Source organism: Daucus carota, chromosome 1 (genome assembly GCF_001625215.2).
Source record: "Daucus carota subsp. sativus chromosome 1, DH1 v3.0, whole genome shotgun sequence".
Classification (NCBI taxonomy): Eukaryota; Viridiplantae; Streptophyta; class Magnoliopsida; order Apiales; family Apiaceae; genus Daucus; species Daucus carota.
Window position 1 is genome coordinate 4,121,625 of NC_030381.2, and position 51,728 is coordinate 4,173,352.

A 51,728-nucleotide genomic window follows, 5' to 3' on the forward strand; every position below is an offset into this window, starting at 1 on the left:
TTTTCTTTAATTATTTACAAAAATACTACCTTCCAGAATTATTTTTAAAAATACCTTTTCATAAAATTGTTTTTTCAAAAATACTGTTTGCAACTTTTGCAACCTCATTTGCAACTAGCCAGTCGTGTTGCAACCTCTTTTGCAATTTCATCTGCAACTGAATTTCTGATTTCAAGTTCCAGTTTTCAAATGTCGTTTTCGACCTCATTTTCGGAATCGATATATATATATATATATATATATATATATATATATATATATATATATATCGATTCCGAAAATGAGGTCGAAAACGACATTTGAAAACTGGAACTTGAAATCAGGATTTGTAATTGCATATATGGTTGCATATGGTTGTATTCAGTTGCATATGGTTGCATTCAGTTGATTCTATTGTAATCTAATGGCCCCGCCAGGGGCACACCATACATCTGTTGTTACTTACAGTTTTCAGTTGCATTTAGTTGCAACTGAGGTTGCAAAAGTTGCAACTGCAGTTGCAACCTCATTTGCAACTTTTGCAACCTCATTTGCAACCTCATTTGCAACTTACAGTTTTCAGTTGAACTAGTTGCAATTGCAGTTGCAACAGTTGCAACTTTCCATTTTTATTTGCAACTTTTGCAACCTCATTTGCAACTTTTGCAACCTCATTTGCAACTTTTACGGCTGCGCCGCCCAAGGTTGCAACAGTTGCAACAGTTGCAACTTTCCATTTTTATTTGCAACTTTTGCAACCTCATTTCAACTTTTGCAACCTCATTTGCAACTTTTACGGCTGCGCCGCCCAAGGTTGCAAATGAGGTTGCAAAAGTTGCAAATCGTATTTTTGAAAAAAAATTTTTATGAAAAGATATTTTTAAAAACAATGAAAAAGATGGTAGTATTTTTAAAAAAATGATTTTACAGATGGGTATTTTTAAAAAGATCCCAAACTATTACTGTACCAACAAATTATTATGAGTCTCGACCGAGAAGACCTTCTCACTAATACAATTATACTTTCGGAATCAGGATAACAGATCAATATTTTCACTAAATTAAAAATCAAATTAATACTCGCAAAAAAATTAATTCAATCTATTAATTTTTATTATGATAATCAATGTTCCCTTTGCCGAGTTGGGCTTTTATATTTTCAGTTTACTTTTTAATATCGGGTTTTTAGTATTCTAGACTTCTAGTACGATAAAAACAGCTGCCCAAGTTTTATTACAAAACTGGAATATATACAATACATACACATATATACTTACATATATTTATTGTCATTACCGCCGATCTTTTTCCTAGACGAACACAGAGAGGTTTCATGTTTATCAACATTGAAGCACCAGATCAGATCTAGTCTCCCTCTCTCTCTCTCGGTATCTCTCCCTCTCCCTCTCTCTGTCTGTCTCTCTCGCTCTCGCTCTCGCTCTCTCTCTCTCTCTCTCTCTCTCTCTGTCTGTACCTGTATTTTTTTTTTTGGGTAATTTTGTTTGATTGATTTATGCAATTTTGGTTGTTGGGTTAGCTTAAAAATTGAATTTTTTGCAATTCTCTATGTGATTTATAGATGGCCCTTTTATCGTAGGGTTTTGTTTTTGGGAATTTTTAGGGTTTGTTTTGTTGAATTTGCTGGGTTTTGGGGTTAAATGTGTGACTTGTGATATCTTGATGTAAAGGTGATGTTTTTGATGCCGAATTTTGTTGATTTGTTGCGGTGATTGAGGATTATGTGTTGTTTTGTGTAGAGGTTTTGAAGGAGATAAGGAGGTTGTAATGGATAATTCGTACGAGGGGATGGAAATTGAAGATGATCCTGAAAGAACTGATACAGAAGAGATGGAATTTGTGTCGGGGTTTGACGAGGCATTTGGCTTGAATAATTTTCTTGGAGGTAAATTGATGAGGCGTCGTCAAATTGCTGCTGAGTCGTCAAGTAGTGGCCAGGGTGGAACAGAAGTTAACTTGAATTTGGCACTAGGTGGCGCCCCCTCTTCCTCGTCATCAGCATCAGCTGTACCGGAAAGGGAGATTCCTGATCATGATTCTCATAATAAACGGCCTAAAGTTCACTCTTTTTCGCTGTGAGACTCTCTTCTTTGTCTTGTAATTGAATACATTATGTTATCGTAAGCACTTAATCGTTAAAAACTCAATTGAAGGAATTAAATTCTGTTTTTAGTGAAGTGTGTTTTCAGAGTCCTGCTTTGTTGCATCTGCATGAAATCTGAAACAATTCAGATTTCTGATGGTCAGTACCTAGAATCATTCAGATTAGTTAGCTGGACATGTCTTGTTGGTTACTCTTTGTTGTTCCTGGTCCCATGCATTTTAGATGTCATTTTATGGAGCCATGAGAAGCCAACATATGTTGAAAGAATGATAGGTATAAAACCAACAATGGCGTTCTAATTAAAATGAATCTAGATGTCATATTATGTAACCGTCAGAAGCAAACATATATTGAAGGAATGAAAGATGTAATAGCGACTATGACGTTATGATTGGATTATTATTATTGTCCCATCAATTTTAGTATATCATGTTTTGTTTCATTATATATTAAAAAAGAATATACAACTGGCAACTTATGATATGAATTTATTCATTATGATGTTTTACTTTTCTTCGGAGAGTAATAGTAATTCAATTGGCCCTTTTGCCTTTTAGAGTCTACCTGACACATTATATGGCAGTTTTCACATGGCGACTTTTTTTTTTTAAAACTTCTTTCATAGTTTTTTATATGCACAAAAATATTTGAATAGATGGTGATGTTGGATGATATCACTTACAAGTGTGGTAAAACAAAGGAATGAAATTTATTTAGATAAGCGGTAGAGACACAAATAAATCCGTAGAATTATCAAATATTTGCTGTCTTATAGTATTCTAAATTAATTTTAATAGAATGATTTCGTCAGTGTTGTTAAACGGATATGCGCACAGAAGCGCGAAGGCGCCCTTGGCGCAATGCGAACTGCGCGGATTGTCGAAGACAAATAAATATACATATTTAAATGATATATAAGTAGAATATTGTTAATTTATAAATAAGAAGACATTTAACTAATAAAGCAACCAAATTCATCATCACTTAGATCCAGTCAAAGTAAACAATTTAAAGTCAAAGTAACAAAAAATTGCAAATTTAGTCCGTTCTTCTTCTCCTGTCATCAGTATCACAAAATCATCATCTTCACTAATATAATTCAGATCCTCAACAAAGTCTTCTTCATAATCCTCAAGTCTTATGTGTGTATAAATAAATCAGTGTATACAAGATACATGTATCTTATATATGTGTGTATTTATTTGCACGAATCTTATAATTTGAGTTTAATCTTCTTGTCCCTGTTCGATATCTCTCGTTCTTGTATGTATATCTCATTTGTATTAGTGTCGGTTGTGTCGGTATTAATACTAATTTCCTGACAAGTTGCTAGCTACAAGGTCCGTAGGTTTTCCTTAAAAAATGACCCATCTTTACAGAAGCACGCTTATCTTGTGCTTTTGAAACTGGGCACAGGCCCTTAAGGCACATAAAAGCGAGCGCATCATGAAGGCATGCATCACATCTCCGAAGCGATGCGTTTCAGGATCGCATCGCATCTCGTAAATGCGAGCTTTTAATAACACTGGATTCTGTCGTATTATATAGGAGTAAAGTCTTATCATATATAACAAGTACTAATCCTGATAATTGGTTAGATCCCGCATATATAATAATAAGTACTAATCCTGATAATTGGTTAGATCCTGCGCATATATAATAACAAGTGCTAATCCTGGTAATTGGGTATATCCCGGATTGGTATATATTACCATATATCTAAATTCCTAAAAGATAAAATGTAACATTTATTAAAAGGGTTTTTACTGCCTTTGGTTTTACGAGGCTAAAGTTTTTTTTATAATAGTTTGTGTTCCAGGATAGGATGGGTTTGATTCTGGGGTTCAGGATACCAATTGATGTGGACAATAGGTGGAAGAGGGGTGCATTAAAGGAAGAGATCTTTTTCCAGCAGAGACCTGCTTGGCTCTTCATTTTGCCTTTAATACCCTTGTCGAACACTCACACTCGGACATTGACATAGGCACTTGGACACTTATTTTGGGCCAAAAACATATATGTTTTTGAAAATATTGCTGTGTCTGACACTCAGACACAATGTCTATGTTGATTATTGAACCCTTTCAGCGAGTCGGGTAGCAAATGGAATTTGGGACACACATGTAATATACTACAAATATATATTTGATGTTATGAACGATAAAATCTAGTAAAAAAAACTAATAACTTTATGTGAATCGAATCTAATACATGTTATAAGCTTCTAAAACCAAGAATTTCTTTCAATTATATATCTTTGTTGTACAAATTGTGAAAGAGAAAAATTTTAGTTGAGATTTTATTAGTATCCAAGTATCCCAAAGAAACCGAGCATCAAATACGTGGTATGGGGATACAGATGTCACTGGGTTGTCCATAAACTCTGCTTTTTAGGCGGAGAAATAAAATTTTCAGATTTTCAAAATAGAAATTAATTTATAATTTCTGTAAAATAATCTATGTGAGATAATTTCATTAACTTCTATACAGATAGTAATATTTTAGAAGCATTAGAAATATTGTACTGTTGTATTTGGTTCTAAATCTTGAAGCATTTGCAGTGATTGGGACAACCAGTTTGCATCTGCCTCTTTGGAAAATGACAGTTATGATTTTCTGGGAAAGGGTTATAACATTAACCAGGGTTCCTTCAAAAATGAATTTCATTATCTCTCACCAATTCTGAATGATCGAAAGTCTGAAAATATTACTGATTCTAGTAATGGGAGGGACATTAAAGAGGGCGAAGTGCGGATGGATCTAACTGACGACTTATTGCACATGGTACTTAATTTAATTTCTTTAGTCTATTCATCATTGAGTTCATGTTTGTTCTGTTCTTGTTGCTTCCCCGTTCCCCTTATTCCAAACTACCTTGTTTCCTAATAATGTTTTTCATGGTGGCAGGTCTTTTCTTTTTTGGACCATATCAATCTTTGTCGAGCAGCCAAGGTTTGTAGGCAATGGCGAACTGCTAGTACTCATGAAGATTTCTGGAAAAGATTGGATTTTGAGAATCGGAACATATCTTTGCTACAATGTGAGATTTGTTTTCATTTATTATCAAATTTACAAATTCATAACGATGTATCCGTTGTCTGGTCTTAGGGGACTCATATTATATTGTTGTTTTACTACGATTTTGAATTTTGATTGAATGCATCCTTTTTAGGAAGCTACATAACTGCCCCCTATCTGTTTTAGGATAAATAGATAAATTGATTAAGGTGCTCTCTTAATTTATTGGAGCTTCTGTTGGTTAATTTTATCATTGAGGAAAATTCATCCCAATGTTCTGTTGTAACTTGCTGTAGAAGTATGTTTGATTATATGTTGCTGTCGGTATTGTACTGCCTGCGTGTTGTCTATGCGACCTGCTGCACCTTTTTTATGCTAATGAGTATATTCTCATGAAGATCTTAAATGCTTAATGTTTCTGTTCGTAGTTGAGGACATGTGTCGTCGATATCCAAAAGCAACTCAACTAAATCTTAATGGCACACCTGCTATTTACCTGCTAGCAATGAAGGCTATGTCTTCTCTGAGGTGGGTGCTCTTTGTGCAGCACTTGTAAATGTTAATTTAAATGTAGTTGCTGATATATTTGATTCCTTTCAGGAATCTTGAGGTTCTAATAGTGGGCAAAGGACAACTAGGAGAAAACTTTTTCCAAGATTTGACAGGCTGCAGTAAGTTGAGAAGTTTGATTGTTAACGATGCTACTCTTGGTAATGGTATTCAAGAGATACCTATCTATCACGATCAATTGCGTCATCTTCAGATTGTAAAATGTCGGGTGCTTCGAATATCTGTCAGGTGACAATTTTATCTGAAATTAGGTATAATTTTTATCGAAGCAGCGTTCAACTCTGATAACAGTATGTGTTGTTTGCAGATGTTCTCAACTTCAAACCCTGTCTTTGAAGAGGAGTAGTATGGCACATGCTGCACTGAACTGCCCTCTTTTGCTTGACCTTGATATAGCCTCCTGCCACAAGCTTTCAGATGCTGCAATTCGTTCTGCAGCGATGTCATGCCCTCTTTTGGAGTCTTTGGATATGTCGAATTGCTCAAGTGTTAGTGACGAGACGTTACGTGAGATAGCTCATACTTGTGTTAGTCTCCATGTTCTTAATGCTTCATACTGCCAAAACCTCTCACTAGAGGTCAGTTCCACATAATTGAATCTCAAACTTTTTTTTAAAAAATTTTGAAACTTTGTCATTCGCTGTAATTATTTTACTTTATATGGATTCACTCTTTGATATTATTGTTAACATGGTTTTTGTTTAACATGAAAGTCTGTGAGACTGCCGATGTTGACAGTTCTCAAGCTTCACAGTTGCGAGGGCATTACTTCAGCATCGATGACTGCAATTGCTTATAGCTATATGTTGGAGGTTCGAAATGACCTTGTATTTAGCTTTTGGCGTGCCTGTATATATAACATATGTTTTAGCATTTTTTTATAATTGAATTGGATGTGTGACAGGTTTTGGAGCTTGACAATTGTAGCTTATTGACTTCTGTTTCGCTGGACCTTCCTCGCCTGCAGAACATAAGACTAGTACACTGCCGAAAGTATTATATAGCAACATATGGTTATTTTTTCTACCAGTTAGACACCTATATTATTAGCCTCTAAAATGATTATCTTTTCCAGATTGATCGAGTTAAATTTGCGAAGTGTGGTGCTATCATCCATCAAAGTTTCTAATTGCCCTTCACTCCAGCGAATAAGCATCACATCAAATTCATTACAAGTACGTTTGATGGATTCACGATTCCTTCTATACATAACAATTTTACTTAATTGATTTAAATAAATGCTGTTACTTTGTTGCAGAAACTAGTGTTGCAAAAACAAGAAAGTTTGACTACACTAGCACTTCAATGCCAATCTTTGCATGAGGTGGACCTTACAGACTGTGAATCACTGACAAATTCTATCTGCGAAGTATTCAGTGATGGTGGTGGATGTCCGATGCTAAGATCATTAACTCTTGATAATTGTGAGGTTTGTGACAGTAAAAACTTACAATGCTTTAATGAATATTAAATTCAGTTATATAAATTATTAGAACTCAGTAATTAAATCAATGCCTTATAATTTCTTTTATGTAAATATGATAATTGACGATGCTCTTAACATCTGATATAAAACTGTGAATATTCCTTTTCGCAGACTTATTTTAGAAATCTCCTTTCTCTTCTAAGTTCTTTAATTCTAATAAAGGGGCTGTTTTATGAATAAATAAAACATGTCATTTTGGATGCTAAATGTCCCAGAGTAAAACCGATGTATGATCTACAACCTGTTACCGTTCTGTAGTTGTCAAGGTTTTTTTGTTACTCGATATTACAAATTTCGATGAGAGGGTGAAGAAACACCTATAGGTCATGTCTGGTTATCATCATGTTTTTTTCTTTTATAATTTGGAAAAGCTATGCTCACAAGTGACATGGTTCAACTCAGCCATATATTAGGGGTTGGGTACAGGGTTTATTTAGCTTGTGATTAAGGTTGATCATTCTCCTTGATGTTAATTTATTGTAGTAGCGGTTTTCATATACAGAACTGCATCTCATTCGCTTATTTTATTACAGAGCCTGACAGTTGTGAGCTTCCGTAGTACAACCTTGGTGAATCTGTCTTTAGCTGGTTGCCGTGCTATTATCTCTCTTGAACTCAATTGCCCTTTTCTCGAGCATGTCTCTCTGGATGGGTGTGATCATCTTGAAAGAGCAAACTTTTGCCCAGTATGTGTTTTTCGTTCATATACTTATTCTTGTTCATTTCCAGAAATGAAATGCTTAATAAATCATACTCATTTGTTAATATTTGCATCACTAGATTTGAATATTTGAAGCTATGCTCTATTTAGCATTCTTAACTGTGTGTTAGTTTTTTGTATGTGCCAGTAGATCATATGATAACTCTACACGACTGTGGCAAGCAGTTGGCAAAAAGAGCCTGCAAAGATCAAAGTGCAAAACAGAAAACACAAACTTGTACCTTGTGTAAAGTAACATGAAAACAGAAACTAAATATTATACGGAAGTTAAAGTGCATTATTCCCTTTTTAAGCTGAGTTACTGACTTGAGAAAATGCAAATGATATTAAAAGGCAATTACAAATATTTGTTCAAGCATACTCATCAGCAAAGCAAGGGTCCCCTTGCTTATTAAAGAAACACTTTTGTGGGCGGTTTAAATTCTATATAGCTTTTTGGCTTTAGCTTTCAGCTGACACTTATATGCAGCAACTCTGACGTACATGATGAAATTAGAAAACATACTGCAATACTTCTTTTCTCAGTTATGCATATAGACAGCTTATTTGCATGCCCTCTGTTATACGATCGCAACCCCCATCTATATTAAGCTCCTTGGTTGTGTTGCAAAGTTTAGCTTCATACTTTAGTTGCATTCGTGACAGGGCTACAACGAAAATGACATTTGCACTATGAAGTAAATTTCACAACTTATCTGTTATGTACTGCAGTTCATGCCTCCCAAATGAAACATCTGACAGATAGGGTCAGATTAACCAAGTAGAAAACTGGAGGAACCATTTAGATATAAGAGATAAACACACCTGTTAATATTTCACGCTCATTTAATGGTGTGACAGAGTCAGTTCACACCAAGGGTTTTTTAATATTGATTTGATGCTCAATTAAAATACATTGCATGCAGGTCCTATTATGACAACATAACATGGTAGTGAAAGCATATGCAGTAAATTTGAAACTGTATGTTTGTTTATTGCAGGTTGGTCTTCAGTCTCTAAATCTTGGAATATGTCCCAAACTGAATTCTCTTCATATTGAAGCAGAGCGTATGGTGTTGCTTGAATTGAAAGGGTGTGGTGTATTATCTGAAGCTTCTATTAATTGCCCTCTATTAACCTCTCTGGATGCCTCATTTTGCAGGTAATGTACTAATTTTACTAATATTGTCATGCTGGTTCTTTGGTATTGGTTTCACTTATTCACTTAGTTTCCCTTTTGTAGCAGATAGCAAATTTGGTTTTTCTGAATCTGTCATGAGAAAGCTGATAATTTCTGTTTCTCTTTTGCAGTCAACTAACAGACGATTGCTTGTCTGCAACCACAACTTCTTGTCCACTCATTGAATCATTGATCTTGATGTCATGCCCTTCTGTTGGGCCCGATGGTCTCTCATCTTTGCGTTGGCTTCAACATTTGATCTCACTTGATCTGTCCTACACTTTTTTGACGAATTTGCAGCCAGTTTATGACTCATGTTTGCAGTTGAAGGTATATTGTTTAGTTTTTTATATCTGACTTTATTGACGTTATGTCATTATATATGTTCTTCTTTTGTTTGCATGTGAGGGCCATATATATGTTGATATATGAATCAAAAAAATGTTATCACTTGCTTCTTCTTGACTTTTGGACAAATTTATATATTTCTGGTTTGGTGGGCCAAACAGTCAAAATCTTCTATTACTTGATTTATCTTTGATATATAAAAGAATTGCATATCATTAATCATGTTTTCAACTTTTATGTTTTTTGAATGTATAAATTTTAGGGTCAAATTGATTAATTTGAACAGATCTGTACTTGGGGACATATAAAATAGGATCCGATGAGGTAATGTTATATTGTGTACATTTATTGGACCATCGTCCGAAGGACGAAAACGAAGTAGAGAGATAAGTCCCATCACTAAACTTGACAGCATTGGATAATACTGGTACCAGACAATCTGCTAAAATGCTAATAGAAACTATGGCTGTGTTCAGTCGGATTGAATGAAATATGATCCATATACATATATGAAAACTTTTGTTATTATGTATGATAATCATTTACCACACCAGATCATTATACAAATATATGCTAGAGACCCTAATCCCACTAATTTGCAAATGAATCCTCAATTGTACCTTACACACATAACGCAGCTTAAGGGAAAATGGTATTGAATTGTGGATTGAGTGCTTTTAGTATAACCAGACTTGAGATGCTTGTGAACATATAATTTTCAGTCATATAGACGATAAATTCACCTTTTGTAGCAGCAATCTGATGGATAGAGTTTTATGAGGTTTGGCAATGCTTATGTACCCTGTGTATCAACTGCAAAAGTAAATAGAGATTTGGAATTTGCATTATCTGACCAGGATTGCATTATTAATACAATCTTTTGTTTTTTATATGACTGAGTTCATATTATTATGGTTTTGGTACATATGAGAACCCTCTTTAGCCTGCGAATAAACAAAATTCACTTTTTTGTTTCTAAAGTGACTTTCTAAATAAAAGAAATGAAAAGAGAACTGATTTAAACTTCTCTTTCTTGAATTTTCTGTAAAATGATTTAACAGTCAGAGTTCTTGGTTCTCATATCAAGTAGTACTCCACTAAATTCTTACCATTGCAAGCTCTATTTTTTTTTAAAATAAAAATAAAATATTGTTTTTTATCTGACTGTAGGTTCTAAAGTTGCAAGCATGCAAGTATTTAACTGACTCGTCACTGGAGCCTCTTTACAAGAATGGTGCCCTTCCCTCACTATGTGATTTGGACTTGTCATATGGGACCTTGTGCCAATCTGCCATTGAGGAGCTTCTTGCTTGTTGTACACATCTAACTCATGTAAGCTTGAATGGTTGTGTAAACATGCATGACCTCAATTGGGATTCTGATGCTTATCAACTACCAGTACCAACCACTGATATGGGGTTGTCATCTGACCTGCCCAATCGTTTGCTGCAAAACCTTAACTGTGTTGGTTGTTTAAACATCAAGAAAGTTACTATTCCGTCAGTGGCGAAATGTTTACATCTGTCATCTTTGAACCTTTCCTTATCTGCAAATCTGAAAGAAGTTGACCTTGCGTGTTACAACCTGTGCTTTCTCAATCTGAGGTATTGGTTTGTTTCATTGGGATTTTTAGAATGTTCTTTCATTTGTTTTAGTAATGTGTGTTTACTTGTTAATATTTTTTTATCAGCAACTGTTGCTCTTTGGAAATTCTCAAGCTTGACTGCCCCAAATTGTCCAGTCTTTTCCTTCAGGTATGAATTTTAGTGTTCAACTCTTTTGGGAACAATCTATGTTCCAAGGATTTATAAGGTGCACTTTGATTTACTCCCACCACCCCTTTTTACCTGTGCATGTTTGACTTTAATAGTCAAATTGACCATTTTTTGACCAAAGATCAAGAACAATATATTTCTTCAAAAGGCGTATTACAGAACACCCTGGCCCGCCTAGGATTTTTCCCTAGGAACCTGCCGACTAGCTCCATAGGTATATAATCGGACTAACCGAGCTATAAGACCCGGTGGGTGGGAACATCCCTGCGATACGCACGGATTGGAATCCGATCCCCTTTCTTCAAATCATCCCACTGCCTCTTCAACTCGGGTGAACTCCCGGGAGCTGGTGAGGTTCGAACCCGTGACCCTTTGGATCAACGCAAGGCCCCGTTTCCACCGGGACAGCTCTCACGCTCAAGAACAATATTTCTGTTATTTTAAAAACTGAAAATTGCATTTTTAAGATAGATTGTATGCACTTTATGATGATTTAATTTATTTTTTTCAATTATATAATATATTATATATATATTAAGTTCAGTCAAAATGGGGTCAATTTGACCATTAAAAGTCAAAACTGGACAACTAAAAAGGGACGGAGGGAGTATTATATTTTAAAAACCTGCTTTTCAGTGTGGGAAAGCATAATTTGAATTGGCAAAATATTTTGCATTGATGCATGGATCTTCAAGGCACACACTGTTGCCTTGCTCGTATATAAGTCAAATCACTTTCGTGTTCACTATGTGCAATGAAATGTTTTTGCTTCTAATTATATATCTTATGAATGATTTTGCCAATTAATTATACTATGGTGTTATCATCATAAGAAGCATATGTACCGGTACTTGCACTACTGTTACAACTCATTGGCATCACACCTGACCCCAATACTGCAACTGAGGCATCACACCTTTACCCCAATACTGCAACAGAGATTACATCCTCCCCGTATTGCATTATGCAACTAGCCTCATGGAATTGTTTCTGCCTTTGTATATAGTAATGTTTGTTTGGGATTGAAACACTGCTAATGGGATAACATAGTAAAGGTTGGAATAATGTTATTTTTTTTTCTTTCGGAAAAATGTTCAACTTTTTTGAACTTCACCATCTTTTTGTTTTTCTTCTATTGTTATACTCTAAAGTCTAACCATATTAAAACAATTAAAAATTATAAAGCATTGTTTAAATTTTGTTCCTTGAATGTCGTAAGAAACAAAGTTTTGTAGATGATATGTGGGCCTGTGGCTGCTTTCTTTTGAGTGTACTTGTGAACTAAAATATTTTTAATAACTTGCTGTTTCTGCAGTCCTGCAACATCAATGAAGACGCTGTTGACGTTGCCATATCGCAGTGTAACATGCTAGAGACACTCGACGTTCGCTTTTGTCCGAAGGTTAGGATATTCCTAACAATCTCAGATCAAATGTGCACTCTTTTATTCTATTGTATTTTGTTTTTATTATATGATTAAAGTATTTAACGTCTAGATGTTTTATGCTGATTGACAGATACATCCAGTAAGTATGGGTAGGTTGCGTGCTGCATGCCCCAGCCTTAAACGTATCTTCAGCAGCCTGGCTTCTATGTAAATCGTTGAAGATCTTCTTGTGTAATTGCTTTAATACAGTTTAGCTGCTATTTTATCTACATTTCGTAAGTTGTACATGTGTGTTGAGTTAAATTTGCTTCAACTTTGTGAGTGAGATCGTTAAAATATAGGATGCATGAGATATCTGTAATACAATAGAGCTTTTTTTTTAAAAGAATAATTGTTTGTTTGTTGTATTTGTCGTATGTAGCAAATATCTAAGTATGATAAATGGAGTTCTGAGCTGGTTCGGTTCCCGACTTAGTCAGCTTGACCTGATTTCTCCCCTCATATTCGGACAATATCTGATCTTGTCTAATCCCCGTTTGAGAATATTTTTCCGTACCATGTATACTTGTGGCCTCTGTCATCTTAATCCAAGCACTCGTTAGATACTACAGTTAACAAGAGTCTTTGTTATGTATGACAGTCCATTTTGCTATGGTGTTAGTTTTGAGCTTTGAGCTAGTTTTCTCCTGAATCCAGGAACCTAGAGGCAATCAATTAAGCCTGACATGATTAGATGGGTTGACATAGGATTTTATCATTTGCATGTGTAGAATCATTTTATGATCCTCCGTCTCTTTGATTTCTCTACACTTTCCTTTTAGGGATGTCCCATTTAATTTCTATACATTTCAAAATTTTCTCGAATAGTAAACTTTTATAATGGTCTTGTTTGGGAATTAGCGGTTAACGGTTAGCTGTTAGCGGATCGAATTACCTGTTTTGACTAGCCGATTGAATTAGATGTTTTGCCTAGCGGATTGAATTAGCTGTTTCTTGTAAAACTGTTTGGTAAATAGCTGATTGATTAGCTTTTTCTGACACAAACCAAAACCGCTAATCCAAAAAACTCCTCAAAGTAGCTTTTTCAGAATTAGCTTTTTGGATCCAAACCTCTATTTCAATCCGCTAACTTCCAAACACTATTATTAGCTTATTTTAATGGTCAAACCTCTAAAGTACCTCAAACTTCTAATTTTGCTCCAAACTTCTAACTTCCGAACATGGTCAATAGAAAAATTTCACCCACCCACTTCCTTCATCTATTTTTCCAAATCTATCACTTAAATATTAATGAGTCTCATCATTTTACTTTTTTTTTCTTTCTCATTACTTTACATTACTTTATATATTTTTTTTAGTCTTCGTGTCTAAGTGTTCAATACAAACGTATATATCCGACAGGGAATGATGGAGTATTTGTTAGTTGTTACTACAGTGCCATTAGACTATTTTTGCAGGAACTGTTGTAGTGTTTTGTTAGGAGTTTGAACAAAAGTGGATACAATCATAATTTTATTAAAAGGCCGAATAATTACTTTCATCGGACCGGTCGGTGCTTAATACAATTATATTATTATTAAAAGGCCGAACTCGAAAATAAAAGAGCATTCTAATTCTTTATATTTTACTTAAAACATCGTTCTTAGCTAATTACAAATCAAAAAACTTTTCTCGAATCTCCCCAATTTATTAATGAGCTCACCTGAAAGACTCATTTTGCTTCCTTCCCCCAACACAGATTATAATTTTTCGACATGATATCTTTTGTATTTCATTCGTTTCTATACATTTTTTCTATTTATAATACATATTTTAATATTTTCATAAGATATAATTTTATATTTTAGTTTTAAATATTTATGTTTTCGAGATGTATATAATTAACCGGGACGCAAGGAAGAGTAGTTTTAAAAAAAATTTCCAACCACATTTTTGCACTTTCAAAGCTCACTAGAAGTTCTAAAAGGGGCAAACTTGTAAATTGAAAGAACATCATGCCCACGTTCTGTCGGCACCAGATCGAACCAAACAGATATACTTTCACTTGTTGCACATTTTCTTCTTGTGCATCCTCTGCATCTCCACAGACACAAACACTTCACTTTTGCATCACATTCTTTGCATATAACTTAAGTTACACTTGCTGCAAACATGGCTAGCATCAGCTGCTGCGCTCTTGCCTGCATCGTTCTCTTCTACGTGTCGGTACCGGTATCAGCTCATGTTGAATGTAAGTTTTCTCCGATATCTTATTCATAATTCCACAAGTTATTACAAGACCATGTTGCAGATTTAGAATGTAGATCTTGAAACTTTAAAAATTTACTTGCGACGTTTGACATTAATGTTTTAGTTGCGTAGTGATCTGTTTTTTAGCTTCGGTATCTTGATTAAATTGTTATTTATTGAATTTGGCGGATTTTATTGAATACGGTTTGGTAGATTTGGAAAAATGAAAAATATTGGATGATCTGAAATTTGTGAGATAGTAGATGTAGGATAGTTCGTGGAGTTATTGATAGCGTAGTGACAAGACTCGTTCGTCACAGCCAGATTCTTCTCGTGCATCCCCTCGTGACTAAAGGTCATGATTTTGAACTTGTTATCTCCGAGTATTTGAAAATCTAGTGCATCTAGAAAATCAATTACCTGATGCAGATAGTATGAAAATGAACAACTGGAAGAAGCTAATAAGTAGAAGCTTTGTTTGGGAATCTGGATTTCATTTGAAATTCTGAATTTGAACGAATAGCATGTTTGGGAATATGGAAAACACTAAGTATTAAGTCCCTGCTAAACACTGTGAAAAACAAGAAAATCATCCCATCTATGTGAACAAGAGGATGTCCATTAATAAGGCTCAAAAGCGAACAATAAATTGCTCTATGTTTTGCCCAGTTGCCCACAGCTCCCACTGAAATTTCGGAACTGAGTACTAGTTAATTTGTATCTAACTTAAATGTTCTCATCACTCAATTGTAAAGAAAAACTTGTAACATAGTGATGCTGAGATTCAAATCTTGCTATTTTATCTCTTAAATTTCTAAAATCTTGTAGAAATGGATTCAGATCTAGCCTTTTCATATGTTATGTTTCGGAATTCCTGTCAAGCTCAACGTATAAGAGAATATGTAGATGGTGTTAATCAAGATTCAAACTCAGGCTCAGCTCTACTTGTTTTTTTTTTACTGAATCTTTGCCTTTGCCTTTGTCTTTACAATCATTTGATAATTGTTCAATTGAAGTTTATAACTATCTTGAAGATCGCCTGGACTGCAACTGGATAGTTGGATTTCCTAATTCAATATGTTCAGGAAAAACCAGAAACTCAACTAGGCCTTATTATTGGCCGTCTTCTGCTACTACTGGAACCTTGTGACCATTATAGTCTGATGTGATATTGATATTATGTTTTAGTCTTGTATATTAGCTGATCTGCAAGACTGTGCCTCTATCTTTGCATCAAACATTTTCGTCTCATAATTTAAGATATGCTGCATCTACAACTTATAGGCTCGTTTAATCTGAACATTTTCTTTGATATAAAGTCTCAGAGAAAGTGACAGATAACCCTGCTGATAAGCTAGTCGCGGAGCTTAACAGTAATAGAACTGCACGAAAAGGATCATCAGCACTCTTTAACAATCCGGGCCTGGCATGCATAGCCCTGCAGTACATAAAGGCATACGGAGGAGATTGTGATTCAGTGGGAGGGAAAAACGCCAAGAAGCCTCCTGATGCTGAAATTGCTGAAACCTTTGCCCCCAACTGCGGTGTTGAGGTCTCATCACTAGCCCCTTTCACTGGACGTCTACTCGGATGCCAGTCAAAGTATATCCAGCCTAAGCAAGCATTCTCAGACATCCTAGTGACAAATGACAAGGCCTTGGAAATTGTCCACAACAGTAACCACTCTGAGGTGGGTGCAGGTGTTAGCGGGGCAGATGGAGGAGGTCCGTATTTTTGGTGTGTTCTGTTCAGCAATGGCAAAGGCAACAGCAGCTTCGCTTTTGAAGGAGGTGTGGCTAAGTCAACCAGACCCGGATGTTACAGTGGTGCCAATGATGATTGCAGTGGAAGCTATAGTTTCTTTCGCCATCCTCGTCTCTGGCCTATACTCGTTGGAGCTTTCATTGTAATGAGTTATGCCTCTCTGGTGTGACCTTTTACCTGCAGTCTTGGCTTCTCTCTGCCCAATTTTAGGCCTTTTTTCGTTAAGCTGTACTTGATAATTTCCTTTTGAATTTCTCATGTCCATCTAGTTTGATGAGCTTTATGTTGGATTCATGTAGTTTACAGAAAAAATGCAAATATTCAATCAGAAAGTTCAACCTCGTAACTAAAAAACATGAAAACATCTCAACCAACACTGGCAACTATTCAGAAAGAAGTTAATAACAAACATACATTGTCCATTGCCGCAATTTTTTTTCTCTTTTTCTGCATATCTTTGAGTAGAAAACATAGATTTTGAGTTTGTTGGAATCAATTCAATGAAGTGCTCCACTGTTCTGATTCAGAAATTATTTTTATTATGTGAAGCAGGAATATTGTCTTCAACACACCGTAACTGCACAAAACTCGGGTAATATTCGTATTCATATACATATATTTTTACTTTGAGTAAAATACAGAGTGGTGACCTTTATCCGGTTCCACATTTTAGTGGCCATCAACTCTAAAATGTAAACGTCATGTCATTTCCGGCCCCAACGGTTTCCTTCAAAATTGTAAACTCTGAGTTGAATAAAGTTGCTGTTGTTGAAATTTGATAAAAATAATAATAAGAATATACAGACAATATTCTTATATGTAAAACGGAGAAGATACATAAAAACTACATTGTATTCTTTTCTTTCGTCGAGGTTTGTCACACTCTGAGGCGAAGTGACCATAAATGTTGCAATTGAAACATTTTATCTTGCTCTTGTCTAGTCTGCCCTTCCACTTCTTAGCTAAGAGAAGTTGTTGTTGCTCACTTTGCTCACTCCTACCTTTCATTCTTTCTTCATGGGCCTTGAGACGTCCCACCAGTTCCTCAACTGACATGGCTTTAACATCTCCAAATTGTTCAATGTTTGAAGCTATTTGGAGGAACTTATCAGGCACAGCACGTAGAATCTTCCTTACAACACTGGATTCTTCCATAGCCTCTCCAAGAACTCGAATGTTAGTTACAATGCCACTCAGTTTCAAGCAGAAGTCTTCTATCTTCTCTGAGTCTTTCATCATGAGAGACTCGAATTCTCCCTTTAATGTCTGCACCCTAGCCTCCTGTACTCGTTCCACCCCCATACACATTGTCTTGATTGCCTCCCACGCCACCTTAGCCGTTTTCTTACCGGCCAGAGTTAACATAAACTCCTCTGGAATGCCTTGATAAATTGCTGCCAGCGCCATTTTATCCATCCGTTTTTCAACGTTCACCTCCGGGTCACTAGGCTCCACAGCCTCCCAAACTCCCTGAGCTTCCATGAAGACCTGCATCTTCATTGACCACGCCGTGTAGTTGGATTTTGACAACATCGGATAGTTTATACTCACTGTTCCCTCCTTGATTTTTGATGTCTCCATAGTTATCAACCTCGGCATATATTTTGGCATAAACAACCTGGCTCTGATACCAAGTGTTAGGATCAACAGAAGACCTTTGGGCCTGGGCTTTACTTAATTAGCACTGGTGTAAATGAAACGTAAACAAACAGATATGAGCAAAGCTAGCGCTCTGAGTTTTGTATTACTGAAATGAAAAAACTGAATTACAAGGCCATACATTCAGTGTATATCCTGAACGTATATATAAGCAAAACTACTAACAGAGGGAAAGATAGTGGCTATAAAATAGGTGCCACTCCTATTCAAGCTCCACTACTTCTAACCAACTGCATCACCTCCTAACAACACGCTACTGGGCTAGACCTAGTCTTTACTGACAATAAAGAACGTACAAAACATTATCTAAATAAATCTAAATAAATAACTAAAACATATGAATATAGAATTAAATTCCAACAGCTGTTGTATTAAAGTTTCAAATTTGCGGAACTAAAATCTATGCCAATGCATAAAGTTACTACTATAATATGATATAATATTTTTTTTTCAAATTTGAAGCATATCTGGATCAGGCAAGCTCTTGGCTTGCTACTACATGTAATTTCTTATCTATTTGTTTGATATGCTTTCCGAGGAAGAAAGAGGTGAAAGGGTTTAGCATTGTTTTACAGACCTGAATTTAAATCTCTAGCTTTGGCTCAATTGAACCTCTCTTCTGACGATGATCAGTAGTGAAAGTATGACAAGAATTGTCAATTTTATAGGTTGTAGTTTCTTTGATAACGAACGCCTGTCCTTCCGACATACAGCTCCTTCATCACACTCCATTCCAAATAGGCAAATACTATGCTAAAACTGATCTTCTTAGCATGAGAAACTTGTGTTACAAATAATTATTTATTATTAAATAGATAAATATGTCATTCACTTTTCTAGAAAAATATATATTTTCGATTCCATCTATGTTAAATAACTATAACTTTTTTTTTTTCTAACAATGCAAACTTATATGCCTTACAAATTAATATCTGTTCTAATAATTCTCCGGTTGAGCCAGAATCGAACCCAGGTGTGTCCTGAGCAACATAAGACTTTAATTTCATGGTTTATAAGACATCAAGCATGTTTCTTTCAATGTTTATATCCTCTGGTATCCAATCTAATTATATTTGACAATTAGACAAACAGTTAGCAGTCACTCCTCCGACAAATTTAAAATGAGTTATACTTGATTGAGTTAATTCAACGAGTTATCACCTCGCTAAATTCACTCAACTTGTTCATTTACATCATCATCACAGATCTCATTCGTATCATTGGACGAGGGTTTAACATCCCAATGCTATGTGTTGCCTTAAAATACTAAACAAGTTCAAATTTAATTAATTAAGAGTCCATAGTATATCAATAAAAAACTCAATTCGAACAAATCCAACTTACATTCCATGAAACTAAAAATAATATATTCAAATTCAAATTTAATCCACAATCACTAAATTCGAATAAAATTCTAGAAGTCTACAAAAGATACAATCCATAAAGCGAACTCTTCTAAGTCCACAAGTTGCGTTCTCCCCATAGCCCGCCTGATTAAGATTACATGTCGCATAAAGAGAAATAAAGTCCGACAGCGAGAGAAAGACTTATATAATAAAATTTTAAAACCGCACAAGTGAACAGATTTGAAATGGCAAGTTACAAATAAAAGAAAACATCCAAGTACGAGATGCAAAATATCGAAATATACAAAAGACAACAAAAAGGAAATAAATATTAAATTTGAAATAATCACACATGCTTTACAAACCAAAATAAACTTAATCTTATGTATTTCAAGCCAAGCCACTTACAAGTATGTAATCACAATAAATTATTGGAACTCCAATAATCACAATAAATTATTGGAACTCCACTAATTTACTAATACGGGAGAAAATCTTATAACCACATGATGTCCTGCATTTTCGATTATTTACAAGTATGTAATCATCAAAATCAAAATAAAATAAAGCAAATGCTACCCAAAATCTTATTGGGACTTGCACGGCAATATCCAAATTGCCAAAACACAAACACAATAATCATGATTATACGTCCTCCATAATTCCGGAGACAAGTCTCTATTATTAATTACGCCGCATAAGTGGTGCCAAGCACGAGATTCATTCCACTCAGTGATGGAAATCTAAAAAAATCTCCCAAATCATACGTATAATAAAAAAAAAAACTATCTTATTCAAAGTCAATAAGTCTGAATAATAACAAAATTAGTTAAAACAAATCAACCCTGACCAATCTAAAAGAAACCGAATTACTCGGTTAAGATAAATTTAAATAAAAAGGTACAGAAGACGAAACTCGTAGATAATTTTGCTCAGGGTTTTATATAATGATAATGGCTCGTTAAAAATAGAGAAATAACGAATTCAGAAACAATTAAAATTTTGACTGCTAGAACAAAATCAGTCCTCGGTCAGAAGATAGTTTTGGTATTTAAGATATTGAAACGACACAATTTGATAGTGGAGTGTGAACAAAAGATGTAAATATTGAAAATACCTTTTCAGAACCGCAAGAATCATCATTTTTGAATAAATTTTCAATTTACTATGAATTTTCGAAGGGGTAGTCTTAGATTAACAATAACATTAACATATCACAAAATTACAGAAAACTTATATTTGAAGACAAAAATTTTGAAAAGTTAAAATACATTAGTTGTAGATATTCAAATTATCTTTTCAAAGACGTCAAAATCATCATCATATGATAAAAAATAAATTTTATATGAATATTATAAGAAATTAGGCAAACTCAAATAGACAAATCATACAAATCTAATCAGAAGAGCGAAATGGTCTGTACCTTAAAATTAATGGTTAAACACAAGTCTCATAGAAAAAAAAATATGATTCTAAGTTGTGAAGAGAAGAAGAAAGATGTGGATGAATTTCAAATTTCTTATATTCTTTACAACCGTAAATGGTATAATAAAACACAAGAATTATAAACTTTCTACATCTTATACAAAATATGTTAACTTGTACATAAAAGAGGGATTTGATATTTACCTTGCAACCTCAACTTCAAATCCAATAAAAATTCGATGTCATTCTCCTCCTCTTTTTCTCGTCTTCCTCTTTTCTTTTCCTTGCTTCCTCTCTAGCAAAAAAATTAACCTAAGTTCAAACTTGCCCCTTATTTGTTTTTAATGCATTTTCTTTTTCTCTCTTTTTCTAACTAATTTCTAATTAATATAATAAAATATATGTGAAAATATAATAACTAAATATGAAAGAATTTATCTATACAGAGGGGTCTTACAGAGGAATCCTGCATCTGCAACAATGTGAGTGATGCTGGTGTCCTCATTTTTGTACAGTAGATGCATCCAAAGTCTGGGTGCAAATGTGTTGTCCTCGTTTTTGTACAGTAGATGAATCCAATATCCACTTACTCCTTTTGATGTAAGTTTGATTGTATGATCGCTATCTGTGACTCTAAAGATTGATCTCGGAACTATTACTATACCTGAGTCATATATACGGCTCTCTAATATATTACTTGTGGAAGTCATAACAGAATAACAGGCATCGTAATATCGCTGGTCAAAGCAGAGAATCATCCCCAAGTAATTGTGTGACAAGTTTGGTCGCAAATTCACAGATAATGACGCGTCTCCATCTGAAGTTTCTTCGAAAGAGTTCACAGAACATGACGCATCTCCATCTTCATCTGGAATAATCCAATCTGGAAAGTCTTCCACGCCAACCGAAATATTGATTTTTTTCTCAAAACCAGAGAACATCTTGTAAGAAGAAAGAAAAAGAAACAAGGTTAACCACCACTTCCATAGTCCATTCTCCAAATTATGAGATAAGAGTTTGAGATCTTCCGAACCTGGAACAATGGCTTCGTTAAAGTATGTGTCAGTAGAGAGGGGCGGCAACCTTTCAACAACAGTTCATCTAAAGAAGTGAGTTCCTCCAGGCCTAAAATCTCTGTCAAATCACTGCAATTTCTGAGGTGCAACTCCCGCAACAGTTTCAAATTGGATAGATTCAATCTTCCCAAAGATGGACAGTTGTTCGCAGAAATGTACTTCAGATTAGGAGGAAGTTCTGTTATGGACAACAGATGATGACATTGCGCAAGATAAAGACATTCTAGGTTTGAGAGCTGACTAATACCGGAGGGCAGGGCAGTGATTGCACTATAAGATAAATCCAACTTTGTCAATGGTAATGAAGTCTGGCTTGATTCTATGTCAGGAACTTTCTCTAAACTAGTAATAGATGCATTTAGCTCCAATAAGCTTGTAAGCTTCCACAGTTGATCAGGTAACCTCTCTAGTGTATCACTTGATTCTATGTCAAGAATTTCCAATGATCTCAGGTTGCAAATGCTGTCTGGCAATGCTTTCACAGTAACCTTTAAAACTTTCAGTTCTATTAAGTTGCAAATGGTGTTTGGAAGAGATTCAAGTTCCCTCTCGCAATCTCGAATTAATTCCAGCTTAACAAGCTTACTAAGATTTCCGATCGAATCTGGTAATTTCGGAAACCTTGTTTCGGAAGCATTGAGCTCTTTTAGGGATTTAATGTTCCCTAATTCTATTGGAAGACTTCTTAGGCTTAGACAACCCTCCAAATTTAAGGAAACAAGCCTCGCCAAACTTCCAATTGATTCATGGACCTCCTTCAAACTTACACAGCCCTGAAGATACAAGTTTTCGAGACACGGTAGTCTTCTAAAGTCTGGGGTGGTAGTTAAGTCTTCAGAAAAGGACATGTTTAGAGTTTTCAAATTTTCAAGACGCGGTAGTCCTCTAAAATCTAGGGTTGTAGTCATTTCCTGGGAAACCTGCAATAATGAGTGTGATTAGCAGGTATCAAATCCCACATTTTTGTATATGTAAGGAGATAACTCAGAGTACCTGTTGATATTTACAACCACAATCTGTATATGTTCTTTTACTCTTCTATTTTCCAACCTCTTTTCCAGTATTTCTCTCCGCTATATATAGGACTTTAGACACTGGGCTTCTGTGGATGGGCCTTTTGGTTCTGGGCTTGAGGCTTCCTGGGCTGAGGCCCAACATTTAGTCTCCCCCCAGTTGAGGCTGATCTTTAGATGGGCCTATGGTTTTGAGCTCTTTTGTCTTTTCGGCTGTGCATTTTCGTAACTGGGCCTATTTTTATTTTGGTGGCTTTTGGCTGTTGATTTTCTCGGGGGTTGGCGCGCACTTGAGTTTGCTTGTGGCTTTCAATCTTCTGTTGTCTTATTGTCCGTGGGAGCTTTATTGTTTCTTGTCAAGTCTTTTCGTAAACGCAGTTCCGAGATTTTCTAGGTAATCTTCTTCTCTTGTTTTTATTCTTTTCTTTACTTTCCGATGACCTCTTCCATGGCCCGTGCTTCCCTTTCTTCCCCTAATGAATCGGAGACTGGTGGCGATGGTTTGTTCGGCGGTCTTTCGCCTTTGTCCCAGACTTTGATTCCTCACTCTTCCTCGCATAATCTTGGGTCCTTGGACGATGACCTGCAAATCTTGGAGCCGATGGACCCACTCATTCTGGATATGACCAAGAGGACTCCGGTAAAGCCTCGGTCTTTGTCTTCGCCTTCTTCTATGCCGGAGGAATGGCAGAAAATGTTCCGGTCGAAGCCATCTTTCAACCGTCGCAGTGTCATTAAGGATGATTCTCCCGAAATGGACAAGCTTGCGGAGTATTGTGGGACTGATGGAGTGTACTCTTTTCATATTCCTGATGAGGAAGATCGGCTTTGGCAGATGCCGAAAAAGGGTTGGCAAGCTATCCCCTTTTTGTTTTTTGAATTGGGTTTTCGCCTCCCAATGCACCCCCTATTTGCTGCTTTGCTCAAGTTGTTGGGTTGTGGTGTGGCGCAGCTTTCGCCGAACGCTGTGGTTCAGATTTGTGGCGTGATTGCACAAAGTCATGATGTGGGGAAGGTGCCTACGGTGGATTTGTTATTATCCATCTTTATGGTGAAGTATACGGGGGGTCAGTTCTATTTGGACAAAAAGCCGAACCAGACCCGGTTGGTTGACGTTCGGTCTTCGAACAATGGGTGGCATGGCAAATGGGGTTATTTTTCTGGTGGGGAGTTGGAGTCTGTTAGCCCTTGGAGTGATATCTCCAAGGACTGGCTTTATGAGTTGAATCATTTACCTGGGTTGCCTGAGAGTGTGCTAGATACTTTTTATGGGGAGAAAAAGACTTTCTCTATGGAGGATTTTGCTAAAAAGGATTTTTTAGTTTCCCATTGTTGTAAGGGGTTGATTTCGCTTTGTCCTTTATTTTGCGTAGTCTTGTTTTTCTTGACCTTTGCTTTGTTCTTGTCTATGCAGTGGCTGGAGAGCCTCTTCGGGTTTTGTTGAAGAAACCTCGCAAGATGTTGAGCAGCGCCCTTCTGTCGATGTTGGCTAAGAAAGGAGCTTCTTCTATGGCTGGGAAGGGAATTGAATTCACTGGGGAGAAAGATTTTGAGGAGACTTCCAAGTTGAAGTGTACTGCCGTGAACACTAGTGGTTCTGTGGAGATGGTGGGGGATGCTTGTGGAACTCCTGTTGGGTCGATTGCTGCTAGGATTTCTGAAAGGAAGCGTACCCGGAGGGTGGATGTGGAGGAGCCCAGTTCTTTAGTTAAGAAATCCAAAGGGGTGATTAAGTTGCGAGGTGTTGAAGCCGGTAAGTCTCGAGATGATGTGGCTTCGATGTTGGAAAGTGGAGGGCCGGTGCAGCCTTCTGGCGATGAGGCCTTTTCTGCTGTCAGGGCCGCTGCCTCTGCCAAAGATTTGCTGGACCAGGTTTGTGTTTGTTAGGCCCTCTTAGTTTTTCTGCTTTAACGCTGTGATGCTTTGAGTTTTGTTCATTTTGTCTTTTCTCGTCTGTAGTTTACCTTGGAATTTGATCGGTTGGTGGCCCTTGGTGTGCGGGGCAACCTTGAGGCGGAGCTGAGGCGCCTCCGTGCTGATTTGCGAGAGGCGCAGAAGCACAAGGCGGATGCTGAGAAGCGAATTGCCTCGCTTGCCCGTAAGAATCGTGAGGTGTCGGAGACAGTTGCGGATTTGAAAGGTCGTGTTGAGGAACTGAGCACTGACAAAGATGCTCTGAATGCTCTGGTGGCTTCGTTCCAGAATATGGAGGCTGAATTCGTGCAGGAGATGAAGAAGATGAAAGCTGATTACGGACTGGTCATTGCTGAGTTTGGAAAGAACAAGAAGAAGCTGGAAGAGGCCTTGGTGGAGAGTCGCAAGGCATTGTCCAAGAGCACCGAAGAGGCCTTTGGTGCTTTGGAGAGTGGTTACAATCTTTGCTGGGAGCGTGCTGTTCGCGCTGGTTATGACATGGAGCCGCACTCTTTCATTCGCCATTGTGAGGATTTTGCTCGCACTCGCGAGGAGGGTGCGGGCTCTGCTGATCGAGCTGATTCTGCCTCCTAATGGCCCTGTTTTTCCCGGGGAATGCCCTGGATATGGAGCTTTGTAATGCATATTTCGTTTTGCTTGTCTTGACATTTGATTCGTGGTGAACTTTTGCCTTCATTTCCTGGGGAATGCCCCAGAGGTGTTTATGTATCTTGCTAATATTTTGCCGACTTTGGTGCTTTAACTTCTGGGAAATTTCTTAAATGTTGAGCTTGGCATGTGCTTTTGTTTTTGTCTTTCCTATTTGATGGCGTTATGTTTGTTTTGTTACTTATTTTCTTTACCTGAGGAGGTTTTGGCGCAATAATCTTTTTCTGTCTCTTTGGAGAATTCTGGCGCCTTTTAGGAGTTGGCTCTTTGCGCTGTTTTGGTGTGAGTGTGTGAACCTGTGCGAGGATGTTATGAAATCATATGTTTGTAAAAATTTTGCATATATATGAAGAAGAGTTTCATGCAGATGTGTAAAATACTCATTACTTGATTCGAAATATTGATATTCAAAATAGGTTAATGCATAAGACAGTGAGGGGGAGTTGTAATCACAAGGGGGAATTTTAAACATGAACTGGTACTTAGCTAGGGGAGTAATCTATCATCAAAATTAAAACTAAAGAGAGGCGGATGGCGCGCAGGCCTTGATTTATGGTATGAGGGTGGTTGGCGCATAGGCCTTGATTGAGTTTTTGATTTCCTTGTTGGAGATGTGGCTTACTGGTAGAATTTCTTAAGGTGGATGGCATTCCAGGTGTTGGGGATTTCGGCACCGCTGAGGCTGGAGAGTCGATAGGTTCCCGGCCTAACGACCTTAGTTACCACATAGGGTCCCTCCCATGGAGGTGAAAGCTTGCTTTGCTTGGCAGGCATGGAGGATGCAGCTTCTCGAAGTACTAAGTCTCCTTCAACGAAGTTCCTGATCTTGACTTTGGAGTTATAGTATTGGGCGACCCTTTTTTGGTATTGTGCTACCTTCATCTGAGCATTGTCCCTGGACTCTTCAATGAGGTCGTTGTGGAGTTTTAAGCCCTCCTCCGACTTGTCTTGTGAGAAATCTTCCACCCTTGGAGAGTTCATGCTGATTTCTATTGGGAGGACTGCCTCAGTTCCGTATGCTAGCCTGAAGGGTGAGAAGCCTGTCGTTGTCCTGGGAGTGGTTCTGTGTCCCCATAGTACGTTGGGTAACTCATCTACCCAATTTGTTGTTGCCTCCTGGAGTCTTTTCTTGATTCCCTGCAGGATAGCCTTGTTGGTGATCTCAACTTGTCCGTTTGCCTGTGGGTAGGCAACCGAGGATTTGATATGGTTGATTTTCAGCTGGGTTAGGGCGTCCTCGAAGTCCTTGCCAGTGAATTGCGAGCCATTGTCTGTTACTACTATGCGTGGGACCCCGAACCTAAAGACAATGAACTCCATGAAAAATTGGGTGACGTCCTTCTCTCTGATTCTGGCTAGGGGTTTTGCTTCCACCCATTTGGTGAAGTAATCTATGGCGACAATTAGGAACTGTTTCTGGCCTTGGCATTTAGGGAGCGGTCCCACCAGGTCCATTCCCCACATGAAGAATGGGCATGGGGGTTGGGAAGCTGAGAAGCAAGTTGCCGGCCGGTGGTTCATTGCCCCATAAAGCTGGCATGGTTTACATTTCTTGGTGAAGTTCTCGCAGTCAGCCCTTAAAGTTGGCCAGAATACTCCGTGCTTCAGCATCTTTACTGCCATGCTTTTTGCGGAAGCGTGCTCCCCACATATACCTGAGTGGATTTCCATCATTGCTATTTGTGCCTCTTCTGGGCCAACACATTTGAGCAAAGGCTCAGTGAGGGCTCGGCGATACAGCATGTCATTGACAAGGCAAAAATTCCGTGCCTTAAATTCAACCTTTCTTTTTTCGTTTTTGTCGGGAATGACGAGTGTCCCCTTGATAAAATCTATGATGGGGGTTCTCCAGTCACTGGTGAGGGTTGTGAGATTAACCTCGTCCCTGTTATGCGATGCCTGGTGCAGCTCTTTGACGTATATCGGGTCCTGGGCATGTGCTGCCGTTGAGGTGGCGAGGCGTGAGAGTGCGTCAGCCCAATGGTTTGCCGATCTTGCTATGTTCTTTATGGTCCATGATGTTAATGGTTCCAACAGATTTACCACGATCCTTCGGTACGCTGCCATTCTTTCATTTGAGGTTTTGAAGTCGCCTGACACTTGTTTGACTACCAGTTGGGAATCGCAGAAAATGTCTATGATTTTGACCTCTAGGTGTTTAGCCAAGTTTAATCCGGCGATTAGCGCCTCGTACTCGGCTTCATTGTTAGTGGCTGAGAATTTGAAGCGAATTGCTTGTTGAACCTTGAAGCCTTCAGGGCTAATGAGCAGGATGCCCGCGCCTCCAGCCTCTGCGGTGGAGGACCCGTCTGTGAACAAGGTCCAAGATTTGTCTGTGCCTAGCTGGTTTGGAGCCACAGCTGATTCCGTGAAATTACACTCGGCGATAAAATCTGATAGCACCTGAGATTTGACAGCCGTTCTAGGTGCGAATTCGATGCTGAATTGGCTTAGTTCTACTGTCCAGGAAGCGAGTCTACCTGAGATGTCGGGGCGGTGGAGCACCCTTCTGAGAGGTTGGTTTGTTAAGACTGTGATGTCCCGCCCTTGGAAGTAATGTCTGAGTTTTCTACTGGCTATGACTAAAGCTAGTACCAGCTTCTCGATTTTGCTATATCTGGTTTCTGTGTCTTTTAACAAGTGGCTGGCGTAATAGACGGGGGCTTGTTCGCCGTTGATTTCTTTTACCAACACGGCGGCCGTGGTTGAATCTGATGCTGAGAGGTATATTTTGAGGGGTTCCCCTGGGACTGCCTTGGTTAGGATTGGTGGGTTTGATAGGAAGTTTTTTATGTCTGATAGACTTGTTTCGCACTCCTTTGTCCATTCAAACTTGTTCGCTTTTGAAGCGCTCTTAATGGTTTCATACAAGGGGAGGCTTCTCTTAGAGGACTGTGGGATGAACCTTCTTAATGCGGCGATGCAACCCGTGAGTACTTGCAAGTCTTTGAGGGTTTTTGGTGGTTCCATTTCTTTGATAGCTTTGATCTGGGCAGGATCAGCCTCAATGCCCCGCTGTGTTAGCAAGTGACCGAGGAACTTACCACCCGTGAGACCAAAAGTGCACTTGGCCGGGTTCAGCCTGACCTGGTTGTCTCGAATCCGGAGGAATGTTTCACGAAGGTCAAGTGGGTGATGCATCTTTTTGACAGACTTGACGATCATATCATCTACATATATCTGCATGTTCCTGCCTATTTGGGGAGCGAAGATGGTATCCATTGTCCTTTGGAAGGTGGCCCCTGCATTGAGGAGACCGAATGGTACTACTGTGTAGGCGAATACCCCTTTGTGGGTGATAAAAGCTGTGTCCTCCTGGTCTTCTTGGGCCATCTTAATTTGGTTATAGCCAGAAAAAGCGTCCATGAACGAAATCAGCTCGTGCCCCGCAGTGGAGTCGATAAGTTGGTCTATGTTAGGTAACGGGTAGAAGTCTTTGGGGCATGCTCTGTTGAGATCTGAATAATCGATGCACATTCTCCATTTGCCATTGCTTTTCTTGACTAGCACCGTATTAGCTATCCAACGGGGGTACTGGACCTCTTTGATGAAGCCTGCGGCGAGGAGGCGATCTACCTCAGCTTCGATGGCTTCACGCTTTTCCTGGGAGAATGTCCTTATCTTTTGCTTAACGCATTTGGAGCCAGGCTTTATGTTAAGCCTGTGTAGTGCAATTGACTCGGGGATCCCTGGCATGTCGCTTGGAGACCATGCGAATATATCAGCGAATTCCCGAAGGAGTTGAACCAAAGATTCCCGTACTTGACATGGTAGGTTAGTGCCAATGCCTACTGTTCTTTCTGGGTTTGTGGGGTCCAGGGTAATTTGCTCTAGGGCCTCCATGGGTTGGCAGTTGGGAGGCTTGTCCGCCTGCTCTTTGGCCTCTGGGCTCTCAGGCTCTTGGGGGATATCACCTATCTGGTTTACCGTGGAACCAGTGGAGCGTGGAGGCTTCCTCTTGGGAATGACATTACCGATGTAGCATTGTCTTGACATTTGTTGGTCGCCTCGGACTTCCCCAACGCCGAACTCAGTGGGGAATTTCATTTTTAAGTGTGGGATCGACGTTATTGCTTTAAGCGCCGTTGTTGTAGTTCGTCCCAGTATGGCGTTGTAGGTGTTTGTTGCGTTTATCACGTGGAACTTGACTATATGCCATATCTGAGCCGGTGGAGAGCCGAAAAGTACTGGGAGATCAATTGTTCCTAGGACCCTGACTTCATTTCCTGTGAACCCATATAGGGGGGCGTTCCTGGCATCGTCGAGTTTTCTGTCGCCCAGCTCCATTCTGGAGAATGCCCCGTGGTACAGGATATCCACCGAGCTACCGTCATCGATAAGAATTTTCTTGACAATGTTTGTGCCGATCTTTGTCGTTATGACCATTGCATCTTGGTGTGTCCTGATTATTCCCTCTGGGTAATCTGCGTCTGAAAACGAAATGACTGGTGAAGGATTTTGTTTGGGGCGTTTAGAATCGATCCTGTATACCTCCCTAGCATACAGCTTTTTTGCGTTGTTTGATGTTCCTCCGGCGGCAAAGCCTCCTGAAATGACGTCGATTATCCTGTCAGTGGCGATCTGGTCTTGCTGGTTAGGTTCCTCGCGTAATGCAAAGTGTGCCAGCTCGCCGCTTTGAATTTTGTTTTCGACCAAGTTGCGAAGCTGATAGCACCTTTCAGTTGTGTGCCCTGTGTCCTCATGATAGTCGCAGTACTTGGAACTTGGGGGCCTGTTGGGGTTCATTGGCCTTGGAGGACGATAACTTGGGTCTGTTTTCATTATTGCCAAGATGGAGGCGATTTCAGTGTTTAGTTTAGTGAAGTCCTTCTCTTCCCGGGGGGGGCGTGGAGGCCAAGAGCCCCTGGGGCGTTGATGTGGAGGGGCCCCTTGGGGTTGCTGAGGCATGGGGGCGTTTATCTGAGAGTCCTGTTTGGTGTTTTCCTGCGAAACACGGCCCTCGAGCCTCTTTGGTTCCCACCTATTGTTCGACCCTGAGCTTCTATCCCATCTTTTGGACTGTGGAGAGGCCATCTGAATGCTGCCTACGGCCTCCTGTATTGTGAGTCTATGCTCGAAGATTTCCATGGCGGCTTGGAGCGTTCTGGGGTTTTTTTCAAAAAATTCTTCCAAAATTCTCCCATGCCGGGACTTGTCCACCCCTGCTGCCAAGTAATTGATGGCTAATTCGTCGATTAGGTTGGGTATTACCGCCACTTCGTTTCTGAACCTGGCGAGAAAGTCTCTAAGCGATTCAGAAGACTTTTGGCGAACCGTCATTAAGGAGGCTGTGATTTTACCACCTCGTTTGTTGCTTGAGAACCTTGTGCGAAACTTATTCTTTAACGTGCTCCATGAATCTATGGACCGTGGAGGTAGATTTTCGAACCACTCTAGGGCCGTGCCACTGAGGCAGGTGCAGAAAAAACGACAACGTGATATTTCTGAGTGGCCATAATAGCTCATCCTCCCATCGAACTGGCTGATGAAATCTGACGGAGCCGTGGACCCGTCGAACTGGCCTATGGATGGGATTTTTTGGTGTTTGTCTAACTTGTAGTTTTCAATTTCTTCGGACAGGGGGCTTTCAGACGGGGTTTCTGAGCCTCCGGAGCCTGTTTTGATTTGATTTCTTAGCCTTGCGAGCTCACCCTTGATTTTTGCGATCTCTGAGCTTGCTTTGGTTTTAGATCCCGTTTCTTCCATCTCCTCATCATCGTCTTCAAATGCTTTCTTCTTGCGACGTCTAGAACTGTAGGAGCCCGCGGAATCCTCTCTGGTGGAGTACTCACTGTTGGCCGAAGGCCTCCATGAAACCTCCTCATCATCTCTAGTTTGGTACTCCTGAGACGCGTTGCCTAACTCTGCTTCGAGGCGAGTTATTTCTCTCTGTTGCCTTACTTTAGCGGCGAGTAGGCGCCTCTTAGTGTCTAGGGCTTGGAGCTCGTCTTCGAGATTTATCGTCTCGTGTGCCTTAACCCGCTCCTGGTGTTGCTTCAACGCCTTAATCCTCTCGAGGTGGAGACGAGCGTCGCTGGTTAGGACGTGTTTTCCACCTGGCGTGAGTACCGTTTGTCTGGGACCTCGTTTTCGTCCTCCACCCGTAGGGTCGGAGTGCGCCGGAGCGACTACCGATCCTTCAGGCGAGGCGTCCTCGAACAGCAGCCGCTTAGGCAGTAGGTTGCTGCCAAGGTCAATCTCTGGAGAGCTTATTGTTCTCGTTAACTTAGACTTAGTTACGGACCGTGTGCTCCTTCTTCGGTCTCCCCTTCCGGCCATCTCGTGGTCGGAAAAGCAGCCTTGTGTTGGAAAACAGTGGATTCCCCTCCTTCTAGCGCCAAATGTTGATATTTACAACCACAATCTGTATATGTTCTTTTACTCTTCTATTTTCCAACCTCTTTTCCAGTATTTCTCTCCGCTATATATAGGACTTTAGACACTGGGCTTCTGTGGATGGGCCTTTTGGTTCTGGGCTTGAGGCTTCCTGGGCTGAGGCCCAACAGTACCTACAATCTTTACCTCCCACATTGTTGTCAATTTGCTCCTTGGCAGCTCAAGAATAACAAGTTTCTGAGGGCAAAAGTCGAAAGGTAAACACTTTAAAGGACAGTTAATCCAACAAAACCACCTCAAATCTTCTAGCGTCCCTTTAAACTTTCCAATTAAATAACTGCCATTCAAGTAAAGAAATCTTAATCCAGTCATTCTTCTTAAACTTTCCGTGGAAAACGATACTTTCTCTAATAGATCAGGAATGGAATCCAATATAAGCCTGTCAAAATCATCATCAAACTGGCCGAGCAAGATACCTTCAATCGCTTCTGTTCCCTAACATGCATATCAATAAGATAAGTTAGTTACTTTACTTGCATAATAAATCTAATAGATAGAAAAAGAGGGAACGATTACCACATCAACACATAATTTCCTCTGATGTGTAATTTTATATAAATCAAATAGACGAGGATACGTATGATATATTTACCTTGTCTTTCTCCAACACATCGCATATATCTTTTTCTACCCATAGTCTACTATGCTTTCCAGGCTCACCAGGAGTGTTGTTACGTGCGATTTTCTCTCCCATATCCCGAAGCAGATCATGCATTCGTACTTCGTTTTTGACATTGAACGTTAATAGACTTCTTTTCTCAAGAATATCAATTTTATCATCTGCATAGGGATAGTAAGTATACAATATTTCAACCAAATTTTCTTTCGTCCTTCCAATGAAAAGACAAGCAATGTCAAGGAACATCTTCTTCAGCAGGGGATCATCTGAACCATTGGCTTCCAAGCTAATTATAAGTCTTTGCTCGATGCTGCTGTCAGGATCTCGCTGCAGTCTCTCAATGTAAGATTTCCATCTAACCTCAGGTCTCTTATACAAGTACGAGCCGAAAACCTTGAGAGCCAAGGGGAGTCCCCCAGCAAGACGTAGAACGTCTTTAGACAATATCCTTATAGCATCGTTGGGTTTAGTATCTCCAAATGCATGTCTAAAAAATAGTGTCTCTGCCTCAGCGTCACCCATCTCATTAACCTTGTATTGAGTTTCTACTTCAATCACATCAAGTATTTCTTTATCCCTTGTAGTTATTATAACTACACTCCCGGGAGCGAATGATTTCACCAGTGACTCAAATTTTTCCGGGTCCTCCAAGTCATCAATAACAACCAAAATTTTTTTTGAGCCGATTCTTCGTTCTATCTGCTCAGTTCCTTGGCCAACACTGCTAATTTCAACTGCGTCCTTACTAATTTTAAGAACATCGCTAATAAGTTGTTGTTGCAAAGACTCTAGGCCCTTAACATTCCCCGAAGTTTCCCTCACATTTTCAAGGAAGCAACCTCCTTCAAAGCTTCCTAGCAAGAGTTTATTAAAAAGTGCCTTGGCAAGAGTTGTTTTGCCTACACCACCCATACCATATATACCGATCTTAACGACACTTCTCGTGCTACTGCTCAACAATGTTGTTGTTATGTATTTCACGCGGGATTCCAACCCAACTGGATATTTGGCAACATCTAAAGCAGTGGGTTTTATTTGTAGCAGAATCTCCTTGACAATTTCGTCGACAATTTCAGCTTCAGACCTGCAACATGAAATAAAAAGAGCTTAAGGTTAAGATAGATCAATCACTTAAACTCCAGTTGTGGCATACATAACTAACATATACTATGTAGATGTAAGAGACAAGCAAACCTGCAAACCGGATGTTCATTATGCACGTCTCTTTCTATTTTACTCCCTCCATCCCAAATTAGATGGCCCCGTTGACTTTGGGCACACAATTTAAGGTTCATTGACCGCATGGATACGTGACTTATTTTTAAAATTTTATTTTTGCAAATAAAAATTAAAATATGAAATTTTCATTTATAAAAGAAAAAATAAAAAAATAAATTTCGGAAGTAGACGGTCAATGCACCTAAAGTTACGTGCCCAAAGTCAACGGGGACATCTAATTTGGTCCCAATTGTAATAGTCTTGTTTGTTAAAATAGGATTTTCACAATAAGTATGCTCTTATTTGTTCAATAATACAATTTTATACTATTTTCAACATTGACTATCATTAAATGAGACAACTTTCATAATTTTTCAAACAAACAATTATGTAATTAATAATTAATGCAATTTTGATGATGACAATAATAACAAAATATCATATTTAATATTTATTGTGAAATATGCAAAGAACACTGTTAAAATGGGGAAGGAGGGAGTATAAAAATTCTTGCAAAAATACATATATGTTCAAGCTTTATTTTAAAAATACACTTGCATATGAGGTTAGAACGCTGCTGCTTTTCTGATTACTTAAACGGATGTAGTTATATATTTTTGATATTTAATGTAATATATAATTATTTATTTTGTTAATTTGGTAGATAGACAGGTTGACCATTCCATAATATATCATTTATCCGCTAATTATATATTGGGCTTGTTTATCCTGTGCCCTCAGGGCACAGGTTAAGCTATATTAAATGATCTCTTTTTCTGCAATCAGTACTCTCTCTCCTTCTTTTCACGTGAATAATTAATGTTTTTCATGTGAATAATTAATGTTTTTTTGGTTATTGTGTTTTCTTTTTTAACTACCTACTTTACTCTTTTTACATATCATATTAAAAAAATATTATTTATAAATTATATACAAGTTAAAAAAATTTTAAATACTAACTATATATTTACTTTTGATTTATCTTTCAAAATTTTATATTTATAATAAAATGTTATTTAATTTTTAAAAATGTCAACGTAAAATAAATTTTTTATCAAATTTTATATGACAACTTTTAATTAATTTCGTCCCACAAATAATAGCGAGGCCCCCCCTGCACATACACTAATTTTCTAATTAAAATCACCTTCTAACTAATTTTTTTTATTAAATATCAAATTGGATTGTTTTAATTAGAAAATTAATGTATATGCACGGGGTCTCATTATTATTTGTGGGACGATTTTAATTTGTATATAATTTATAAATAATGTTTTTTTGAATATAATATGTAAAAAAAGTAAAATAAGTAGTTAAAAAGAAAACACAGTAACCAAGAAAATATTAATTATTCACGTGAAAAGAAGGAGAGAGAGAGTACTGGTTGCAGAAAAAGAGATCATTTAATGTAGCTTAACCTGTGCCTGAGGGCACAGAATAAACAAGCCCTTATATATTTAGGATATAATATAATGTGGCTGTTTGAACTTTGAAGACGCTGCTTCTGGGCTTTTTAATAAAAAATAATAAAAGGTGGAAAGATCTGAAAATTGTTGCCAAGGCGTGAGAATATCTTTCACAGTGGACAGCAGCTCAAAGTAGGTTTTCAGGACCATCACTTCAACCTTCATTTCCAGGTGATGGTGCAATTCTTTGGGTAAAGCCACAATTAAATGAAGTAAAGATATCAGCAGACGCAGCAGTGTTTCAGGATGAGGGCCAGTCAGGTATAGGTCTTATTGCTAGAGACCATCACGGACATCTTCTTTTAGCTCGTACCAGAAGCTTTCCAGCAGTGATAAATCCAAGTTTGGCTGAGGCGATGGCGGTTAAGGAAGCATTAAGCTGGGCCAAAGAAATGCAGGGGAGATCAGTTACTGTTGAATCCGATTGCTTGGTGGTAATTCAAATGATCCGTAGTGCTGCTCCCATGAGATCAAGGGTAGGGCAGGTAACAGAGGAGTGTAGAAAATTGGTTTCTGATGTTAACAATTTGAAGTTGCAGTTTGTAAAACGGTCTGCGAATATATCAGCTCACGAATTAGCACGTGGGTCACATATATCCTGATCGTATTTTTGATTGAATTTCTGTTCCAATCAATGTCAAGAAATGTATTCAGAATGATTTGATTTAATAAAATCTTGCATTTCGTCAAAAAAAAAAAGAAGAGGTGGACAAGCACTTTTTTGGTACAGCTAGAAATCGGAGAAACACGATTATATAGAGATGAATTTGTTATGTGTTTATAAAAAAGGAATATTATTTCTATACTTATCTTATTATTTGTTTGTTTCTCAATGTGTTTTTATTCCGTGTGTCGTTTATGTGTTACGTGAAATTTATTAACATAGATTTGTGTTTCGTAAGATATTTTTTCTATTAATATAGATTCTTGTATTATAATTACATATTAAATTAAATTAAATTATAAAACTATCAAATATTACTAACTTATGTCAAATTATCCAAATAATTAAATAGATTATAAGTCATTATCTATAAATAGTAAGTACGATTTGATTTCTTTAATCGGCTACACGGCTACACCGACGACATGTTAATATAACTCTCTTTTTCTACCATGTTTTCCAGCAATTTGGCATTAAAGGAATTTTAGGAAAGTGGTACTGCAGTAGCCTATTCAAAGATCAGTCCTCTGTCTCTGTGTTTTCACATCGAGAATTATTTGCAGACAGATCCTCCTACATCTATATATAAACGCTGGTTTATCAAGAAGACGCAAGAAAAACATTTTGAATTGTTGATTAATCGCCAGAGATGGTTTATAACCACTAGTTCATTATCTAATGGATATTTCCGTTCTAATACTAATGAGAACCGATAACTGTGGATTGTGTGAGCATCGCCTTGTATATATAGATTTAATCAATTATTAGTGATAGGATGCCCGATATTTTTTCCATTTTTTTATTTTTCACAATTTGAATAGTTTTAGAAAAAGTCTTTAGCATATAACCAATATTACGTATTCCAGATTTTGTCCAACTCCTTTTACAAGTAACCTAATAAAGATGAAATGATGAATGATTTTAATGTATTCGGGGTATCCCATTAGTATGCATGAACTTGATTATTTGACAACTAAAATTTGAGAAATTTTTTAGGAATGTATCTAACATTTTGTAATTATATTAGCTTGTGTAAGATAATATGGAAACTTACTTTGTTCCGTCTACATGTTTTCCTGAATACTCGGCAACTTGTCCCAGTGCACGGCGCCAATTCTTCACTCTTTCCATTTTATCCGCATATCTAACTTCATGCACTCTAAAATGTTGTTCAAAGCTCCCTTTTTGATATCGCACCACTGAAGTAGAGCTGTCAAAAAAATTCGAAAGATCCGATATCCGTCCGAAAAATCCGCAACCGTATCCGAGAAAAAGCGGATATTATTCGTATCCGAAATAAAACGGATATTATCCGTATCCGAATCCGTGATATTCGAATCCGAAATTAAATACATATATGATATTTAAATTATATAATATATAAGTATATGTAATTAAAATTTTATTTTATTTAGCTTGTAGTGTGTGTATATGCATTAAATAATACATTTACATAATTTTTATATAATTGTACAAATACTCAAACACTTTATACATATATAAAAATATTATTTGAGCTTAGTCATCAAAAAATTGTTTGAAAATCATCGTTAATACGGTAGAGTCATCAAAAATATCCGACATCCGTCCGAAATATTCGCATCCGTATCCGAGAAAAAGCGGATATTATCCGTATCCGAAATAATGCGGATATTATCCGTATCTGAATCCGGCCATTACGGATACGGATATAGGCATATCCGTATCCGAATTATCCGTTTGACAGCTCTACACTGAAGGATCAATGTTGAAAAACACAGGAATAACCAATCTTTTCATTGTTTCCTTACAATCAAGAATCTCTACCAGCTCATCAAGGCACCAACTCGAAGAAGCATAATTTACCGAGAGGACAACAATGTAAATTTCCGATTCCTGAATAGCTTTGAGCAATTCAGCCGTGATCCCATCTCCAAGACGTAGCTCAGGATCATCCATAAAAGTTCGAATACCATTGCGATCCAGGGCAGAGTATAAATGACTCGTGAAACCAATTCGAGTGTCTGTGCCACGGAAGCTCAAGAAAACGTCCCAGGTAGTGCGGGTTTGAGAACTTGTTGAAGCCATTGGATAAGATAAGGGGAAGAGATCTATGTAAGTTTGGAAGATATTTTGTATATGGACCTGGTAGCAGAGATAGATGCTGTGTGGAGGAGAATTAGATACAAAAGATAAGAGCTTCAAATTTGCAATACAGCTGTCAATGTTGAATGTTGTTATACGAGTTGCTAGTCAAAAAGTGCAAAGTCTTGCCAGCATTTTTAAACCAAGGGTCCATTCATTGGGATTTGGATCCAAAATGATTTGATAATACTTTATAGGAGTAATTGTTTTATGATAATTATTATAATTTTTGATATATTTTTAGTGAATTATTATATTCTTTATAATCTAAAAAACATTTAAAATTTTGAATTTATACTATTTTTTTCACATAATAGTTTTATTATATATATTATTGATTTTTTATTTTTTTATAATAAAATTTTCAAATTTATGGAGTTCAGTAAAATAGTAAAATCTGACACAACTCGAAATCTAACACGAATTTGACTTGAAAAAATACGGATTAGAACTTTGAATTAAAGTTGATGGAAAGATGGAGACTATGCTCAAGAAGACTACTATTCAAAGTCTTGCTAATTTGTTTTAAACAGGTTCGCATGGTTGAGATTTTAAGTATTGAACAAAAAACCTTGACACAACAAAAACAAAAAATATAAATTGACACATGCTGTGATCTAAAGAGATAAAAATTTAAGCCATTGAGCAACTAAAATTTATCCTGTTAATTAGAGTAGATAACAACTTAACTGATGTGAGATCAGCTAATGCCCTCGGAGTTGCAAGAGTTGTGTAGTTTCTTGTCTGTTTGTCAAGTGATAATGGTGAGTATTGTATGCGCATTCTAGAGTTGCAAGAAATGTCGAGCTTATAAGTAGTAGTTTCTCTGATGACGAATGCCTGTGCCAACGATGTGTAGTTTCCTTGTGGAGGTGATATCACAGTAGTATCTGAAATTATTAATTTTATTGCTGAATATGGAAGTAACTCGGAGAGGCTTCAAATATTAAGTATCCTTCTTCATTGACAAATATATACCATGAGGTTCTACTGAAAGACAGAGAGAACAGAAAATAGAAGAAGTTGAAGATTATGAAATGAGTCGGCAAAGGTACAATCGCCCACATGAAATAGGCACTGAACTGGTTGCTGCTTCAATACTTGTTGCAGGTGAGAAGCTCCTCAACGTACATCCTTTTGACAGATCTAAAATTCTCATTGTTAAATTAGCTGAGCTTAACAGTGATAGAACTGCACGAAAAGGATCATCAGCACTCTTTAACAATTCGGGCCTGGCATGCATAGCCCTGCAGTACATAAAAGCATACGGAGGAGATTGTGATTCCGTGGGAGGGAAAAACGCCAAGAAGCCTCCTGATGCTGAAATTGCTGAAACCTTTGCTCCCAACTGTGGTGTTGAAGTCTCATCACTATCCCTTCACTGGACGTCTACTCGGATGCCAGTCAAAGTATATCCAGCCTAAGCAAGCATTCTCAGACATAGAGATCATAACCAAAACGTGCGCAAGAAACTCCGAGAAAACACCACTGCACTGCTACAGTAGTACTTTAGATATAATATACCCTGACAGACATAGGAGATATATACAGAGGCTTAGATACTAGAAGACCTACGAATTTTCGAGGTACGCACATCAGCCTCGTTCTCTTCCTTTTTCCCTGTAGCATTTTCTACTGCCATATTGGTTGGTTCTGTGAAGCCCATATCAGATAGGACTTGATCCACCTCCAAGAAGGACCCAGGGGCCTGAGTTGTTGTGAGAAAGCCAAGGTCATGAGTTTCATTTAAAAATGAAGCAAAAATTTGAGTGTCTCCATCAACGTTCAGCTGGAAAACATCCTTGGTAAACATCTCATCATTTCCGAATGCCATATTTTCCCCTTGTTCTTCCTCGAAAAAATCAGCAGATGAGAGATTTACATCTGATTCCAGGAAATTAAAACCACTCTTGAATATTGCATTTTCATTGTCCACAGGGAACTCTGGAAACAGTTTTGCCTTCCCTTTGTCATGCACCTGCACAGGGCCATCTGGATTAACAGCAGAGCTCCCCGCCCTATTAGGATCAAGGTGCTTGGGGAAGTCTCTGCGAGGAACAAACGCAGGAGCCGCTTGAGACATTGGAGGCATCACAGAATTTGCCAAACTGGTCTGCACCTCCACAGGGTCAAATCTCTTTCTCTTCAGAGTTGGAGGGGGAGTGGCAGCATCGATCACCTCCAAATCTAATGAAAATTTGTTATCTCCATCTGAAATCTCATCATCAGCTGAGCATTCTACACTTGATTGAATAATCCAATCTGGAAACTTTTCCGCCTCAAGCTCAATATCGATTTTTTCCTCAAAACCAGAGTATATCTTGTAAGAAGAAAGAAAAAGAAACAAGGTTAACCACCACTTCCATAGTGCATTCTCCAAATTATGAGATAAGAGTTTGAGATCTTCCATACCTGGAACAGTGGCTTTGTTAAAGTATGTGTCAGTAGAGAGCTGCGGCAATCTAGCAAATGCAGATATTCTAAAGAAGTGAGTTCCTCCAGGCCTAGAATCTCTGTCAAAGCACTGCAATTTGTGAGTTGCAACCTCCGCAACAGTTTCAAATTGGATAGATTTACTCTTTCCAAAGATGTACAGTGTATGGCAGAAATGTACTTCAGATTAGGAGGAAGTTCTGTTATGGACAACAGATAATCACATTTCGAAAGATGAAGACGTTCTAGGTTTGAGAGCTGACTAATACCGGATGGCAGGGCAGTGATATTACTATTAGATAAATTCAACTTTGTCAGTGGTAATGAAGTCTGGCTTGATTCTATGTCAGGAACTTTCTCTAAACGACTAGCAGAACATGCATTTAGCTCTAATAAACTTGTAAGCTTCCACAGTTGATCAGGTAACCTGACTAGTGTATCAGAAGAAGATATATCAAGAATTTCCAATGATCTCAGGTTGCAAATGCTGTCTGGCAATTTCGAAACTCCTATTCCCGATATTCTGACCTCTCTTAGAGATTCAATATTCCCCAGTTCATCAGGCAATGCTTTCACCCAGCTAACCTTTAAGACTTCCAAATTCTCTTAACTTGCATATGGTGTTTGGAAGATAATCAAGTTTGCCGAGAAATCGACGTAATTCCAGCTTAACAAGCTTACTAAGATCTCCGATCGAATCTGGTAATTTCGGAAAACTTGTTTCGGAAGCGTTGAGCTCTTTTAGGGATTTAATGTTCCCTAATTCTATTGGCAGTGCTTTTAGCCCTGTACAATATTCAATACATAAAACTTCCAAAGCTCCCAAGTTGCAGATGGTATCTGGAAGACTTCTTAGGTTTACACAATCCTTCAAATTTAGGGAAACAAGTCTCACCAAACTTCCAATTGATTTATGGACCTCCTTCAAACTTCTACAGCCCTCAAGATACAAGTTTTGGAGACGTGGCAGTCTTCTAAAGTCTGGGGTGCTAGTTAAATCTTTGGAAAAGGACATGTTAAGAGTTTTTAAATTTTCAAGACGCGTTAGTCCTCTGAAATCTGGTGTGGTAGTCAAATCTTCGGAAACCTGCAATAATGAGTGCGATTAGGAGGTATCAAATCTCACATTTTTGCATATGTAAGAAAATAACTCAGAGTACCTACAATCTTTACCTCCCACATTGTTGTCAATTTGCTCGCTGGCAACTCAAGAATAACAAGTTTCTGAGGGGAAAAATCGAAAGGTAAACACTCTAGAGGACACTGATTCCAACAAAACCACCTCAAATCTTCTAGTGTCAGTTTAAACTTTCCAGTGAGACTAATGCCATCCAAGTAAAAAAATCTTAATCTAGTCATTCTTCTTAAAGTTTCCGAAGAAAACGATTCTATATCTAAATCATCCTGCTTGGGTTTAAAACTGAGCAAGATACCTTCAATCGCTTCTGTTCCCTAACACATGATGCATATTAATAAGAAAAATTATTTACTTGCATAATAAACCTTAGAGATAGATATAGAGGAAAACTGTTACCATATCAGCACATAATAACCTTATGTGTAATTAGGGCTGTAATTCGAGCCGAGCCGGGCGAGTTTCGAGCCGAGTCTTATTCGAGCCAACTTTAGTCGAGCCGAGCCGAGTCGGCTCGATTAACTAATCGAGCTTAAATCTTTGCCTGAACTCGACTCGGTTAATTTCACGAGTCGAGTCGAGCCGGCTCGTTTAGTTAAACGGGCCGGTTTTAGCGAGCCGAGCGAGCCAGCTCGTATAATTTTACACTTAATCGAGCCCAAACCTCTATCCGAACTCGGCTCGTTTAATTTCACGAGTCGAGTCGAGCCGGCTCGTTTAATTAAACGAGCCGAAACCTTTACCCGAACTCGGCTCGTTTAACAAGTCGAGCCGAGCCGAGCCCATTTAAACGAGTTCGAGCCGGGCGAGCTCGCGAGCCGCCCGACTCGAATTACAGCTCTATGTGTAATCCTATATAAATCAATTAGATGAGGATACGTCACTTTAAATTATAAAGCCTGAAGGCCAAATGCCATGGAAATGTCACCTTTGCCCTCCTAAAAATACGGTATTCAACTTATAATACTAGACTGATACATACTCTCTCCGTCCCATTTTAACTGCTTTTGACTTTTTTACACGTATTTTAAGATGTTAAAAAAATCACATCTAAACATAATAATTTTTTATAAAATTTATATCAAAAAAAAGTTTAGAACCTAAACTTTTATTTGATATAAGAATTGAATTATTTTATTAAGTGTAGATATTATTTTTTTACATCTCAATATACGTGCTAGAAAGTCAAACATCACTTAAAATGGGACAGAGGGAGTACTATGGTTTCCTGATGAACCAACACGTGTGTATTTGGTTCTAAGCATGTAATAAAAAAATAAACCCGTTCTCCAACACTGCAGTACACAGTCTTACACAAACCCACACCCACTTGCATATATAGTGTGCTATACTAGAGAAGCACATTGATACACACGCACAGATTCAAAATTTCAAATTCAAATCACATCCTCTTCTTTTTCTCCTTTACATTTGATTATCTTCTCCTCTCTCCCTCTGTTAAGTATCTAATCTTCTTGATTTCAGTTTCAATTTTTTGTTTATTATCTGTCCTTCGATTTTATTTTTCAAATTTACTGTGACTTAGTTTCATTGTATATGCTTTTAATTATTTGAAAGATGAAACTAACGAATTCTCAATTTTAATTTTTTCAGATTTGTGGCTGGAAATCAAGCATAAGAGAATCTACTCAGAAAAGGCGTGAATGAATATAAGGTGTTTGATTGAAGTTCTCTTTAGTTTTATTTTATTATATGAAAAATGAGTTGCACAAACATATGATGATATGATTCAAGTTGTCGACATCATGACATGAAAATATATGTGAATTTTAGTTGATATTCAAGATTTGAGAGTCGCATGCCATGTGTTTGATATAGTCCTGATAGAGTTTTTGAATGTGTTCTATAAATTGTGGGTTGTTGTGTATATACTTTTGTTCTATAAGTTTTGTGCCAAATCTGTATTCTTCAAGGATTATTGATTTTTTTACTAGTTGTTAGTTGTGTTTTATCATTTTTGTGCGAATTCTGTAGGATTGACCAATACTAATTGAATCTATATATGTTATATTTGCCAATTCTGAAAACTAACAGCATTTCTGATTGTTTATTAGTTGTGTTCTATCTTTTTTGTGCATATTCTGTATGATTCAAGCAATATATGTTATGTTAATTTGTTGTACTTCTATACATATCTTTGCTCTGTTCTGTTTTCGGACAAATGTAACTTTTTGAAGCAATCTGGACTGTTTGTTACAAGTAGGTGTCTCTAGATTCTGATTTCATAGACCTTCCACCAAAAAGACACATTCTGAAATATATGAAAGTGAAACCAATGGTTCAAATACACAGTGTATTCCTATCTATAATATCTTCAATCGTCTTAACAAAAATAGAGGTTTCACCTACAACTTGATCTTATAATTATTATGAAAAACTATTCACTGTATGTAATTACATTCTAATAGATTCAGGTAGCACGAATCCAACTCGAGGACTACAAGAGGAGGATTTCTTTTTTGACAATTATTTCATTGTTCTCAGGTGATTTTCTGTTGAGATTGCAAAGTCGTTGCTTGATAACAAATGTTGTGTGATCTTATCTGATTTACACAATTTGGAAGCTGTAGACTCATTAACTCCCAAGTTGAGTTCAGTCAATTGGAGCCGCCGCATGGCAATTCCTTACAAGAAGAAAACAACGATGTTCTTTTTGATGAGGATGAAGAAATTTCTGAAGTTGATTCTAAAGATTCAGAGGATGAATCTGACCCAGAGACTGATGATTTGGCTATAGGTTTGACTTAAAATGCGAAGCCTATACAACGAAAAGGGAAGCATGCAGCAGCCAGACCAAGGTGCAGATAACGCAATGAATAAGGTTGAGACAATTGACTCAGGCAAATATTCAAAATCTTCCAGCTGAAAACATGTATAGCAGGCCAAATCCTATGTTTTCTTAGCTGAAAATTTAAGTTGGTCATTTTGATGCGCTTTTAAGTGTAGAAAGAAATAGCTATGTTGCATCTTATTCCCCTGTTAACATTCTTTAAATAAATCATTTTGTAACTTAACTGATTTATATTATTTTTTTGGAAAAAGAATTAAAAGTAATTGTAATCATATTTCCTCCAATATATACTGTTATCTACCGTTATGCAAAATGACAATAAAACACAAAAATTAAATAAATTATTATATACTGTAATTTAAACTTCTGGAGGCAGTTTAAAGAATTGGCAGGCCTTGAAGTTAGACGTGCAACGTATAGCCTGTACAAATCATTTTTAAGATCTGGCCGCCTAAGCAGGACACTCTAAAGTTTTGTTGTACATAGATGGGTAATTGTCCAGTCTCATGTGGTGTAAATGTTGAATCTTTATGATCAACTTTCTTAATTACTTTTGTACAAAATATATAGGTACACAGTTCGCGGACTGTTAGATCTATACTAGGCAATGCTTTTCTTTTAATGTCATTCATCTAATTACTGTTCTTTAATTAATTGTGTTTGTGATTGGTTTTTTGTTTGTTATTATATAGCCAGATAATATTGGCCTGTTTTCAGCCTCTCCATGGATTAAAGGGAACCCATTTGCCTATGACAAATATTCAATAGTCCGATTATTTTCACAACAGAGATCATTTTGGACTAAGAAAAGGTTATGATGAAAGAAAACCCTCTAAATAAATATGAAATGGGTCATCCTGCTCAATACCATGGAAGGGATGATATTGGTAGATATATGCATAAGGAAACGCTTTATTCTGACTCCAATGAGCACCTGGATGAGCATTGCGGCAGAGTGCACTTGGCTTCTAGGAAGTTTGTGTAAAGTACTTTGCCCTGTAAGGGTATGTGATATTCTTCTAATTTCAGTGCACTGTTGTAGTACATCATACTTGACTTGAAATTCAATCTGACAGGGTAGTCTTTACTTAATTCAAATGAAAAAAGTTAGATCTGTATATTAGTGTCATCGCTCCTCAAATATATATGTTTTGAGAGATCGAGTGAAGCTGCAGAAACATTATAGGTCACTTTCAAATAATAAATTCATATACGTTCATGTCATTTTTTCCAATTGAGACGGGTTTTATTTCATTTAAAACTTTAATATTACTTATTATATTTATTTAAAATTATGTATATACACACACACCGTTTATCAAAGTATACTAATTACGTTCCATATCTATGTAAAATTTGATTTTCTTCTTTTAATGTATATAACTCAACAAATTTAATCTTTACCTCTAAATTATAATTAAATTTATTAAAAAAATTTAATGAAACCAAAAAAATATAACATTAAAATCCATTATAACAACACCAGCCAATACTATAATAATTTATTTGGAATTTTCTAATGAAAATTTAAAACTAACACCATGCGAAGCGGGCAATAATCCTAGTATGATATAATTACCATGTCTTTCTCCAACACATCACATATTTCTTGTCGTACCCATAACCTGCTATGCTTTTCAGGCTCACCAGGACAGTTGTTACGCGCAATTTTCCTTCCCATATCCTAAAGCAGATCATGCATTCATACTTTGTCTATGACAATTTATTTTCTCAAGAATATCAATTTTATCATTCGCGTAAGGATAGTAAGTATCCAATATTTCAACCAAATTTTCTTTCTCCCATCCAATGAAAAGACAAGCAATGCTCAATGTGAATGCTAGTCATGTTCAAAGTCTTGCTAATTTGTTTTAAACAAGGGTCCCATGACCGCGATTTGCATGAAAATGATTTGATAATATTTTATAAATGTTTCACATAAGTATTTTAGCTTTTAATTATAATAGCTTATTCGATAGTAAATTTTTTTGAATGAAAGTAATTTTTTATATAGCTATTGTATTCCAATACAATTTTTTATACGAAAAAGTATAAAAACTTTGCTATTTGTTCAGAGTCTTGCTGATTTGTTTTATACAAGGGTCTCCATGATTGAGATTTTAAAAATTGAAAAGAAAACCACGACACGGTAATACTAAAAAAGTGAGAAAAAAGTTGTTAAAAATCATGGGTCGGTCATATATGTTAGAAAGGCAGGTAGCAGTAGGTACGTTTACGACTTAAGAGAAGTCCCATGAATAACGCCGGGCAGTACAGTAGGAGAGGAAAAGAACGCTATAAATACAGGACGTGAATAAAGATAATAATCATTATTATATTCAAGACTTTCACATCTCTCCTGTCTCTCCTTCTGATTTCGAAGAATCAGTACCTTTTATTAATAAACTGACGGGTGTAACATTAGAAGTACAAAATTTGATCATCATATATTATATTTAATTATTATTATCATATTTCTGCTAAAAATATGATACTTCGTGGGTGTTTGGCCCCCCTTTTAAACCGGACTTCTCAACTTATAAGTTAGGAGCACTTATTCGTATGTAAGAATTCAAGAAGCACTTAAAAAAAGTTAAGAATGCTAGCTTTTGTTTCAGGGCTTCTACTTATCTCCCAAATACTTTAATCACTTATAAATATTATCTTGTTTCTAACTTCTATTCCACTTATTTATTTTAAGCAAGAAGCACTTATTTTAAGCTCACTCAAACAGCCCAATATATATTGATTAGGACTTTATAACATTCAATGGATTGATTAGGATTATATAATTAAGAGACTTCAAAATTGATCAAGAGCATCATATATTATATTTAATTATCAAATTATACTCCAACTAAAAATATTATACTTTTAACAAACATATATATTGTTAATTGATTGGACTTTATGACATTCATGGATTGTTTAGGATTTTATAATTAAAAGATTTCAAAATTGATTAGAATTTTATAATTATTATTATACTATTACGAAAAGTATTTTATAGTGATTTGGATTTTGTAATCATAGAATTATTTATTTAATAATAATTATTGTTATACTATTATGAAAATTTTTTTATATTGATTAGATTTTATAATAATTATTATATTATTATAAAAGATTTTTATATTAATTAAGATTTTATAATTAAAGACTTCTTTTAGTATTTTATAATTATTACTATTATACTACTCCCTCCGTCCCAATTTATGTGAACTGGTTTGACTTTCACGGAGATTAAGAAAAATGTAGTAAATGTAGTTGAAAAGTGGGTAAAGTGGTAGGACCCATCAATATTTAATAATAGATTTGAGATAGTGGAGTAAAGTAGTGGGTGTAATAGTGTTTATTTAATAAAAAGAGAGTATAATATATAGAGGTAGTGGGTGTAATAGTGAAAAGTAGTGTTCAAAAATAGTAAGTATTGTAGGTTCATTCTTTTTTGGACGTCCCAAAAAGGAAATGAGGTCATATAAAATGGGACGGAGGGAGTATTACGAAACCTTTGCCCCCAACCGTGGTGTTGAGGTCTCATCACTAGCCCCTTTCACTGGACGTCATACTCGGATGCGTCAAAGTATATCCAGCCTAAGCAAGCATTCTCAGACATCCTAGTCACAAATGAAAAGGCCTTGGAAATAGTGTTAGTGGGGCAGATGGAGGAGGTCCGTATTTTTGGTGTGTTCTGTTCAGCAATGGCAAAGGCCACAGCAGCTTCGCTTTTGAAGGAGGTGTGGTGAAGTCAACCAGACCCGAATGTTACAGTGGTGCCAATGATGATTGCAGTGGAAGCTATAGTTTCTTTCGACATCCTCGTCTCTGGCCTATACTCGTTGGAGCTTTCATTGTAATGAGTTATGCCTCTCTGGTGTGACCTTTTTACATGCAGTCTTGGCTTCTCTCTGCCCAATTTTAGGGCTCTTTTCATTAAGTTATACTTGATAATTTTCCTTTTTTAATTTCTTACGTCCATCTGATTCATGTAGTTTACAGAAAAAAAATGCAAGTATTCAACCAGAAATTGCAACCTCTCAACTAAAAAAATGAAAACATCTCAACCAACACTGGAAACTATTCAGACAGAAGTTAATAACAAACATAGTCGATCGCCACAAAAAATTCTCTCTTTTTCTGCATATATTTGAGTAGAAAACATAGATTTTGAGTTTGTTGGAATCAATTCGATGAAGTGCTCCACTATTCCGATTCTTTTTTTTTTGAAAAGCGAAGGATTTCATTGATAATAAACGGTTACATAGGCATATCAGAAGAAGCAGATAGGATCTCACCAACAAAACTACGAACCCCAGCCCTCATAACTATTCCTAAACCAGATATCAAAAGATTTTCTCCAACTAGATCTCTAATAGTAGTTCAAGGAGTAGCTTCTGACACAACCAAAATAATGTTTCACCCCTTAAACTTTCTTCCTCTGCATGGTTTAAAAATCTCACTCCATCGCCTCGGCAATTTCCACTGCAACACCATCAACATTAACTTCATTATCCTCCTGAACCTCATCTTCAACCTGAGGAGCTTGGTCATTGCCACCATCTTCCACACTCAGCTTCATGTACAGCCACAAAACGTTGCTCTGTTTCCAAACTCCATAACTCAAAAACCCTACCGAATGGCTGGGCCATAATGACCATGACCTTGAAGTTGTGTGCACCTGCTAGGTAAGCTGCCAAAGCATTCGCCTCTGGATCACACAGAGTAACATCCATCTGGAAATTTTGAATATCAAGTGACCCTGAAAGGATGCGCAAAATCCTACCTCTACTATTACAAACCACAACACCTATTTTAGATATATTGCCATTAGGAAGTGGTCGATCAAAGAAACGTCCATGGACGTTTATCTTGACCCATCCTCGACGAGGCATTGCCCATCTAGGGTTTGCATTTATAGCTTCGACCTCTTCCATGAAAGAATAGTATTTGCAGATGGATGTTTTGAGAAAAAGAGAGATAATTAAAATGAAGACTGGAGATAGGTATTTATACTACCACTGTAATACACCCTGCAGACAAAAACTCATTAAACAAGGAGCCAGACACTGCATTCTATGCTGTGGAGGGTTTTTACAACTTCCCAAGCTGTTAGCCGTAATCTACTTGATGGCAGCACAATATCCAAGGCAAGGGCAGCCCTACTTTTTATTCCCATGCACCCAGAAATGATTAAAATTTTTGAGATTGGCACCTTTTTTTGCCAGGTGATCTGCTTTACAATTTATCTCAGAGGGCACGCTTCTTACCTTGATATTTGGAAATCTCAAAAAATCAAGATTATCATTTGAGTTCTGCACTTGATACTTGATGGACAACTCTAAATATTTGCAAATAATTCCAGAACAATCTGTGTAAATTGTGGTCGAAAAATGCTTCCATTTTGATTTTGCCAGTGAATTACCTAAATACACAAATGCTTCCCATTCCGCTTCAAAAGGTGAATCTGCTTTGACAGGTTCAGAAAAATTGAATATTGCATTACCTAGATTATTAAAAATAAGCCCGTCTATTCCAGCTTGAATACTGCCACCTTTTTTCCTTCCAAGATCCATCCACAAATGGTATCAACTCAGAACCACAAGAAATTAGCTCATTAAAATGCTTTTCTTCAGTTTCAGACACCGCACCTGATGGGTTAAGGACCCATCTCTTCCCTGCATTCTGGTGAATCAGATTCATCGCTTGACACCACTCCAAAGCAGTCATCTTGATGAGACTAGAAATTGAATTAATAATATCTTCTCCTTTACCAAATACTATCTGATTTCTCGATAGCCAAATATTCCACAGCGTTGCACTAATAATTACCCTCCATACAGATCGCAACCTTTTTGTTGGAAAACACCTCGAGCTCTCCCATAATGCAGTAAGTGACCCAATTCCATTTAGTAGATACGTGACTTGCCACCATGCAGAGACATCATGCCAAATTTTCCTTGTCACTATGCACTCAAGAAACAAGTGCACACTTGTCTCTACTCCATTTTTGCATAATGCACACAATTCATTTTCTTTTGAAATAACACCTCTTCCCACTAGAAAATGACTTGTAGGAATAATATTTAGGTGTATCTTCCACAAGAATATCCTGATTTTATAAGGAACTCTTAGCTTCCAAATAAATTTTCAAGTCACTTTTGTTAATGAGCCCTGTAGAGACTCTGCTGCTTTCTTAACTGAGTAAGCATTTTTAGACACTGACCAGGTTAAATTGTCCGAGCCTTCTACCAGGATGCATTGATCTATAATAGATTCTAAATTTGCAGCTTCTTCAATTTCCCAAGTTCTTAGAGGCCTGGACCAGAACCTGGACAATTTTAATTAAGGAATTCCCTCCACGATTTTTCAAGAAATCTTTAACTGAATATTCCTTGTATGCAGAGAGTCTGTACAGCCTTTTGAATATGTCTTTTAACGGCTTTTCTGCAACCCATGTGTCCTCCCAAAAGAAAATATTTTTGCCATTTCTCAGTGTCCATGAAAAGCAGTTTTTGTTCAATAACCCTTTGAATTTTGGCTCAAATGATGCTGATATTATTGCTTGCAAATCATCCGAGGTTGCACCTGAAATTTTGCACTCACCAAGCCCACAATATCTAGAGAAATTATATTTCTCTCGTATCCATTTGTTCCAGCATCTGCCTCTCTCCCTTTCCCACTTGTAAAACCATTTGCATAATAAAGCCAGATTTCTCACCTTGATAGGGACCAAGCCAAGACCAACACTATCTTTAGGCCTGCAGATTTTATCCCAAGCTATCAAATGCAATTTCCTAACTTGTTCCCCATTTGGATCACCTCTCCCCCATAATAAATCCCTCCTGATCCTATCTAAATTCTTGATTACTGATGTAGGAATTTTATGTAAATTCATCCTGTAAATGGGAACACTATCTAGAACTGCTTTGACTAAAGTAAGCCTGTCTGCCTGATTTAAAGAATCCGCTTTCCACCTGGACAATTTACTTCTCACTTTCTTGATCACTGGTTCCCAGAAAACCCTTCTCTTTGCAGAGATTCCAATTGATATTCCTAAATAACAGATTGGCCACTTACCAATATTACAATTAAGTTCTTTGGCCATGTCTTCAAACACACTCCCAAAGTAGGATGATGAAAAAAATGCTGCTTTTATCAAAATTGATCTTGAGACCAGATAGCATTTGAAAACTCTGAAGTA

General features: G+C 37.2%; 5 protein-coding genes and 1 long non-coding RNA gene across 6 annotated transcripts; 4 read left to right on the forward strand and 2 right to left on the reverse strand.

The window, feature by feature from the left end:
* The first annotated feature begins 1,185 nt into the window (after window positions 1–1,185).
* LOC108204531 (F-box/LRR-repeat protein 15) lies at window positions 1,186–12,972 on the forward strand. The gene is made up of 18 exons (XM_017374022.2): window positions 1,186–1,367; window positions 1,737–2,072; window positions 4,663–4,885; window positions 5,009–5,141; window positions 5,548–5,647; window positions 5,720–5,917; window positions 5,997–6,267; window positions 6,403–6,501; window positions 6,594–6,682; window positions 6,765–6,864; window positions 6,948–7,118; window positions 7,709–7,861; window positions 8,877–9,037; window positions 9,187–9,385; window positions 10,574–11,007; window positions 11,094–11,157; window positions 12,494–12,580; window positions 12,696–12,972. Exons 2-18 carry the CDS (start codon window positions 1,765–1,767, stop codon window positions 12,774–12,776), a joined length of 2,871 nt encoding a protein of 956 aa, XP_017229511.1. The 5' UTR covers window positions 1,186–1,367; window positions 1,737–1,764; the 3' UTR covers window positions 12,777–12,972.
* Window positions 12,973–14,588: 1,616 nt separating this feature from the next.
* Window positions 14,589–16,841, forward strand: LOC108207017 (uncharacterized). The gene is made up of 2 exons (XM_017377485.2): window positions 14,589–14,795; window positions 16,114–16,841. The coding sequence occupies exons 1-2, from the start codon at window positions 14,717–14,719 to the stop codon at window positions 16,725–16,727; spliced, it is 693 nt and encodes a 230-aa protein (XP_017232974.1). The 5' UTR covers window positions 14,589–14,716; the 3' UTR covers window positions 16,728–16,841.
* Window positions 16,842–19,481: 2,640 nt separating this feature from the next.
* On the reverse strand, window positions 19,482–38,293 carry LOC108209568 (disease resistance protein RPV1). Its single transcript, XM_017380664.2, has 8 exons — window positions 37,755–38,293; window positions 37,078–37,220; window positions 32,649–33,759; window positions 32,183–32,491; window positions 22,022–22,984; window positions 21,446–21,929; window positions 21,193–21,283; window positions 19,482–19,707 (listed from the first exon to the last, which is right to left on the reverse strand). Coding segments are annotated over exons 1-7 (3,348 nt in total). The 5' UTR covers window positions 38,091–38,293; the 3' UTR covers window positions 19,482–19,707; window positions 21,193–21,281.
* A 472-nt stretch (window positions 38,294–38,765) lies between these two features.
* Window positions 38,766–41,939, reverse strand: LOC108216422 (disease resistance protein RPV1). The gene is made up of 4 exons (XM_064086242.1): window positions 41,754–41,939; window positions 41,262–41,667; window positions 40,560–41,185; window positions 38,766–40,467 (listed from the first exon to the last, which is right to left on the reverse strand). The coding sequence occupies exons 1-4, from the start codon at window positions 41,937–41,939 to the stop codon at window positions 39,703–39,705; spliced, it is 1,983 nt and encodes a 660-aa protein (XP_063942312.1). The 3' UTR covers window positions 38,766–39,702.
* LOC108216412 (uncharacterized) lies at window positions 39,185–39,571 on the forward strand. The gene has a single exon (XM_017389170.1). The coding sequence runs from the start codon at window positions 39,185–39,187 to the stop codon at window positions 39,569–39,571; it is 387 nt and encodes a 128-aa protein (XP_017244659.1).
* Window positions 41,940–43,009: 1,070 nt separating the features above from the next.
* Window positions 43,010–44,763, forward strand: LOC108211810 (uncharacterized). Its single transcript, XR_001805115.2, has 3 exons — window positions 43,010–43,172; window positions 43,330–43,390; window positions 44,221–44,763. It is a non-coding gene; the product is annotated as an uncharacterized LOC108211810 (long non-coding RNA).
* Window positions 44,764–51,728: the final 6,965 nt, after the last annotated feature.

Coding starts and splice junctions, on each gene's coding strand:
- LOC108204531 (XM_017374022.2), top strand. CDS start 1,765: ATGGATAATTCGTACGAGGGGATGGAAATTGAAGATGATCCTGAAAGA. Junction 5,918..5,996: donor GTGCTTCGAATATCTGTCAG/GTGACAATTTTA, acceptor TGTTGTTTGCAG/ATGTTCTCAACTTCAAACCC. Junction 6,865..6,947: donor TCACATCAAATTCATTACAA/GTACGTTTGATG, acceptor ACTTTGTTGCAG/AAACTAGTGTTGCAAAAACA.
- LOC108207017 (XM_017377485.2), top strand. CDS start 14,717: ATGGCTAGCATCAGCTGCTGCGCTCTTGCCTGCATCGTTCTCTTCTAC. Junction 14,796..16,113: donor GGTATCAGCTCATGTTGAAT/GTAAGTTTTCTC, acceptor TTTGATATAAAG/TCTCAGAGAAAGTGACAGAT.
- LOC108209568 (XM_017380664.2), bottom strand. CDS start 38,090: ATGGCTTCAACAAGTTCTCAAACCCGCACTACCTGGGACGTTTTCTTG. Junction 37,221..37,754: donor TCAACATTGATCCTTCAGTG/TAGAGCTGTCAA, acceptor TCTACTTCAGTG/GTGCGATATCAAAAAGGGAG. Junction 21,930..22,021: donor TAACGAAGCCATTGTTCCAG/GTTCGGAAGATC, acceptor TCTTCTTACAAG/ATGTTCTCTGGTTTTGAGAA.
- LOC108216412 (XM_017389170.1), top strand. CDS start 39,185: ATGAGTCGGCAAAGGTACAATCGCCCACATGAAATAGGCACTGAACTG.
- LOC108216422 (XM_064086242.1), bottom strand. CDS start 41,939: ATGACTAGATTAAGATTTTTTTACTTGGATGGCATTAGTCTCACTGGA. Junction 41,668..41,753: donor AATTGACAACAATGTGGGAG/GTAAAGATTGTA, acceptor TCATTATTGCAG/GTTTCCGAAGATTTGACTAC. Junction 40,468..40,559: donor TAACAAAGCCACTGTTCCAG/GTATGGAAGATC, acceptor TCTTCTTACAAG/ATATACTCTGGTTTTGAGGA.